Source organism: Arvicola amphibius, chromosome 6 (genome assembly GCF_903992535.2).
Source record: "Arvicola amphibius chromosome 6, mArvAmp1.2, whole genome shotgun sequence".
NCBI classification, from domain to species: domain Eukaryota; kingdom Metazoa; phylum Chordata; class Mammalia; order Rodentia; family Cricetidae; genus Arvicola; species Arvicola amphibius.
In genome coordinates this window covers 57525891-57597979 of record NC_052052.2, presented here as the reverse complement: position 1 = coordinate 57597979, position 72089 = coordinate 57525891, and the positions used below count along the sequence as shown (strand labels likewise).

Below are 72089 nucleotides of genomic sequence, written 5' to 3'. Positions count from 1 at the left end.
GTTCCTCTGTGTTCTGCTTCAATTCCTGCCTCCAGGTTGCTGTCCTGACTTCCCTTCATGAAGGACTTTAAACTGTAAGCTAAGATAAACCCTTTCCTCCCCAGGTTGGTTTTGGTCATGGTTTATCATGGCAGTAGAAAGCAAAGAGGAACAGCTCTTCAAATTGTGACCAGAACGGCCCATCTCCTATGTATTGACCTTTGGGAAATAGTTTTACTGTCTTGTTCTTATGTTGCAAGAACTGTTTTCCTATCTTGCAGCTTTGCCAGTAATGCTTCTGACCTGCCAAGCTGACATTTACTGCTTCTCTCTTGTTCAAGTAGCTTTCCATTCTGCTTGAAATGGAGATGTTTTTCTTCTAAATATATATTAAAAATAAACTATTAATATTCTCAATAGTGAATACTTGTCCTCTAAACATGTATTGATGTGCAATTTTAGTTTACGTTGTGGTAGTGGAGTTGGGTTATTTTTTTTGTTGATACTGTTAATTGCTTTTTTTTTAAGGCAGGGTCTCATATAGCCCAGGCTGGCCTCAAACTCTATGTAGCTAGGGATAACCCTAGACTCTGAATCTTTATCCCACCTCTCAAATACTAGGATTTCAAGCATGTGCCACCAGCTTGGCTCTTTTTGTTTTTAATTACTTTGCTATATATGTTTTTGTCATTGTACTGTAATATAAGTATCTCCATTTTCCTTCTTTCCATACTTTCTTCTCCTATTCTTCCTCCTTTTTTTTCCCTCCTAGACATGGTTTATCTGTGTAACTGCCCTGGCTGTCATAGAACTTAGTTTGACTGGCTTCACACTCACAAAGATCCGCCTTTCTCTGTCTCCTTAGTATTGGGATGAAATGTATTTTGTTACTGATACGACATTCTCCTGCACTTTTGGCATGAAATCTGTGTATGTTTTCAAACTATTATGTATTTGTTCTGTAACTACATGTATAATCTAGAGTTTGTTTAGAAACTTCCCAATTCAATAAACGTCATTTCTTCCTCCCTCCCTTTCCCCTTTTCCCTCTCCCCCCTCTCCCTTCCCCTCCCTCTCCTCCTCCCCTACCTCCCTCTCCGGACTCCAACAGGACCTCACTAAGCAGCTCTGGCTGGCCTGGAATTTGCTAAGTAAACCAGTCTGTCCTTGAACTCACAGAGCTGTCTGCCTCCCCAGTGGAGGATTAATGGTAAATACTATCACGCCTGGCCTAATAAGCACTGCTTTTTAAATACCTCACCTCTGTTTAGTTTTTGGTCTTAGCTTTTTGTTGTACCTCATGGATTTCTTCTAGATGGATTAGTTACCTCCTGTGACACAAGGTATTTTCTAATGGGGTACCACCCTTCTTTCTACATAGTATGCGGAACCTAACTTGAAAGCAGGTTTTGGAGATAAAAAAGGAAAATCTAATTTTACTTGTTCCAGCAGTATGGTGTTTAAAACATTTCTATAGTTCCAATGACCATGTTTGTGGACTGCAACACCTTAATTGCTTACAGAGCCTTTAATAAAATTTCTACTTATCGCTCTAATTTCTGTTCTCTCTCCTCCCATGTCTATATTTTAGCCTTGTCTTTTACTCTGTTCCTGTATGACCCCACAGGACAGTACACTGTCACATCCCTGATGTTCCAGAGTCTTAATGCCAGCTGAACAGTGACTTCTAGAGGCTTCCTCTCACCCACACAATCCCTGCATGATCCACAGTCCTGTTGTTGTTCTTTGACAACAACTGTCCATTTGACAGTTGTTATTGCTGTTGTTATTGTTGAATGTTCACAGTCCACACCCACACAAGACTGGCAGCTCAGAAACCAGAGGTAGACACTCAATAGAGAAGTGAAAAGTGGGTGGGTAGACAGCACATTGGGTGCCTGCTGAAGTTTCAGGGTTAGAGAATTTATATTTTAGTTTCCAATGTATGCAAATGCTAAAGCCAAATCAACAGCCATCAGATATGATTTCTCTTAAAGGGGAGTAGTAATCAGTTTCTTCAACTGATGTTATGGCTTCAGAGCCTTGGAAAGCTTGCTTTCTCATTGCTTTTCCGCTAAAAGTGTTTCTCTTTTTACAAAAGAAAGTAAAGTCTTTGTTAAATATACTACTACATTCACAAGGATTAGTAAATTGCTGGTAGCAAAGATACTTAAAATATATGACTAAATGGGCTTAACATTCCCTCTTGATTTAAGAACAGATTAAAGGTTTAAGGTTTCTCTGAGTATGAGTCGGTGTTTATAAACTTCCCCGATTTACCAAGCAATACAAACTGGAAGCTGACCATATTTATAAAGAATAACTTATGACAACATGACAATTGTTTTAAAAGATAAGCTTGAATTATTACATATAAAATTCAAGTTTTTCCTGCACAGAAGTGCAGTTTCTACTTTTTAAAGTTTCTTTTATAACTGAAGCAGAAAAATGTTCTTGAGTGAATCTTTACAGTCTTGAAGTAATATATTAGTAAATGAGAACCAGCTCATCAAAATGAGGCCTCAAATCTCTCTTCCACCCATGGGGTTTCTGATATCCACAAGCATGACTACGCATTGTGCAGTGGAGACTGGCTCCTGAGCACATCTCTAGTGGCCAGGCTGGCTTCCTCATGTCATTTCCTGTACCAAACAGATTACCAGAAATTCCAGCTACTGATTAGGTCCTAAAACAGTGAAGATCAGAAAGCAGAGGTAGCCTGATCCCTGGGAGTTGTTACTCTTGATTTGTCTTGAGGGAACCTGCAAATGTAATCATGGGATTCAGAGAAGAAGAGAAATGTATGTAATTCTAGGGCAAAGGGGTCTGGGAATTATAAAAGGAACTGAAAATGCAAAACTTGTAACACTGTACAGAGAAGAAATAGCTTTATATTAAAATGTGTATGTGTCTGTGAAAATACTGTTTCTCTAAAATTTATTGGGTCTGTGTCCACTACTCAGTAACTGACTTCAAAGCAAACAATATAAAACAATATCGTGTTATGAAGTCTAGACAGGCAGAAAGCACCATAGCTGAGGAGAGCTCTTCCTTTTAAGGAAGTCTCCTTATGTTTATATGGTGATGGTGACTGGATGGGGAAACATCTGGAAGTAAGTGCATAAGACCTGTGATGTTTAGTTAGCGATTGGGCAGCTGCCACCCTTTGCATCCGGGATTCATTTCCACAGCACCAGGATGTCACTCAGTCTCAGGTGACCTTTGCCATCTCTCTCTTCACCTTTCTGCCTGTTCTATCTGGTTTCAGCTCTGGTTTCCCTAAAGAGCTGTACATCGAAAGCAGCAGTTAAATGTCTGTGTTTTGTCATGTGTCTGCTAGAGCGCCCTCATAACTTCTGCCCCATGTCATCTCATGCCACACTTTCAGTATGCAGGATGTAGTGCTTCCTGTCGGGGACCAACCTTGAAAAAAATAATCTCTTGCCAGGGTAGGAGAATGGGGATCAGAAAAATAAGTAGAGTGCGAAGATACGAGTAAAATAATAAAACAGAAAACAGTCTAGTACTGGGAGGGCCTTCCAGTGAATACTGAAATTGCCGGTGTTTAATTGTCCATACACTTTTATACCCCAATATAAAAGGAAAAAGAAGGCAACAAAAGACTTCTTTAACATGGTACATACAAAGGACAACTTGAACAGTTAATTGCTTTGACACTTTGAGACATCAAGTCATTAGCATTTTATTGTTTAGGCAGTGAAGCCACCCTTGACCATGTATCCTAAAAGCAGCCACTCCCCAGGTAACCTGCAATTAGAAAAGAAGGAGCAAAAGTACACTTGCATATCCTGGCCATCTGTCAGCGGGAAGGGATCTTCCTGTATGAGCCATTTTAATGTCAAAAGAACCAAGTAACCACATCCTGATTCAGGATGTGTAACTCTTGATTACTGCTAGCAAAATTGAGCAACCTCTAACTCTTTGACCTTCAGACAAGATGGGAATAGGCTCACATTTTTGGGCCTCCACAGCTTGAGGGTCAAGGAAAAGTCAAGAAAGAGTTGTACTTGGAGAATAATCGTACTAAGGGCAGCAGCCCAGGCTGGGGAGGAGGGAGTAGATTCTGATCGTGTAGAAATCCCAGCACTGATTGGGGGTTTTCTTCATGATGTAGAGACAAGTTTTTTGGTAATACTAACAGTTGCATATTGTACCTTAAAAAGACTTTTATATAAAAGTATATATCATGATACTGAAATCTTTTACCTATCTTAATAGCAATCTTTAAAATCATTTTTCTAAAATCTAGAAGAACCATCTAGGATGAGTTCCGGAGAAGACTGGAGAGCAGTCACTCCTCACGTGGGAGTAGCTCCAACTCCATGCTCAGCTAGGAAGTGACCGCTGGTGTCCTGGGCAGTGTTCCCTTGCTGATTCAGACACCCAGCACGCTTTCCAGTTCTTAGAACAAAACTTCTCATTGAGAAATCACAGTAAGCATCTTTCTCTCCCTCCAGAAGTGCCCAATTGCTCTGCTCACTCACTCGTTAACTCACACTTCGTCCAGTAGCCGTTTTCCCCCAGCCTTGTGGTATCTGCCCTTAGTTTCCCCCAAAGAGAACAAAGGCACAAATTAAAAGCAAAAGATGAGTGAAAGTTGTGATTTTGTAGAAATTCCTAAAGGAATTACTTTACCTTCAGATGAATAATTTTAAAAAGATTTATTCATATTTTATGCGTATGGATGTTTTGCATGCCTGTCTGTCTGTGCATCCTGTGCACGCAGTGGCTGAGGGTGCCAGAAGAGGGTGACAGGTGGTTGTGAGCCTCCATATAGGTGCCGGAAAAATCAAAGCCTGGTCCTTTGGAGGAGCAGCCAGTGCTCATAACTGCTGAGTCACCTCTCCAGCCCTAATGTAGAATACATTTTAAAATTACTGACTTACCTGTTAAAATGATGGAACTAGCAGCTGGTTGTGGTGCTCGCCTTTAATCCCAGCACTCGGGAGGCAGAGGCAGGTGGATTTTTGTGAGTTTGAGTCCAGCCTGGTCTACAGAGAGTTTCAGGTTAACCGGGGCTGTTAACACAGAGAACACTGTCTCAAAAAAAACAAAAACAAAAAAAACAAAAACAAAAAACAAACAAACAAACAAAAAACCTGTAACTAACTATAGCTGTAGCTAGAAGGAAATCAGAAGCTGGGCCATTTTATTCTTTTGCTGAGAGAGTAATACCAGAGAAGTGCTCCACTACCTGCCAGGAGAGAGGCCAGTCAAGCCTGGAGACCTGTTCATATTTTGTTTCCGTAGAAATCCACTGTCTCAGAGCTAGTAAGAAATCTCTTCCATGCAATGAGTTTATTGCTGCAGCCGAATGGACGCATTTGCTTGGCTTTTGTATCTTGTAGAAACACTCCCTACTCAGTCAAGCATTGTGGGAACAAAACATTCAGAATGTGTCCATTGTTTCTAGTCTGCTCCTCATACAAGGCAGGAGGAAATTTTGACATATTAATTCCTCTGGACTCTGCAGGTCTCATGTGGGGAGGGAGGACCTGCTCATCTGGATGTGACATTGCAAGGGAGGCCTCCTGTTTGCTGTGCATTGCAGGGTACTAAGCAGAGGTTGTTTGCATTTCCTTCTTCTAGAAGCTCTCTTCCCTTGACCTTATAACCCAGGGAGCATCCTACCACTTTGAAGCAATGAGCTTGTTCAGTGCCAATCTCACTGGGTCCTTAGAGAAAACACAGACAAGGGTAAAGCAGCCCTAGAGATGATTAGGATAGCCTGCTGACGTCTGTAGATTGTATAGAGCTCACAGGCACATTGTAACTAAGGAGCTGATGTGACTGCTGAGGAGGACGGGGACTTTCACTTCCCTTGGGACCAGCCTGGTGTCTGCCTGTGGTCAGAGAACAACTGTGGATTGCTCCAGCCCTGCTACTGGATCGGTGCTATGGTTTACACTGGGAAGACTCCTGGCCTTCTCTGCTCTCCTCTGCTTGTAAATGGGCTAGTCGGGGCTCAGAGTGACATAGATGGATGTGTTTTTAACTGAATTTCTTGTTGATGCCTTAAAGGAAGAAACTTGTCCATCTTTATGCAGTACTGTGTGACATTCACACATGTGCGCATGCTGTGAGGTTTATGCAGTACTGTGTGACTCCCCTCAAACACCGTTTTCTGTTTTGCAGAGAAAACATTGCAACCCCTTCTCACAGCTTTAGAATTGGCATGGCCTCATGGCTGTCTCTTTGTAAATAATATGCAGCAGCACACATGGTTCTTTTCTTCCTGACCAATTCTAACTGTCTAGCAGTCTCTTTCTTCTGCATTCCCTTAGCGCTAACCATTTTTCTTTCTGAGGGTTGTTGGTGTAAGCTAGGCTGACTTTGTGATTATGTAACTTCTTTTCCCCTGACCACTTCTATTTTTGTTGTTGCTTATATTATCAACTCAGTTTAAAATATAAATAATCACTCCCCCCGAATAATATTTCCATACTGCTACATTGCCCTGGACTTCTCCGTAGCTATATTTTGTTTCATAATGCAAGACTATTGACTCGTTATACATTCTGAAAATTCTGGAACTGAGAAGTTGGCCTGGACATTGTGTGAATGAGTTGGAAGATCCCCAGCATCCCTCAGTAGAGCCAGACTGTCGGGGTCCAGTGGCAGTCCGGACCCTAAATTATTTCTCTGGACCAGACCCCAACATAAACTATCTCTCTGAACCGGCATGGAGGCACGGGAATAAAGGCACAACTCACATGGCTTTAGTGGGAGGAAGATTCTCCGTGATCCCTCATGAAATCCTGAGTTCACATCCTGAGAAATTCCTCCTGTTTAGTCTCCAAACAGATTATATATCAAAACATAAACAGAGGGGGAAATACATTAGCATTCTGTTTCCTAGGCAACCAGGTGAATGGCTTTTAGTCACGTCCACATCTACCTATGCCTGCTGTCACTTCTTGCTCTGTATGCTAGCTCAGTCATGTAGGCTAAATAAGCACCTCTTTCCAGGCATCCTCCAAATTACAAAGAAAGGAACAAAACAACATCCTGACCTTTTGTTAGGGTAGCGACAGTCTGTCTGGAAGGGTATGTGACCACTTCAAGTGTGACCTATGGCTTGAGAGCCTGGCTGCCATAACATATAGAAATGTGGGCCTACTTTATGGACCAGACTTTACTCCTTTTCCTGTAGCTCTGCTGTGAAGTGTCTAGTCCATACAGGAACAGGCACAGGATGTGGCCTGCAATGACCCGATGAACACTGACAGAGTCCTCGGGGAAAGATAAACATGTAAGGTCAGATAGAGGTCACATCCATTTAGAGCCTCAGGACTAAGACTATGACTGTAGCCATGACTTGAATTTTTCAGTCTCCTGATTCCTGATGCAGTGTTCTAGATGCACTAATGTCCAATAAGATACAGAACACATTTGCATAAAGAACCTGGAACACACAGATTAACCCCCAGTGAAACGGTTGAGGATTCAGTAAGCCATCTTTCCCCTGCTTAGGTGCTTTTGCATCCTTACTCCACCAGAAGGTGGAGAGGGCGCAGGAAATGTATTCGCTCAGAAAACAAATGTGCCCCGCTATAGAATGTGGAATGAAAGCAGAGTAGCTTAAAACGTTTCTAGAACATTCTAAGGGATGGAGCAATATCACTGGCTATGTGGAGTCAACCATTTAAACGTTTTCAGTTTTAAAGAGAGATGACCGAAGTGCTGCTCCAGGGAGCACAGTGCTGCTCCAGGGAGCACAGTGCTGTTCCAGGGAGCACAGTGCTGTTCCAGGGAGCACAGTGCTGCTCCAGGGAGCAGGCACCAACAGCCAGTCTCCCCAGTAGGGGGACTCCGAGCACAGCAGCCTAGGAACTATTTGGTCATTCTGGTGCCCTTCACAAACAGGTTTTCTTCCTAAACCACAACAGGTCATCACAGTAAGAAGAAATTGTACGCGTGGAGCCCAGGCATCCCAGGGGAACTCTTAGCTACTACCCACAATTCAGTTTCTTTAGAATACAAATGCTGTGTATGTCGTGTGTGCACACCTAGGGTCGCAGGAGCCTGTGTGTCCATTTTGGAAGAAAAAGGCCTTTCCCAGCGGAGCAGACATAATGCACAGACTGGAAAATCACAGTTGCTATTAGCAGCCAAGTCTTTCGTGAAGGTCAATTTATGGATTTTACCTAGATAAATCAAGTTGCTAGATTAGGTCCTATCCATTTTTAAAAGTCTGTAAAACTAGGATGACTGCCTATAAAACTGGAGAAACAGTACAGAGACAAAAATGTGGGGGGACATCGATTTTGATGCCCTTTGCAAACAAAGATAAACGCATCCAGCCTTGGCACATGTATGTGGACACACACACATACTCATGAATTAAAGCAAACAGAAAAAGCACTTTGTCTTTTTTCTTACAAACAGAAAGAAAACCCACTTAAGCTGCTGTTATTCCACCCTCCTCCGATTCCTTGCGTGGGTTTCCCTGGGCTCTGAACGCTCATGTGCATCTCGGTCTCCATTTCTCTTGAGGACTGTTGCAGAGGAATCATATCCCAACTCGACCTTAAATCCGTGTTCTTACTTTGAAGATTACTTTTGTCTCCAAACTATTGTATAAATGATGTATCATTTATATAAATGTATTATTCAAACAGTTTTCCAGAGAAGGCCGTGCAGATATTCTGGTTATGGCATCTCCCTGGCTAGGCAAGTGCTATGGGAACACATTCTGCTCCTTCCACTTGGGCGTAGTCTCTTATCCGTAAAAGCAGTGGTAAATGTGCACCCACTCTCTTGCTTCCGGCTCCCGCTTCTGGCTGCTAGACTCTGCTCCTGTTCACAGAGGACTGTTGTCTAGGACAGTGATCTGTACGTTTTCCCCGAAAATAAATACCTTTTATTATTCATAATTCTGACTGGTGTGGGATTGTTTTGTGACTTACGCCATCAGGTAAGTATATGATTAAATATTCTCAAAGACCTACAGCAATGTAAGCTCCATAATTAGCATTTTTTTACATTTTAATGTCACTATAAGTGTTGCCAAAAGTAATGACGAGAATATAAGGATCGCTTGACTCCCTTTCTTTTATCCTCTAGATTTCTGGAAGTAGCATTTCACTGCCTTCACGGACTATCAACATATAATCCTACCGGAGGAGGTTGGTGCTGCAGTGGGAGGGTCTGGTTCCAGGCTTCTGTGCCTTAGCTGGTCTGACTCCTCCTTTCCCTCAAAGCTATTCAAATCCCTACTAAATGAGAGAAAATACAAGTATTTGGTCTTACAAAAGTAAGTCATTTGATTGGCATGGCAGTCACTCTCCTTTTAATCTCTGCCAATGCATCCCCTCACCTGTCCTTGTGGACTTCGGCATCAGCTTTCACCTTGCCTTGTCCCGAGTTGCCCAGCTTTGCTCCACTGAGTTTTCCCTCTTTATGCAGAGGTCACTTCCTTTAGCTTTATGGCTACTGAAGCCTCAACATACTCTTTGAGGCTACAAAACCACTATGGAGCTTAGCTTTTTGGAAAAGGGGAAATAATAAAAGTGAAGGAGAGTCATAGAGGAAAAAATGGTGCTATTCTTTAGTCTTTCTTTTAGTTCCCTGTATTTTTATTACGTCACCATGAAATAGAATATAACTAAGGGATAAGTAAACAAATGCCCTCCATTAACCACCATCACATTTCTGAAAACATTAGAAAAGTTGAGAGCACATAGTTTTCCCAGATGAAGCACAGACAGACTGGCAGGATGTTTAGGCTGCACAGGGATAGAGTAAGAGACAGTGGTGGTGATGGTGGGGCTTTTTGGGGGGAGGGATATGGAGTATGGGTAATACTTCAGACGTTTTGGGGGTATGGAGTATGGGTAATACATCAGACATTGGGGGTATTGAGTATGGATAATACATCAGACATTTTGGGGATATGGATTATGGGCAATTCATCAGACTGCCTACATAGACATGTGTAGGATACTAATTCCTGAATAATCAGCTGCCAGTGAAGGTAACTGTCATCAATCCACCACTGTTAAATATAGTAAGCAGTCAATATTTAAGACGAAGACTGACAATTATAAGAAATATTTGTTTAAAATCGACTTAGGACAAATTGGAATTTTTTTCCGTTTTTTTCCAAAGCAAAATCCACTTTGTTGTTACCTTCTGAGGATTCTTGACTGACACTTTAATCAATACCCAATGGTCCAAGGATGTGGGTTACTACTGAAGACCGAGGCCTTTCACACAGCTGAAACCCTCTATGATTCAGTATACTGGAAACCTAAGTGAACAGTACCTCTAGTGCAAGAGTTTTGAAGCCATAGGACAGTGCTTGTGCTCTCTGGGTGGGAGGTGGGAGGAGGGATGCTGAGGACCTTTGTCACTGTATATCAGAAGGTGGTAGTAGATGACAGACTGTGTGAGCCACATGGCAAGGGGAAGCAGCATCAGTTTAGGATTAGAATCGGCACACTCAGACACAACTAGAAAGAACCACACTCAGGGTGCTTACAGCTGGGAGAACATTAGATCTCAGTACGAAAAACGTAGCCAGTCAGGGCAATGTCTGAATTAATTGTGACCTTGAGAGACCCATGACACATAACTCCACAGCCTGCAAGAATTTTTCCCTGGAGGAGAAAAACTTCAGAGAAGTAATGAGTCACCTTCAAAATAAAACACAGCCCCCCTCTGCTCCTGATGTTAAATGCTTCTTTGCCGTGAACGGTTCAGCAAGTCAATGAATACCTGCAGAAGCCCAGAGAGCTTCTGGGTCATCTCTCTGCATGTAAAGGGAGGATGGAAAGTAGAGGTGCAGACTGTGGCGAAAAGCATGTACCTACACCAGACCAATATTTAAATATACAAAAAGTCCATAGTTGTGGATGTGTGTATAAATACATGAGTACATACATATATGCACTTCTGAATATAGACCAAATTATCACTGGAATGATAATTTCCATTTGGAATGGAATAGCTGGTTTACTGGGAACATTCATCTTCATTGCAAAATGATAATTTTAGGCTTGTGTTCTCAGGTCACACGGAGAACATGCCGGTAGAAATAAGGAAGTAAACTGTAGAGAAATGTTCAGAAGTGAGAATGTGTCTGTTGCATAAATCCATGCATGCACAGGCTATCTTCACAGGAACCAGAGTCCAAGATTCACCCAGACTCAGCCAGGCCAGGAGCCCCCTCATTTCCCCAGAGCCCTCCTGCTCCCCCTCCTGACCTCCCTTGTGATGTGCAGTTATGCCCTGCTCCGTCTGGGCTGTGAGCGGCCTCAGAGCTCTCCCAAGCTCAGCAGGAAGACATCTGTGCTCCTGGGCCAAAAGGGAAGTCTGCTCTTCCTCTTGTAGGAGTGATGGAAGTGACTTCCAGTTCCAGAGGAAGATGGTGGGTGGCATCCAGTTCCAGAGAGTCCAGGCCATGTCTTTCCTCCAACTGAGGCTCCAACTCATTCTCACAGGCAGCTCCTTTGATTCCTGGACTGCAGCCTCCTCCCCTCCACCCCTAAACTCCATGCTGAACTCTTTGGGCAACTGGAGGACCTGCAGTGTGTTTGGTGGAAGTGATGGGAAGGGGAAGGTCTGACCTACAGATGCCCTTGAGGGACATCAGGGGAATCCATCTTTACCTGAAGCAGAAGAAATACAGTTACCATGCCTAGGAGATTAATGGAGTCAAAATCACTCTCCTCCTTCTCTGGAAGAAGAGTGTTGAAAAGACAGACCTGGGGTCCTCTGGCAATCATTCTTCTTGGGTACTCTAACACCTCAAACTTGAACATCTAGCTGGATTATTCCAAGTGACTCCTATTTATACTTTGGTCATATTGGATTTATATGAATTTAGGAAATACTTTAATAACATTAAACATACATATATGAGAAATATATTTATATCCAGGGAGATCAGTCTCATAGAGATGACTGACCTGGTATTTATTCATTTGCCTATCTATTTTTGTTAATTTTCATGTATTTCTAAGACTTACACAATTTCATGTAAAAACAAATTTATGTTCACATTTTATTAAAATCTGTAGTAACTGTCTGGGGAGCACAGTAGAGCTGATCCTGTTGTCAGGGGATGCAGGTGACCCAGCCCTGGAAGCAGAGCTTGAGAGCGACAGAGCTGACCCTGCCTTCCCCCATGTGTCATGTGGTGGCATGGGTAAAGGAGCCATGACTTCCCTCTCCACCCCCTGCTGCCTATGGCAGGTGAGAGAGCTGAGCCTGGGATCACAAGAGTGAGAGAACTAACCCTGCCCTACACCAGCCACAGTACACAGAAAAGCTCCCTGTACCCAGCCTGGGAACACACTAGAGAAAACCCTGTCTAGATTGCTAGTGAGCCAGTCCTGAGGGCAGGAGAGCAGCAGAGCTGGCTGACTCTCCTCCCTGCCCTCACCATACCCTTTACAGCAGTCAGGAGAGAGGGCCCTGTACCGTGCTTGGGCAAAATAGTAGAGCTGACCCTGGCGGATATGAGTTGGGAGTCTGGATCTGGCGGCCCCAAGAGCAGAAGAACTGGCCCCACTCTATGCTGTAGGCTGCATTGGGTGAGCTAGCTGAGGCAGTGCTCATTAGGTAGTGACAAGGGAAGTCAGTGAGCGGACTAATGCAGATGTCACCCAGGCCCAGAGCCAGGGCTGTGTTGGGCTAACCACCCCAACATTTACCAAATCTATGAGCTATTAGAGCAGAGAAAGAGGACAAACCTACAGATCCAAACCAGCAGGATCTCCATGAAACAAGACAACAAGATATCTAAGAGGAGCCCCAGTGAGAGCCCATAATCGGCGGTGTAGCAGAAACCAGAGGCCTCTATCCAGACCATTGACCAGTCAATGAAAGATGAACCGACTAAAGGGTAAACTGTGCATCTCAATGGGCCACGCCACAGCTTCCATGACAAGATTCTTCTTTTTTGTTTTTTGTTTGTTTGGTTTTTGTTTCCTTTTTAATTTGGTTTTGGAGGGAGGTTGCAAGGGCAGAGAATAGATACTAAGGGAAAGGAGGTAAGTGAGATAAGAATGCATGATGGGAAATCCACAAAGAATCAATAAAAGTAAAAGAATAATTTTCATGTTATTTACTAGACATTTTGTTTGATTTAATTCATATAATTAATAACATGGATTATTTGAAATCAAAATCACCCACATTTTATAAACCAAACAAAAAGAAAGAATGGTAATGGTCAGATCTATTGCTGTTGCATGTGCAGGTTAGGAATGTGGCCGTTTCTGACACTTACTTCAAGGATTAGATGTGAGGAAGCAAACAACCCGACATTTAAAGCCATCAGTTACAGGAAGAGGCATTCATCTCATTCAGTTATCTTAATGCTAGAAAGAAAAGTAAAGAAAGCTGATGGTCTCAAAGCAGAGGTCTGGGTATGAATAACGCCTGGAGTAAACTTAAAGATGAAACCAGATTTCCTTTGCAAGCTCCTTGAAGAAAATAAAGTGCACTTCTGAAAATAAAAAAGCACATGTTAAAATTCCTGGAAGACAATTTTAAAGAACTATTCCAAGATGGCACCATGAAATATAGGAGAAAACACAAACATACCTCCAGAATGACATTATGAAACTAATACATAGTTTGAGAGAGTGGGATGGTGAGGAGACAGAGATGAGAAGACAAAACCGGAGTATTGGTGTTAAAGAAATCCGTCTAGACGCACAGCCTAGATAAAACCACAGAGGAAAGGATTTTTGAACTTGAAGACATGTAGGACAGAATGACTGAAGAAAGGTTGAATTGTGTATATTCCAGAAGATGACAAGGGAGGTCAAAAAGGGAATTCAGTGAAATAATAGTTACATTTACCCTCATATTTGAAACAATTTGGACATCCAGGGAAGGCTTCATCAGGGACCAGGTACAACTAATATTTTTGTTTCTGCCATATTCCACACAGACCACAGGCTCTATCTGGGGAGTTTGAATCTGTGCCCCCAAGTTGGAACAGGGAAAGGTCCAGTGAGTCACCTGGTAGAGCATGGTGACTTTACAATACCAAGAGTGCGTAAGGCAGAAATCCCAAACGCACAAAACTGGCCTTGATCTGTTCTTGCACGATCCTGGCACTGCAATGATAGTAAGTAGACCCTCGGAAAAGTTGCCCACAATCGTAAGGGGCTGTTGGAAATACTGTAACAGTCTTCCTTGAACCCCATCTTCTCAAACACAATGGCCAGAGCTTAGTATCTGTTGTCATCACCCATAGTGCTGATTGTGGCCACAATACAGACGAAGTTCCTGCAGGATTAGTTAACAGGCTAGATAGCCAAGGAAACAAATAGGCCCTGGACACAAGGGCTTGTCTCCTCCTCCTCCTCTGTTGTTTGAGACAGGGTTTCTTTCTTGTAGCCCTGGCTGTCCTGGAACTCTCTATTAAACCAAGCAGGCCTCTAATTCACAGAGATCCACCTGCCTCTGCCTTCTGAGTGCTAGGATTAAAGGCTGCGCAGCCACCGCCCAGCAAGGGTTGGTCTTCGTAGACATTCCTTGCGTGTTCCTGATATGGTCTGCAGAAGAAAGAGGTGAGTCCGTCTGTTGTCATCTGAGAGGTAACTGGAAGAAAGGAGATGTCAAGCCTAAAGAGAGTAAGTCTTCCAGGCTTGGTCAAAGAATAAAAATCCACAGATGTTTCCCCCCCTCTGAAGTAACATTCTGATTCATTTCAAATTTTGGGAATCAGATGAAAACAAAAGAAATGCACACAGATACAATAAACATGTGGACTGGTGCTATTTTCCTGTATAGGGTGTGGTGGCATAGCCATTGAATCACAGGAGAGGGCTCCAAGAGTTTTGCAATAATAATCTGCAATGAAATAAAATGAAAGTTCAAATTACCTGATTTTCTTTTCTACTGTTTTTTTCTCTACATTGGTTTATTTTTTTTATATTTAAAAATTTCTATCTCCTCCCCTCTTCCTCCCCCTTCCCTCCACCCATACCCAGCCTCCCTCCCTCTTCAGGCCAAGGAGCCATCGGGGTTCCCTACTCTATGTTAAGACCAAGGTCCTCCCAACTCCCCCCAGGTCCAGGAAGGTGATCAACCAAGCTGAGAAGGCTCCCACAGAGCCTGTCCATGCAGAAGAGTCAAAGCTCAAAGCCTTTGTCATTGGCTTCTCAGTCAGCCTCCACCCGTCAGCCACATTCAGAGAGTCTGGTTTGGTCTCATGTTCCATCAGTCCCAATTCAACTGGAGTTGGTGATCTCCCGTTAGTTCTGTCCCACCGTCTCTATGGGTGAACGCACCCCTCACGGTCCTGACTTTCTTTCTCATATTCTCTCTCCTTCTGCTTCTCATCAGGACCTTGGGAGCTCAGTCCGGTGCTCCAATGTGGGGCTCTGTCATTTTCTTCATCTATCGCCAGGTGGAGGTTCTATGGTGATATGCAAGAAATTCATCAGTATGGCTATAGGAACTGGCCTTTTCAGGCTCCCTCCCCTCAGCTGCCCAAGGAACTAGCTGGGGGCGTCTCCCTGGAAACCTGGGAACCCCTCTAGGGTCAAGTCTCTTGACAACCCTCAGATGGCTCCCTAAATTAAGATATATGCTTCCCTGCTCCCATATCCACCCTTCCTGTATCCCAAGCATCCCATTCCTCCGAGCTCCCCCCATTCTCCCCTTCACGCTTTTCTCTCCCCATCTTCCCTTGGCCCCATCTCGCCCCACCCTCAAGTTCCCAATTTTTGCCTGGTGATCGTGTCTACTTCCAATATCCAGGAGGATTACTGTATTGTTTTTTGGGAGGTTCACCTTCTTATTATCTTCTCAAGGATCCCGAATTATAGGCTCGATGTCCTTTAATTATGGCTAGAAACCGATTATGAGTGAGTACATCCCATGTTAATCTTTTTGGGTCTGGGTTACCTCACTCAGAATAGTGTTTTCTATTTCCATTCATTTGCATGCAAAATTCAAGATGTCATTGTTTTTTACCGCAGAGTAGTATTCTAACATGTATATATTCCACAGTTTTTTCATCCATTCTTCCACTGAAGGGCATCTAGGTTGTTTCCAGGATCTGGCTATTACAAATAATGCTGCTATGAACATAGTTGAGCAAATGCTTTTGTAGTATGATTGGGCATCTCAAAACAACTTTGAGATATCATCTTACACCTGTCAGATTGGCTATAATCCAAAACACCAATAATAACCTTTGCTGGAGAGGTTGTGGGGTAAGGGGTACACTCATCCATTGCTGGTGGGAATGCACTTGTGCAACCACTTTGGAAAGCAGTGTGGTGGTTTCTCAGGAAATTCGGGATCAACCTACCCCAGGACCCAGCAATTCCACTATTGGGAATCTACCCAAGAGATGCCCAATCATACTACAAAAGCATTTGCTCTACTGTTTTTTAAAAGAGCTAGCTATTTGTTTATTTATTTATTTATTTATTTATTTATTGTTTGCTTGTTTGTTTGTTTGTTATGCAGTGTTCTGGCATGTAGGGCACGAAATCTCATTATAGATGGTTGTGAGCCATCATGTGGTTGCTGGGAACTGAACTCTGTACCTCTGGAAAAGCATCTCTTATCCTCTGAGCCATCTCTCCATCCCTCTTTTCTATTCTTTTTATTGTGTGAAAATGCTGTGTCCTTCAAATATATTTCTCCCCAAATCTCTTTTCTTTAAAACTATCTTGATATCATATTTTACTATATAAGGCCCGGTTTCTCAACATAATCAATGTGAACTCCCAGGAGGAAATTTAAATAGGCTATGTCATGTTTCTTGGATTGCTTCAACTTGCCCCTCCCAGTGAACTTCAGCTGCCTGACTTGGGTGTGTTTGGTCATGCCTCTAGCCTGGTCACCATCCACAGTCTTCTGATTGTGGCAAATAGGAACCCAAAGCCTCATGGGTATTTGAATAAAAGGGTAGAGTACATAAGAGCTACAAAGCATCAATTATAAGTTCATAGCTGATGTGAAGAAAGTTTTAGGAACTCACTGGTGCCTGTGGAGGTATATTCTGATGAAAACACTAAGCAATCATCTGTAAGTCAGCTGGGGCCAGTTTTGTGATTGAGTAATGTGTCTAGTGTAGGCAATGAACTTTTAGTGCTTGGGCGGAGAGGGAAGTGAAGAGAGAGTCTCTGGCACTGTGGAGACAGAATACGAGTGGAAACCATTAATCTAGAATCAGCTGTGCATTTTTCAGTCTGAAAGATCCCAGAGAGTAAGGCAAGGACAAGGGCCAAATGTGGGACTTTCTGGGGATCATCCATGACTTTCTAAACCATTTCACTTCCTCCTGTCTCTGGGAACTTAGTGACTGTGAAGGGTTAACTGTTAGAGAATGTATAGCATGCAAGTGCTCACAAGGCAGAGTGAGGACTGTTTCCCAAGAGAACAGAGTCTCCTTGACACTGGGTTTCTTCTAGCAGGGTGCTAGAAGTTCCTTGATACCATTACTTGCTCTATCTCTTGTCACACGGGGCATCCAACAGAGAAATTGCTAAGATCACTCACCCAGTAGAGGAGCACCTGAGAGTGCATGTGCTCTTTATTAGGCACAAGTTCTGTCAAGATGGTTGTTGTTGCCTCTCCCTTGATATCAAGAGCTACTGAATACCAGCCTCAGCATTCCCTCAGGGCTCAGAACAGGACTTCTCCAACAAGCCAAAGCTGGCTTGTGAACGTGATCTGAGGGGTACAACAAACTGACTGATTTAGGCATGTCTCTTCTGCATGTTTCTTTATTCCTTGGGGGAAGAAGAAAGAAGGGATAAGAAGAAGAGGCATAGGGGCATAGTGGCATAAGGTATAAGGGCAAAGCATCAGACTATAAGGGTAAAGGAGAAGCATAAGGCTAAGGGCAAGGGTAAAAAGGGCATAAGGGCATAAAAGGGGTAAAAAGGAGGGATAAGGGTAAGGAGGGGTGATCTCTACAAAGTTTTCAGTCTATATAGGCATACAGACAAGTTAACAATACCATAGCTAATAACAATAGTATCAAGCATGCATTTTCACAGTCTGTGGATCTGGCAAGGAACTGAAAGAAAAAAATCACATGGTGATCTTATTAGATGCTGGAAAAGCCCTTGACAAAATCCAACACACCTTGAAGATAAAAGTCTTGGAGAGATCAGGGATACAAGGGACATACCTAAACATATTTTTTTAAAAAAAAAAAAAAAACATGCAACAAGCTGATTTCCAACATCAAATTAAATGAAGAGAAACTCAAAACAATTTCACTAAAATCAGGAATAAGGGAAGCTGTCTAATCTCTCCATACCTATTCAGCATAGTACTTGAAGTTATAGCTAGAACAATAAGACAACTAAAGGAAATCAAGGGGCTATGAATTGGAAAAGAAGAAGATCAAAGTATTATTTACACATGATATTATAGTATATATATAAGCAACCCCAAAAGCTCTACTAAGGAAGTCCTACAGCTGATAAATATCTTTAGGCAAATGGCTGAATACAAGAAAGTCTCAAAAACAAAAACAAAAAACTCCAGTAGCCCTCCTTTATACAAAAGATAAATGGGATGAGAAAGAAATCAAAGAATCAACACCCTTTACAATAACTTTAAATAATATAAAATATCTTGATGTAACTCTAACCAAGAAAGTGAAAAACCTGTATGACAAGAGCCTTAAGTCTTTGAAGAAAGAAACTGAAAAAGATATCAGAAGATGGAAAGATCTCCCAAGCTCATGGATCAGTAGGATTAACATAGTAAAAATGGCCATCTTACCAAAAGCAATCTACAGGTTCAGTGCAGTCCCCATCAAAATTCCAAAATAATTCTTAAAAGATCTTGGAAGAACAATATTCACCTTCTATGAAAAAGAAAAAAATCTAGGATAACTAAAGTAACACTGTAAAATAAAAGAACTTCTGGAGGTATAACCATTCTGATTTCAAACACTACTACAAAGCTGTGCTAAGAAAAACCATATGACATTAGCATTAAAACAGACAGATGGATCAATAGAATCGAATCACCCAGATAAATCCACATGATATCTGACAAAGAAACCAAAATTATACAATGAGAAAAGGAAAGCATCTTCAACAAATGGTGATGGTATAAGTGGATGTCAACATGTAGAAGAATACAAACTGATCCTTATCACCCTGCACAAAACTCAAGTCCAAATGGATCAAAGAAGAGATATACAGAACTTGATAGAAGAGAAAGTGGGAAATAATCTTGAGCACATTAGCACAAGAGACAACTTCCTGAATAGAATGTCAATAAGCACAGGCACTGAGGTAAAAAATTAGTAAATGGGACCTCATGAAATTGAAGTTTCTGTAAGGCAAAGGACACCATCAATAGGACAAAACGGAAGCCTATAGAATGAGACAAGATCTCCACCAACCCCACATCCTACAGAGGGCTGATTTCTAGAATATATAAAGAACTCAAAAAACTATATATCAACAAACCAGATAACCCACTTAAAAAGTGGGGTACAGCAGGCCAGGTCACTGGGAGAAGTCTCAACAGCATAACAGGTGGGTCAGGCCTCCAGGAAGAGCCTCAGGAGTGTAGCAGGCTGAGGTGATAGAAGTGAACTCCAGAAATTATCTGACCACTGGAGCTTCAGCCTCAGCACCACTTGCACCTGGAGGATTGATCATCTGAGCCTTGGGCCCATAGGCACCTGGAGGAACATCACTGAAGGCTCTTCCCTGCTTATACTGGAAGAAGCATTCAATGGAGCCACAGCTCCCAACTACACCAATTAAAGGAAAAGAGACCTCCCCCCAAATACAGGCTCCATCTGTTCTGATTGGAGGAAGGGATATGTAGACAACAGGGTAGGAATACACTCAGCAACATACAGAGCAACACAGCACCACCAGAAATTAGTGGATCTACAACAGCAAGACCTGAACATCCCAACGCAGATGAAGAACATGACCTTAAGAATAACTTTATGAAGATGATTGAGACATTTAAAGAGGAACTGAAAAATTACATTAAAGAAGTAGAGGAAAAGACAAACAAAAAATTAGAAGAAATCAACAAATCCTTTAAAGAACACCAAGAGAAAGCAATCAAACAGGTTAAAGAAATGGTTCGAGACTAGAAAATTGAAATAGAGGCGATAAAGAAAACACAAACTGAGGGAAATTTTGACATGGAAAATCTAGATAAATAACCAGGAACTACAGAAGTAAGCATAAAAAACAGAATACAAGAGATGGAAGAGAGAATTTTAGGCATTAAGATACTACAGAGGAAATAGATTTATCTGTCAAAAAATGCTAAATCCAACAAATTCTTAACATAAAACATCCAGGAATTCTGAGACAGCATGAAAAGAGCACCTAAGAAAAACAGGAATTGAAGGAGGAGAACTCTAGCTCAAAGGCACAAGAAATACATTCAACAAAAACATTGAAGAAAACTTTCCCAACCTAAAGAAGAACGTGCCTATGAAAATACAAGAAGCTTACATAACACCAAATAGACAGGACCAAAAAAAAAGTCCCCACACCACATAATAATCAAAACACTAAACATGCAGAATAAAGAAAGAATATTAAGAGTTGTAAAAGAAAAAGGCCAAGTAACATATAAAGGCAGACCTATCAGAATTACACCTGACTTCTCAATGGTAACAATGAAAACCAGAAGGTTGTGGCCAAGACACTACAGATGGCCAATCCAGACTACTATATCCAGCAAAGTTTTCAGTAAGCATAGGTGGAGTAAATAAAATATTACACATTAAAAGCAGACTTACAGAATACCTACAAATCCAGCCCTACAGAAAGTACTAGAAGAAAACTCCAACCCAAGGAAGTTAGCTACACCCACAAAAACACAAACAATAGATAATCCCACATCAGCAAATCCCAAAGAAGAGAAATTTACACAATACCACCATCATCATCAACAACAAAAATAACAGGAACTAGCAATCATTGATCATTAATATTTTTTAATATCAATGGACTCAACTCACCTATAAAAAGACACAGGCTAACAGATTGGATACAAAACCTGAATCCATCCTTCTGCTGCATACAAGAAATACACCTCAGATATTCTGCAAATCAGATATTTACATTATGAGTCATACCAGTAGCAAAATTATGGCTTTGAAGTAGCAACGAAACAATTTTGTGTTTTCATATATGAAGGCTGAGAACCACTGGAACAGATGGTTGAAGCCCAGGCCAGATTCTTGGTTGGGACTCCAAAGTTGCCCCAGTTGTTGAGATCAAAACAGTTTTGACTAGAGCTGCAATCAGGAAAGCTTCCTGAGCATCTTCAGCTATGAAACACTGCACTAACTAGCTCAACGTACTGAGGTCCTTGTAAGGGAAGAGCAGCTTGTCATCCTCTATGGGTTCCAGGGTTTCAGCAGTCAATGCTGTTCTGTTCTTCCTGCTAGGCATCCAACAGGCTCAGTAAGGGCAGCTGCCCCCTGTTTGTGCTGCCTCTGGAAAGACATGGATGACCATTTCCAAGTGCTGGGCAACTCTTGATTCAAATCATGGCAGACAGGGAAAGTCAATCCTAGTCTGTCCTCCTCTCGGGCTGCTTGTGTGTGGTGTCTTGCAGACTCATGATGGTGTCCCTGTGTGTGGGTGGATCTCCCTGTTTAAATTCCTAGAAATTCTTTAGATAGTTTCAGGAACTGTTTTTAGAAATTGTTCAATAATATGACTTTAGCCTTTTTTCTGGAATTATCCATTTTTGATAGCTTTTTTAAATGTTATTTTATACCTCATCTCTTTCACATTCCCTGTCTCTCCATTCTAGTTAAATTCTTAATTTTTCCGCAACTAATTTTATTCTTGTAGTCAATTAGCCTATTCACTGAAACCAATGGCTCAATTTTCTCTATCTTCTGCATTTTGACTACTTTTTTTGCCCTTTTCTTTAAGGGCAAAAACTGCTGTTCTTTTCTCTTAAATTCCCTAGAATGGCCCCAGTGCTCAGTGGATAAAGGCACAAAGGTGTTTACTATTAAGCCTGTCACCCTGAGTGTGACCTGATGGAAGGAAAGAACTGATTTTTGCTAGTTGTCCTCTGTCTTCCATGTATGATATGTTACCTGCCACCCTCAACCAGCATAAATAAATGAATTTAGTAAAATCTTTTTTAAAAAGAACAAGAATAGGGCCTGGAGAGCTGACTCAGCAGTTAAGAGCACTGGCTGCTCTTCCAGATGTCTTGAGTTCAATTCCCAACAACCACATGGTGGCTCACAACCATCAATAAGGAGATCTGGTGCCCTCTTCTGGCCTGCAGTCATACACTGTATTCATGAAAATAATAATAAAGAGCAAAGACAAAATTAAAAAAATACACCTCAACTACAAAGATAGTCATTACCTCAGAGTAAAGTGTTAGGAAAAGATTTTTCCAATCTAACAGACCTAAGAAACAAGCTGGAATAGCTCTCCTATTATCTAACAAAATAGACTTCAAACAAAAATTAGTCCAAAGAGATGAAGATTAGTCATATCCATCAGAGAAAAAAATTCACCAAGATGAAGTCTCAATTCTGAACATCTATGTCCCAAATAGAAGGACACCCACATTTGTAGAAGAAACATTACTAAAGTTTTAATCACACATCAAGTTCAACACACTAATTAATAGTCAGAGACTTCAACACTTCACTTTCACCATTGGACAGGTCTGCCAGACAGAAACTTAACAGAGAAATAAAGAAACTAACAGATATTATGACTCAAATGGACTTAACAGACATCTATAGAATATTCTACTCAAACACAAGAGAATATGCCTTCTCAGCACTTCATGGATCCTTCTCTAAAATCAACCTAATACTCAATAGCAAAGCAAATCTCAACAGATGCAAAAATTGGAATAACTTTGTTTGTCTTATCGGATCATCCTGGTTTAAAGTTAGAATTCAATAACAACACTAATTGTAGAATTCCCATAAACTCATGAAAACTGAACAATGTTCAACTGAATCACCACTGGGTGAAGGAAGAAATAAGAAAGAAATTAAAACTTCCTAAAATTCAATGAAATGCATAATATATTATAATATATACCCAAACTTATGGAACACAATGAAAGCAATGCTAAGAGGAAAGTTCCTAGCACGAAATGTCTAAATAAAGAAGCTGGAAAAATCTCACACTACTGAATTAGCAGAATACCTGAAAACTCTAGAACAAAAAGAAACAGACTTATCCAGGAGGACTAGATGACAAGAAATAATTAAATTGAGAGCTGAAATCAACAAAATAGAAACAAGGAAAACAGTACAAAGAATCAATGAAACAAAGAGTTTGTTCTTCAAGAAAATCAACAAAATAAACAAATTTTTATCCAAACTAATCAAAAGGGAAAGAGAGAATATCCAAATTAACAAAATAAGAAATGAAAATGGGACATAACAACAGACATGGTGAAGGAAATCTAGAGTATCATCAGACCATACTTCAAAAACCTGTACTCCGCAAAATTGGAAAACTTAAAAGAAATGGACAATTTTCTGAATAAGTACCACATACCAAAATTAAATAAGGACTAGATAAGCATAGACCCATAACCACTAAAGAAATAAAAACAATCACCAAAGCCTCCAAATTAAAAAAAAAAAGCCAAGGGCTTGATGGTTTCAGCACAGAATTCAACCAGAATTTTGAAGAAGAACTAATACCAATACTCCACAAATGTTCAACACAATAGAAACAGAAGAAACATTGCCAAACTCTTTTGTACAAGGCTACAGTTACCCTGTTGCCAAAACGTAAGAAGGAGAATGACAGACCAATATCTCATGACCATTGATGCAAAAGTACTCAATAAAATACTGCTAAACTGAATTCAAGAACATATCAGAAAATCCACCATGACCAAGTAGGCTTCATCCCAGAGATGCAGGGATAGTTCAACATAGGGAAATCTGTTAATGGAATCCACCATATAAACAAACTGAAAGAAAAAAAACAAACACATGATTATTCATTAGATGCTGAAAAATCTTTCAACAAAATTCAACATCCCCTCATAATAAAGGTCTTAGGAGAGAGCAGGGACACAAAGTGATGTGGGATTCCCCTCTGTATGATGTGAATATGTTTTATTATCATTGGTTAATGAAGAAGTTGCTTTGGCTCGTGGCAAGGCAGAATAGAGCTAGGCAGGGAGAACTAAATTGAATGCTGGCAGAAAGAAGGTAGAGTTCAGAGAGATGCCATGTAGATGCCAAAGAAGACAGATGCCCGGGAACCTTACCAGTAAACTATGAGTCTCATGGTAAAATATAAAATAATATGAATAGGTTAATTTAAGATGTAAGAGTTAGTTAATAAGAAGCCCGAGCTAGTAGGCTGAGCAGTATTTTAATTAATACAGTTTCTGTGTTATTATTTGGGGTCTGGGTGGCTGGGAACGAACGAGCAGTCTTAGTCTACAACAAGGAACATATCTAAACATAATAAAGGCAATATACAACACATCAATAGCCAACATCCATCTAAATGAAGAGAAACTCAAAATGATCTTAATGAAATCAGGAACAAGACAAAGCTGACTACTTTCTCCATATCTACTCAATATAGTACTTGAAGTTCTAGCTATGGCAATATGACAGCAAAAGGAGATCAAAGGGATATAAATTGGTAAAGAAGTTAAACTTTCACTATTTGCTGATCATATGATTGTATACATAAGTGACCTCAAAAATTCTACCAGGAAATTCCTTCAACTGATAAACACCTTCGCTAAAGTAGCAGGATATAAGATTAACTAAAAAAAATCCAGTAACATTCCTATAAACAGATAAACAGGCTGAGAAAAGAATCAGAGAAACATCACCCTTTATAATAGTCACAAATAACATAAAATATCTTGGGGTAACTCTGCCCAAACAAGTGAATGACCTGTATACACGAATTATAAAACTTTGAAGAAAGAAATCCAAGAAGACATCAGAAAATGGAAAAATTTCCCATGCTCTTGGATAGGTAGGATTAACATATTACAAAATGGCAGTCTTATCAAAAGCAATCTACAGATTGAATGCAATACCCATCAAAATTCCAGCAAAACTCTTCACAAACCTTGAAAGAACAATACTTGCCTTCATATGGAAAAACAAAAAAACCTATGATAGCACAAACAGTTCTATACAATAAAGGAACTTCTGGAGGCATTACCATCCCTGACTTTAAACTCTACTATAGAGGTACAGTTATGAAAACAGCTTGGTATTGGCATAAAAGCAGACAGGAGAGTCAATTAAACCAACAGAAGACTCAGTTATCAATCCATACACTTTTGAACACCTGATTTTTTATAATCCACAGTTCCAGAGAAGCTAGGTAACAAGGAAGACAATAAGAGGGATACATGGATCACTCTGGGAAGGGAATTAGATGAAATCTTCTGGGTAAACTAGGAGCAAGGGGGAACAATAAAAGGGTAGGGATAGAAGAGGGGAACATGAGGGAACAGGATGGTTGAGGTGGGATATGGATGAAGTGGGAGAGCAGTGAAAGGGAGAGCTTGATAGAGAGAGCCACTATAGGGTTAGGGAGAAACCTGCTGCTAGAATAATCTCCAAGAATCCAAAAGAATGATCCCAGATAAGACTCCTAGCAACAGTGGAGAGGGAGCCTGAACTAGACTTCTGTAATCATCCAGCAACTGATGGATCCAGATGCAAAGATCCACAACCAAGTCCCAGGCCAAGGTCCAGGAATCCAATCCAAGAGATGGAGGAGGGAATATATGAGCAAAGGAGGTCAAGGTCATGATGGATAAATCTATAGAGACAGTTGAACCAAGCTCATGGAAACTCAGGAAGTCTGAACTGACAGCTGTGGACCATTCATGGGACTGGAATAGGCCCTCCATATGTGGCAGCCAGTGGTGAATCTTGAACCTGGAAGTAAGACAGGATGTATCCTTGGTGAATGAGCTAGCTTATTGGAGCCCATTCCCTATAGTGGGATGCCATGCTCAGCCTTAATTCAGGGGCGAGAGGCTTTGTCCTGCCAGAACTTAATGTCCCAGACTTTGTTGACTTTCCATGGGAGCCCTACATCTGTTATAAGAGGTGGCATTTGGTGACCTATTGGTCAACTGGATGGTTTTCCTGATGTTTGAGCCATGCAGCGTCTGAAGATGAGGTAATATTTTTAAGTTTTTATTTTTGTTTGCATCATGTATATGAATGTCTATCTGCATATGGTAGGCACATGAAAGTTGACCCTTTGACAGGAGGTTAAAGGCAGTTTTGAGCTGACTAATGTGGGTGCTGGGAATTCATCTGCAAGAGCAGTATGTACTCTTAACTACTTAACCATGTCTCTAGACAAAGTCAAATATAGTCTAGGAAGGTTAAAACTCAGTATGAAGTTGAGGGTTTCCCCCAATTCTGATCATCATGCTTTCATCTCCTGAGTGCCGGATGACATGTGTACCTCTATATGCAATATGATGAACTGAAAATAAAATACAGGGCTTCATGTGTGCTAGGGAAGAACTCTATTACCTGAACTGTAATGCACTCCAGCGCTGTCGATGACATTTAAGGAATTAAATTTGGATAATATATAAATCATGATTAAATTCTACTTAAAAATGTTTAAACATTAATATTATGCAACCATAAAGAAGAAAAGTATGCATAATCTTTTATGAATAGCTAGTACCCAGAAAAGACAAACACTATCTATATAGGAATTAATGACTTAAGAAAATGAAAAGTGAATGTGAAGAAAATAAATCATTAACTTATAAAAACATTGAACGAATTGAATTATATCATTGTCAGCATTGTAATTAATTATTTATAAAAATTAATTTATATCAAGAACTACATTATAGTTTATGTAATGTACAGAGGAAATAAAAAATCAGCCAGCAAATTAATGGTGAAGATAAATTCTAGACTATTAAGTACACATTTAATGAAATTTGAAAGAATATTCATTCTTTATATTAGATAAGCAAATTTCATACATTTGATGTATATCCATACCATAAAAGTTAATGAAAATTCACCTAGGAGAGAACTTCTGAAATGGCTTTGTTGAGGGGAGCAGGAAAAGTTGACACAATAATGAAAACCAAAATGGTTGAGGAATGATGCCCACATAGAAGCAGAAAATGAATGAAAGTGAAAAGAGAATTGGGAAGTAAGGGGAGAGCTTCAGAAAATGGAAAGTAGTGTTATTCTCTATTTAAGACACATGCACAAATGATGATCTTCAGAGAACCTAGAAGAGAAGGTTCAAGACCATTCAGCCCTGAGGACCAACAACATCCACAGCATCCACAATGCCTAGGCCCTGTGCTTTCCTGATGGCCCTGGTGCTGATGAGCTACTGGTCAACCTACTCTCTGGGATGTGACCTGCCTCAGACTCATAACCTCAGGAACAAGGGAGCCTTGACACTCCTGGCACAAATGAGGAGACTCTCCCCTCTCTCCTGCCTGAAGGACAGAAAGGACTTTGCATTCCCTCTGGAGAAGGTGGATGCCCAGCAGATCCAGAAGGCTCAAGCCATCCCTGTCCTGCAGGAGCTGACCCAGCAGGTACTGATCCTCTTCAGCTCAAAGGACTCATCTGCTGCTTGGGAGACAACCCTCCTAGACACATTCTGCACTGGCCTCCACCAGCAGCTCAGGGACCTGCAAGCCTGTGTGATGCAGCAGGTGGGGGTGCAGGAACCTCCCCTGAGCCAGGAAGACTCCCTGGTGGCTGTGAGGAAATACTTCCACAGGATCACTGTCTACCTGAGAGAGAAGAAACACAGCCCCTGTGCCTGGGAGGTGGTCAGAGCAGAAGTCTGGAGAGTCCTGTCTTCCTCAGCCAAGTTGCTGGCAAGACTGAGTGAGGACAAGGAGTAAGTCCTGAGGCTAGAGTGGAGGAGAACTTTCCTGGACTAGGACCCTGCACCTCACCTCACCAAATCTGCTGTCTCAATGATATCACTCATTTTCACATCCTTCAAACAATCTTCCAGGATGTTTTATCAGTTATGAGCAAGACTTGTATATTGTAGAGATATTATCTTCTAGATTCACCCAGTTATTTATATTCATGTGTATAAATATTTATTTAACTATGAAATTTAAGTTATAATACCATTTTACATTATATTTGATATAATAAAACATTTCTCTGTATGTAATAAAAGTTTCCTGTGCTTTGTAAATTTGTTTCTTATAGGTCTTATATATCTCCATCCTTTATATATTCTCACTTTTATTTCTTTAAACTAACATTACAATGTAAAAACCACAAACATTTAGAGGGTACAGGTGTAAAATGCATGGTGCTTGGATATAAGCAGACCTGCCCATCATGTAGTAGCATCGTTTCTTTAGCTCTGAAAATCCTAATATCTTATCCTCTAGTACTTTATAATATACAGTACAGCTGTTCTTTTTAGTCATTATGTTGTACAATAGTAAAGGAGAACATATTTTCATATCTAATTGTTATGGCACAATTTTTTAAATTTTGTCTCCCTTTTGGTAATTTTATACATGAATACTATGTATATAGATCATATACACACTCTATTCCCTGCCTGACTCTTCCTAGACCTCCCCTCCACATTCTCGTGCTAACATCATGTCTTGTTTTACTCTGCCTTTCTATCATAGCCCAACTAGTGCTTCGCATGTTTACATAGTACAGGGTGGCATCCACTGGAGAACACGTCGTCTTCTGTACGAAACACCGCTGGAGAAACCTGACTCTCCCTCAGCAGCCATCAGCTGCCTGTGGCTCCTCAGACAGGGATGGGGAATCTCAGCCCCTCCCCTGTCCACGCTGGAGTCTTGACTGCCTTGACCTTGTCTACACTTCTTTTCACACAGTCACAGCCGCTGTGAGCCCATGAGTGCGACAGCCCTGTCGTGTTCAGAAGATGTATTCAGTAATCTTCCCAACCTTTGTCTTTACAATCCCTCTGCCCCTTCTTCTGCAGTGTGCCATGAGTCTAGGTTGGGGAAGGAGGTGTGAAATTAACCTTCCACCTAGGAGCAAGCACTCATAGTTGATTATGCCCTGCCATTTAAGTATAAATTTCCCTGTTAACCACTGTCTCCTGCATAAAGAAGTTTCTTTGATGAGGGTTAAGTATTTCACTAGCATAAGGGTATAAATGTTAAGTCTTTAAAAGGCTCTCTGATACTGTGACCCTTTGGCATAATAATAGTGTTTCTGAGCTCCCTAGCCTTGGGGTTTTGACCAAGAGACAATGATGGGCATGAGTTTCGTCTTTTAGTAGGGCAGAGGTACCATTAGACTGTTGTTGATAATCCACATTCATTCATGCCGCCATTCATTGCACTAATGAGCATAGCTTTCCAGGCTCATTACTATCTTATCTCACTGGGTGAAGAGCTGAATAAAGGTATTTCATGAATTTCTCCCCTTGCAATATGAAAAGCACCTTCCCACTGTGATAGGTAGCCAGCAAAGGGGAAGCTCCAGGGTTAGTATCAGATTGTTTTCTCCATGTCCTGTGATCAAAATGTGTGTGATGCCTTTGCAATAGATGGGTTTAGTGTGACATCTGCATCCATGTGTTGTGATGGACTTTATACACTTATCCTCTGCAACCCTCTCCTCTTCCCCCCAAAACCTTCACCCTGGTCCTCTTTCCAAAAAGAAACCTGCTCTGAATCTATGTCATATAAGAATATTCATTCATATGTATATAAATATTTATACAAATGTATTTTTTATAATCCACATATGATAGAAAACGTATGTTAAATATCTTTTCAAGTTATTCTGTTACAATTATGTCCTTGATGTCTATTCATATCCACATAAATGTTTTATTCTGCTTTACATATTAATCTTCTATAACATGTTACAAGTACATCTTGTATTCTCCCCTTTAGCTAATAGCTGATATAGAAACTGACACTCACATACACAGTGTATATAACTTTTAAATATCCTTTCACCTTTTGATGTACATCTAGACTGATTAAAAATTTTTGTCTATTGTGAATGTTAACGTTATAAACGTTAATATGCAATGGCTCTATTGTAGGTTCACTTTGTTCTTTCTGATACACACACACACACACACACACACACACACACACAGAGGAGTGGTACATCTGGACCATATGGTAGTTCCATTATTAGCTTATGTAAGGAAAATTCATAGTGATACTTAGCACTAATTAACATCTCTACGCCCAAACAAAATACCATATACTCCTGCATTCTAATGACGCCAGTTTTACTGGATGACAACCGTTCTGCTTGGGATGAAGAGAAACATGAATGTACTTTTGAACTGACATTTCCCTGACCGCTAATTATGCTGGACATTTTTCTAATATACATTGGCATTTTGCACTAGCTCTTTAGAGAACTATCTCTTTATTCATTTGCCTATGAATTAAAGGAATTATGTATTGTCTTGGCAATTTCACATCCTTTATCCTTTCTACTATCTGATGCCCGGTCAGATGAATAGTAGAAATCCTTTTCCTTCTTCCCTGTAGGCCATATTTTCAATAAGGCTACTGTTCCTTTACTATGCAGGTTTGAAGTTTTATGCTCAATTTGGTCAATTTCCTATTTTTCATTTCTTATTATTTCCTGGGCTGCTTGAGTCCTTTTTATAAAGCCCTTGCCTATAGCTACAATGAAGAGCTTTCTTGAGTCTGTCTTACCGACTTCAAAGTTTCTGCCCTTACATGTAGGAGGACTTTCATCATTTTGATTTGATTGTGGTACAAGGTGGCAGACAGAGATCTAGTTTCATTATCTCAGGAATGGTTACAGCAACTCCAATGAGTGCTTTTGGTGATTCAGATGGACATAGGTGTGTATTTATTTCTCAGCCAACTATCCCATTGCACTGATCCTCATATCCCCTATTGTAACAGTGTTCTCAGTGTCCTGCTGTTTTGATTGCTGTGACACTGTAGTACATGCAATCAGGAGTTAGAACACCCCCACCACTGCACTGTGTGCTTCCGTGTGTATTTGAAAACAGATGTTTCCGTTTCTGAGTAGAATGTTGTTAAAACTTTTGTTGAAACTTCATTAAATCTTATGTCACTTTTGAACACACAGTCATTTTCAGATTATCAATTCTTATTTCATGACTTTAGGATTCCCCGAGGGCTATATTGACTGTTACTAACGTTACTGGGTTTGTTTCCCCTCTGGGCAGCAGAAGTCACTTCCTCTCTTTTGCTTTCATGACAATTGACATCACATTTTTATTTCCATGCTAAGAACCAAGACTAGGTTTTGATTTCTAGGAAAGTAGAAAAGACCAAAAAGTAAATAAATCAGTAAATAACTAAATAAATAGTTAACTGTCATGAAATTTGGAATGAATGCATCTACTTGTGTCATTTTATCTCTGACATCTTTATGGAGTAAATGTAAACAAAAGACAGAGGGCAGAATCCCTCCAATGAATTAAGATCACCTCAAAAATGCAGTAAAATTAAATGAAAGTTTATATACAGTAGGAGGATATAAAGTTTTTACTCTCTAGAAGAATTATCTTACTGTCTCTACCATGCAGTTTTGAGTTGAATGGAGATGAGGATATGAGTCTTACTATAATCATACTCCATAAACAGCTCTAGGCTTAGTTCCTGCAAAATTGTGATCAAATGCTCCTTCATCAGTACATCTTGTACACCCATCTAATTATTTCAAACAAATATTTGATGATTAAGTATGAATCACAATAAATAGTGTTTGTCAGAACAACTAATACTTATCTACTATAAATGATATTAAGAAAATCTAGAAAATGTTTTAAGTGTAAGATTAAACATTTTTTAATGTTACTGTCTAGAGATTCTTGACACTCTGATCCTGGCAATGTGAGTCAGAAAACAGAAGCCCTTCACTTAAACACACTAGAAATAAGAACAGTAATCCTTTAGGATTTGTGATTCTAAAAACCAAGCAGAAAGCATATCCACTATGAGAGCTGAAGCCAACAGGATGTGGGAATCGGTTATAAGAGGAGGACAGAGGGAAAAAGTTATAGAAATTTCTTTCAGAAAAGAACTTCTAAAATGGCTTTGTTGAAAGAAGGAAGAAGAAGCAATAATGAAACCCAAAATGGTAGAGGGAAAATGCCAACATAGAAGCAGAGAATGAATGAGAAAAAGTGAAAGAAAACTGGAAAGTAAGGGGAGGGCTTCAGAAAATGGAAAGTAGTGTTATTCCCTACTTAAGACACATGCACAAATGATGATCTTCAGAGAACCTAGAAGAGAAGGTTCAAGACCATTCAGCCCTGAGGACCAACAACATCCACAGCATCCACAATGCCTAGGCCCTGTGCTTTCCTGATGGCCCTGGTGCTGATGAGCTACTGGTCAACCTACTCTCTGGGATGTGACCTGCCTCAGACTCATAACCTCAGGAACAAGGGAGCCTTGACACTCCTGGCACAAATGAGGAAACTCTCCCCTCTCTCCTGCCTGAAGGACAGAAAGGACTTTGCATTCCCTCTGGAGAAGATGGATGCCCAGCAGATCCAGAAGACTCAAGCCATCCCTGTCCTGCAGGAGCTGACCCAGCAGGTACTGATCCTCTTCAGCTCAAAGGACTCATCTGCTGCTTGGGAGACAATCCTCCTAGACACATTCTGCACTGGCCTCCACCAGCAGCTCAAGGACCTGCAGGCCTGTGTGATGCAGCAGGTGGGGGTGCAGGAACCTCCCCTGAGCCAGGAAGACTCCCTGGTGGCTGTGAGGAAATACTTCCACAGGATCACTGTCTACCTGAGAGAGAAGAAACACAGCCCCTGTGCCTGGGAGGTGGTCAGAGCAGAAGTCTGGAGAGTCCTGTCTTCCTCAGCCAAGTTGCTGGCAAGATTGAGTGAGGACAAGGAGTAAGTCCTGAGCTGAAGAGGAGAAGGAGAGGACTCTCCTGGACTAGGACCCTGAACCTCACCTCACCAATTCTGCTCTCTCACTTAATTTGACATCTTTCAATCAACCTTCCTGAATGTTACATCAGCTATGAGCAAGACTGTGTATATTGTAAAGACATTAGCTTCTAGATTCATCCAGATTTGTATTTATGTGTATATATATTTGTTTATTTAACTATGAACCTTAAGTTATAATATCATGTGAAATTTTACATATTCCTTAATATAGCAACATTTTCCTTATATGTGATAAAATTATTTTTCTATGTCATTAAATAGTATATTAATTTTCTGCCTGTCCTTTCTTTATGTACCTTCAATATTATAAATTTTATTAATATTGACATATTACAGCATAAAAACTATACCCAATTTGTAGGGTGTGTTGTGTGGTGGTTAGTTTTATGTCCACTAGATACAAGCTAAAACCATCTGAATGTAGGGAATCTCAAAATCAAATACCTCCCTGTGATGGGTCTTCAAGCTAGGCTGAAGAACATTTTTTTTTTTTACTGTAAGTTTACTGTAAGGCATTTTCTTAATTAATACTTGCGAGGGAGTTTCTGGCCCACTGTGAGAGGTGCCCTCCCTGGGGAGTTCCTGACACATTTGAGACATAGCATCCCTGAGCTGGTGATCTTAGCTCCTTGTGAAAGCAGGCTGAGCAATCCATGAAGAGCAAGCCAGTAATCAGCACCCTTCCAAGGCTTTTGCATCAGTCCATGTCCTCAGTTCCTGCCCCATTTGAGGTTTTGTTCTGACCTCCTTTGATGATGAACAGTGAATGTGGAATTGTAAGTCAAAAACACCTTTCCCCATCCAAGTTGCTTTGGTCTTTCTTTCTTTCTTTCTTTCTTTCTTTCTTTCTTTCTTTCTTTCTTTCTTCCTTCATTCCTTCCTTCCTTCCTCTTTCCTTCCTTCCTTTCCTTTTTTAAAGGTGTATTTATTTACTGTGCATACAGTGTTCTGCCTGAAGACGGCATCAGATCTCATTACAGATGGTTGTCAGCTACCACGTGGTTGTTGGGAATTTAACTCAGACCTCTGCAAGAGCAGCCATTGCTTTTAACCTCTGAGTCTTCTCTCTAACCAATGGTGTTTCATCAGAACAATATTAGCCCTAAGACAGACATTTGCACCTGGATTGTGGGGGTATGTCTGTGACAGACTTGATCGTGTTTGGGGAAGGAGAACAATGGTCTATAAAAGCCATTAAGTGTTCATAGCTTGGTCATCTGTTCCATGGGAGCTTGGAAGATCAGAATGTTGATCTAATGTTCACAATAGTAAGCCTAAAATATTTCAGAGACTAGTTTGAGAGTCTGTTAATGACACTATCAGAGTCATTTGCTATTTTCAGTTAAGAATCTGGTTCTTGTAAGCAGGGCCTGAAGAACCAGTTGTGATTAAGAAGGTATCACAACCACTGAAAGGAAATCTCTGTTCACTGGGACATTTGATGTTGTGGAGAAGGAGCTGAGGCATTAGGGGAGATTAAGAAAAGAGCAGTGTCATTGAGTTGGAATCATCCGGAAGAAGTTTCCTCAGAGTTGGGTCATGCAAGTTGTGTGCCTGAGGCTGTCAAGGTTGTACCTCATCCTGGCAGTGGAACTTGTTAGTGTAGGAATCATCCAGGTGGTGCAGGTTCTGAAGGCATGAATGAGTCATGGAGAGCATCTGAGGGTCAGCACTCTGTGGCAGAGTTAGAGTCCTTGAGAAGAGCCCAGAGAGGCTATTGCTGAAAGTACAGCCACATTTCAACAAAACACCTCAGAATTTGGGAGAAGCCAGTCCCTTTGGAAGTCCACAAGGAGAGGAAAGATGTGGACTGGAGCTGACCTGAGTCTAGGGGACAAGTTGTGTGTGCTGCAGAGGGTGGATCTAAAAAAGTGATCTATGTTCTCCTTCTTTCTTGACATAAGTGTTTAATTTATTTTTGATTTTAAGGGAGCCCACAGTTAGGTTTCAAAAGAGAGTTTAAATATTTAAAAAAATTATACCTTCATTAATTTTTATGTTATGAATGCTCTCACCTCATGTATGTCTTTTTGTCACATGTATGCCTGGTCCCATTGGAAGTCAGAAGGAAGCACCAGATCTTATAGATTAGGAGTTATAGGTGGCTGCAGCCATCTTGAGTGCTGTGCATCAAACCCAAGTCCTCTTCAAGAGCAGGCAGTACTCTCAACCAGTGAGACCCTCTCCTATCCCAAAGTTTCAATATGTTAAAGAGACTTTTAAAACTTTTTTAATTGTTGTTATTGAGCTGTGCATTTTTTCTCTGCTCCTTTCCCTTCCTCCCCTCTCCCCTTCTACCTTCTCTCATGAGCCCCATGCTTCTAGTTTACTGGGGAGATTTTTTTCTCTTTCCTATGTATATCCGTGTATGTCTATCTCAGTGTTGTTGGTAGGTTCTCTGGGGTTGCACACTGTAGGCTCTTTGCTTTATGTCTAAAAGCCACTTATGAGTAGGTCTGAGTTGCCTCACTCAATATGTTTTTTCTTCATCCATTTATTTGCCTGAATATTTCAAGATGTCACTATTTTTTCTTCTTTTTCTTCTTATTTTTAACCACTGGGTAGTACTCCATTCTTCAGTTGAGTGGCATCTGTAGATAGAGCAGCGGGGCTGTGTCCCGCCACCCGGCTAGCTTTACACCCGAAATGATTACACGGAAGCTGTATTCTTTGAAACACTGCCTGGCCCATTAGTTTCAGCCTCTTATTGGTTAATTCTCAAATCTTGTTTTAACCCATATTTAGTAATCTGTGTAGCACCACGAGGTGGTCGCTTACCAGGAGAGATCTTAACCTGCGTCTGTCTTGGAGAGGAGAAGCATGGAAACTGACTATGGAGACTGCCCTGAAGTGTCTGCCTGACTGCCTTTTTTCCAGCATTCTGTTCTGTTTACTCCGCCTACCTAATTTTCTGTCCTATTAAAGGGCCAAGGTAGTTTTTTTTATTAACCAATGAAAGTAACACATAGACAGATGACCAACCTCCATCAGGCATCTAGGTTATTTTCTGGTTCTGGCTATGACAAACAATGCTGCTATAAATGTAGTTGGGCGCATTTCCTTGTGTTATAATTGAGCGTCCTTTGGTGATGTTGGAAGGTCTTCTGTTTTGTGTTGATTTCATTGGTTAATAAAGAAACTACCTTGGCCATTTGATAGGCCAGCCCTTAGGTGGGTGGAGTAGACAGAACAGAATGCTGGGAGGAAGAGGGAAGTGAGGCAATCACCATGCCTCTCCTCTCTGGATCAGATGCCATGGAGCCAGCCGCCAGGTCAGCATGCTGAATCTTCCTGGTAAGCCACCACCTCGTGGTGCTACAGACATTAATAGAAATGTGTTAATCAAGATGTGAGAGTTAGCCAGTAAGAGGCTAGAGTTAATGGGCCAAGCAGTGTTTAAATGAATACAATTTGTGTGTTATTATTTCTGGGTATAAACTAGCTAGCCAGGCGACCGGGAGCTGGGCAGCAGGAACACAGCCTGCTGCTCCTCATTACACTTTGGGTATATACCCTAAAGTGGTATTGCTGGGGCTTGAGCTTGATTATCTCGTAATGTTCTAAGAAATCACCATACCGATATCTGTAAAATTTTAAGTGGCATCTTTCTCCTTCAGCAGCTACATGGGATCTCTTTGATTCCACCTATTCTTTCCATACATCTCTGTTAGGATTTTTCACTTGTCTTTACTCTACTAAGCCATTGGAAAAAGCAGCTTCTTTATTTACTAAAAGTAGTAAAACATTCACAGCATACAGAAGGGAATCCTATAACATCTCTACTTTTCTGTCTAAATAACAGGAAGATTTTAACTTTAACATACTACAATTAAATATACAAAACAATTATTAAGCAAGAATTATAGTTGCAATATGTAGTCCATTTACATTTGGCAAATTAAGGAAATTACTCTATCATCTATCCTATCTTTGTGAGACTAAGGTTTTATATCTAATTTATCTTTTTCATAACTAAGAAAAAACTGTAATTGTAACTATCTAGTCTTCAACTACAACAAAGACCCCAGAAGGATATAATATACCTAAGTAAACAGGAAGTTCATTGTAAGCAACTTCCAAAACTCTAGAACTGACAGAGACATCTTGCTACCTGGACAGCCACAAAGTTCTTCTGTAATGTTGGGGCATCCATATTCAGCCTACAGACCCATAATATCTGGCAGACTTTTCCATGACATAGAAAACTCAAAAGATTGTTTCACCTATATTGGCAGTTTGTTAGTCACTTTCTTCTGTGTCCTGCAGAATGTCTGGCAGACTCCTTCAAGAAGCAGGAACTCTGAAGGACTGTGTCACCTCCTTTTCATAAGTTCAGTAGTCATTTTTCTGTGGGTCCTGCATGTCCAGTTCACACAGTATACCACCAAGCAGTCCAGGCAAGAACAGTTTCTTCCCCAAATTGCTAGCCTTGTTAAATTGAAGGCAAATTCCATAACAAGTTTCTTCAATGACCAACAACCTCTCTGAAGTAATTGGTGCTGCCAGAGGCAGACAGGTCTCACTGTTGAGAACAGTCTAAGTTCTTAAAAACATTTTAAATGCCATATTCCGTAGGTCTTTGAAGTGTTAAAGATTATCTAAATGAAATATGTCTGTATATCTAGAAAACCTAACGTAATTAAAAGTTTGATTATTATAGATAGCTGTTTATTAATCTTTATTTCTTAACTACACATTACATTTTTAACAAACACAATGCCTTAATACATATACACAGTGTAACAAAAATGACCTTAAATTTGTATCAGTAGACTAAGATCCATACCGATACAAAGTATTCATCTCTATTCATAGCATACTCCCTTTTATTTTTTAGAAATTGACTTTTATAACCAACTCATTTAAAATGAAAGTAAACATTTACAAGCAATTGTTGTGGGAATTTGGGCATAGTTTTCTTCAAACTGCTTCCTGCTGTTTGTCGGGCAAAGTATTTTCAGGTTTGTAGAGACCTTTCAGGGCATCTTGTTCTAGCAAATCATTAACTTGGAAGGAATACACAGGTTCTCATTATCTGTGGAAACAAAAGCAGGATTTCTTTTCCAAATCAACATATCCTTAAACTACATATATGTATATGTGTATATATATATATGTGTGTGTGTGTGTGTGTGTGTGTGTGTGTGTGTGTGTGTGTTAGTTTAGCTTAGCAGCCCCCAGAATCAAATGTCTCTCTGCAATCAAAAACTTCAAAGGAAACACAATAATATACATAATCCAGACTCTCTGTGTCTTTTAAATCTTTTCTTGGCCCATTATGATCTTTTTATTCTATTTTTCCATTAAGAACCTTTAATAGCCTTAAATTATTTTTTTTGATCTATGACTCTATCTTCTGTTCTCTCTGTCTTAAGCCCATGCACACTTATCAAACATATTGTTGCCCATTTAGAGACTCTTTTCTGTCTGAAGCTCTCTTACATTCTGTCCAGAAGCACTTGTTTAAAATGCTAAGTGGTGTGGCTAGGACTAATTCTGCCTCTTTGCCTTTTTGCTCTGCTTCTTCCAACATGGTGGAGGTCTGTTTATTACCTTTGTGAGCCATGCTGACTGCTCCAGCCCCAGGGACTAAAGAAGATCTATGTCATCATTAAGCAACTAGCAGCATGCTGCTCACATTTAAGTGTTCTGTACATCCCAAAAGAGCTGGAACTGTTTGGGCTGCTAGCACAAATGGAAAAGCTATTTCTTAAAGGAGCTTCACATGTGTTCAACACCAGCAAACAGAGCCTAACTGTGAAAAAAATGCAGCTACCAAGAAGCTGTGCTTGGCTGTCTTTTTGTGGGTCTAGAAGCCCTCTCTCTTTTTTTTTTTTTTTTAAGATTTGCAGGTCTTATTTGAATCCATACCAGGCAGTGAGTGCTATATATAAATGGAGACTCTTCTTTTGTTATGAGACCCAAATAATCATACAAAAGTATACTAATTGAAACACTGTTTGGCCAATGGCTCAGGCATATTCCTAACTAGCTCTTGTATTTTAAATTAACACATTTCTACTAATCTATGTATCCCAACAAGGCTGTGGCTTACTGGTAAGGTTTCAGTGTCTGTCTCCTTCAGCAGCTTCATGGTATCTCTGTGATTCCACCTAATCTCTCTATATACCTCTGCTTGGATTTTCCACCTGGCTTTACTCTGCTAAGCCATTGGCCAAAGCAGATTTTTATTAACAAATGGTGATAAAACATATAGATAGCATACAGAGGGAAATCCCAAATCATCCTCCTTTTTTATCTTCATAATTAATTGATAGTATCCATATATATACTTTCAATTATCCATTCACCTTTTGATATACATTTAGGCTAATTAAATATTCTGTCTGTTGTAAAAGGTACCATAATAAACATAGATGTGCAGAAGTCTCTATGGTCAGTCCCCTCTCTCTTTCTGGTGTATACACAGTTGTGATGCAGCTGGATCATATGGTAGCGCTATTATGAAATATTTTGTGGAATATTCATAATGACTCCCATTGTGACAGCAATAATAACATCCATACCACCAAATATAGAGGCTCCTATTCACCTTTATTCTCACCAGAATTTAATTTATGTTAGCCATCTGGCCATAGGTTAGATGAAATATAAATGTAGATTTTGACTAGAATTTTCCCTCACAGCTAATGATGCTGGACATTTCCTAATACATTCACTAGCACTTGGTATTTGCTATTTTGAGAACTCTCTCTTCATTCAGATGCCTGGAAATTAATGGGATCGTGTAATGTTTGGGCACTTATAAAGATATTTATCCTTTCTAGTATCTAATGCCTGACAAGGTGAATAGTGGGGATGCATTTCCTTCCTCCCTGTGGTCTAGTTATTCAGCTAGGCCACTGTTCCTTTGATATGCAGAGGCTTTGCACAAGTTTTTTGTCAATTTTCCATTTCTTACTTTTTGTTCTTTTGTGGGCTATTGAGTTCTTTTCATAAAACTCTTGCCTATAGATAGAACGAAGTGTTTTTATTTCCCTCACCAACTTTATTGTCTCTGCATCATGTTCAAGTCTTCATCATTTTGATTAGATTGTGTTCAGAGTGGCAGATAAAGACCTGAGTTCACTCTCCTAGACACAGTTACCTCCCTGCATTTTGTGTTATCTATAGTTCAGTGTAGTTCAGGGGGTGTAGCTGTGTGTGTTTATTTCTCTGCCAGCTGTCACACTGCACTGCTCTGCGTGTCTGCTCTGTGGTAGTGTACTGCTGCTCTGATCACTGTCCCTCAGTAATCTATGAAACCGTGCAGTGTTATACCTCTCATGTTCTCATGCTTTTATGTATGTTTAATGGTTTCTGTCTTAGTTTCTGAGTAGGATGTTGCTAGGTTTTTATTGAAACTTCACTAATTTTCAGGTCACTTTTGATATACAGTCATTTACATTTATAAATTCTTTTATTTCATGCTGCTTTAGTGTTATACTGTATGTCACTCACATTCTTGCTAGGGATTCCCATCTGGACAGCAAAAGTCACTTCCTCCCCTGCTTTCATGACAGCTGACGCCACATTTTATCTCCAAACAGAGAACCAAAACTGGGTTTAGCTCTCTAGGAAAGTAGAAGAGACAAAAGAAAATGAGTAAGTAAGTAGGTTGGTAAGTAAATAAATAGCTAATTAAAGTTAAATGTCATAAAATTCGAGAGAACTGATACTGATGTTATACGATTTTGTTGTTTTACTGTCTAACATTATTAGGATATGTAAGGAAAGGCAGGTGAGCAGAATTTTATCGTTAAATGCATACCTCAAAAATACAGAAAAATTAAAAGAACAATTATAAGCAATTTAAGAACAAAGTTTTTACTCTCCAGAGAATAGACTTAATTTCTCTACCATGCAGATTTGAGTTGAGTTGAGATGGGGTGTGAAAACCCTCAATCATTTACTGGATTGAAACTGGATAAACAACATTAGGTTTGTCTCCCACATAACTGTAATCAAATGTTCACCCATCAGTGTGTGTTGTACTTCAATCAGATAATTTAAAGCATTATAAGTATTCAATAATTAAGTATTCATCATAGAAGACTTTTTAACAGCACTTATCTGTTATAAATAAAATTAAGATGATCTAGAACAATTCCTTCTTCAATATAGGCAGCACATATTTTTGTTATTAACATCTAGGAATACTTGACACTCTAATCCTGGAAATATGAGTCATGACTGAAAACAATAACCCTTCACATGAATACACTAAATATAAGAGCAGTAATTCTCAAGGAATTATGATGCTGAAAAACCAAGCAAACCATATCACCTATGACAGCTGAAGTCATCAGCATGGGTTGAGCACACTCTCAGGGACTCGGGGATGAGAGGAGGATGGAAGGTATTGTGTCACTGAGCAGCAGAGAGTGTGGGCAGATTAAAAGGCCGCTGAGTGAGTCACATGGTACTTGAAAATGGCATCACATTGGCATCAAACTCTCCACACAGAGACTAAGAAGGAACCGGTATTCAGTGTAGGGGTCATAGAGGTTGAAGAACACTGTAGACATCAGTTCACAAATGGTGGATAAAAAGACAGATGTCTACACTAACCCTGACTTTGTGGACCAATGAATAGCAACCCCATAGCCTTCAGAATTCAGGAACTGGGTCCTTAGAGGGAGAGAAATATCAGTGAAACTCTGTCAGCTGTAATGAGTCACCCTTGAGAATAAACAGAATAATGTCTTCTTCTTTATCCTGAAGAGCCTCTATCCAGTCTCTACACAGTTAAAGAAGCCCATAGAGCTGAGAGAGCACCATTTCCCATGTAAAGGAAGCAAAGGAAATTGTGGGGTAAAGACTAATGCTAAAATTCAGTGACTTGGTGTATATTTCCATAATTGTATGCACTTTGGCATTCTGCCACAGGTCTTTCTTCATGGAACAACATTCTCTACTTATATTTAGTATTCCTGAGCTTGACTAGGGAAACAAACATTGAATTTCAAACTTTGTATCTTTCTTGTGTTTTCAGGCCACAGGGAAAACACACAAATGACGCATAAGAAAGAAAAAAAACTATGGAGAAAAGTTGAGAAAATGAAAATATTTGCAATAGTCTTTCTGACTGCTCTGTCATCTCAAATATTCCCATGAATCTTTGGTCTCTTTGAAAAGACTCTGACTCCCACTTTAGACACAGTTTTTTAGGGATAGAGAGCATGTCATTTAACCACATGATGCTCGTGAATGTCAAAAGTGTTCATCTACAGAATTCGACAACAGTCTTCAGAGAGGACAGGCCTTATACTTCACTTATTGGTTTATGTATTTCCATTACTTTAAATGTACAATATCTAGAAGATTTTTTTTTTTGGTTTTTCGAGACAGGGTTTCTCTGTGGCTTTGGAGCCTGTCCTGGAACTAGCTCTTGTAGACCAGGCTGGTCTCGAACTCACAGAGATCCACCTGCCTCTGCCTCCCGAGTGCTGGGATTAAAGGCATGCGCCACCACCGCCCGGCTATCTAGAAGATTTGTATATTTAGAAAAATGTATCTATCTTTACATTTCAATAAATGCATAAAATTTATCTCTCTTAAGTTATTTGAGCATCATTTTGTTTCCTTTTTACTTTTATTTTTAAAAAGTTTCTCTCCTGTGTGTCTTGCTGTCCTGAAACAAAATCTGTAGCCACGCTGACTTTCAACTAAGAAATCAGTATTGCTCTGCCTCCCAAATGTTAAGAAAAAAATATGAGTAATTACACCTAGCTCAAATTGTATTTTCTTTTTGTTAGTATGTATTTGGTGTAGGATGCACATGTTTGTGCATTTGCATGTCCATGTTCATGAATGTTAGAACCAAATATCAATGCCCATTGGCTACCTCATTCACTACCTCCTTGGTTTCTGTGTGAGGTTCTCTCCCTTGAGGTAGGGATCCCCATTGCAGATCAGATGACCTAGGGTCTCAAGTGACCTGTCTGTGTCACCTCCTAATTTTCAGGATTTCAGGTATGTGCCACGCCGTCTGAATTTACATGGGTGCTGTGAAACCAATCAGGCACTCTCATGTGTGATATAAGACTGTTGATGACTGAGCCATACAGCACTTTTTAAGGACTTGTATTGGGTGAAATTCTTTTTATTCTTTACATTAGATGAGTAGTGGGTAGCTCCCTACTCTGATCTTCAGGCAAGCTTTATTTGTTAAAGCATAAACACATGGCTTCTATTGCTGTGAAGAGACATCATGACCACAGAGATTCTTATAAAGAAAAATTTTAATTGGGATTGGCTTACAGTTTCAGCAGTATAGTCCGTTATCATCATGGTGGGAAACATGGCAGCAGCATTCAGGCAGACATGTTACTGGAGAAAGAGCTGAGGATACCACACCTTGACCCACAGGCAGCAGAAGACTGCCACACTAGGTAACTGAGTTTTATTATGGGGCTAAGCCTGTTAAATCTCTCAGAGTCCAGAAAGATTTGCAGGGGGAAACTGTCTAATTGGATCTGAGGATAAATGCAATAAGTCAACTCATGTATGTTACTGTTTCATGTTCTTTATTCCTTTGCACAGAGAAGCAGCAAGGATGAGGAGGAGCATAAGGGGTGATCTTCACAAGGTTTCTAGTTTTACAGACACAGTTGAAAAATTCCATAGGCAAAGACAATGATAATGTGCTGTCTCACTTGGATGATTCGCCAGCTCCTTTCTTCAGCTTTCATTTCCAATGACATAATATTTTTTGGTTCATTGCCACAATCCAACATCAGGGTTTTCTTTCTAATAGAGTAGAAAAGAGAAAGAAAGCAGATTTGGGGACTTCTACCATCAAACCAACACCTCAAGAAAAGATAGAAAGAGATAATGGAAAAGTATAGACAGCTGAAGCACTGAAAGTCTTTACTATCTGCCACAACAGCCTGTGTTATGATTCAGCCACAGCATGGCTGACACTTTCGGGTACTAGAGACATGCATGCGAGGACAAGCCCTCAGGCAGAGGTGCCTAATGGCTCTGGAGAGCTTAAAGGGCCCCATGTGACCCATGTGAGGCATAATTGCATCACCTACATATGAGCCCTTGCATGCATGTGTGAGCTCCATCATCTGTGTATGACATAACCATGCCATCCTCCTGTGCACATGTGCTAGGCAACCTTTAAAAGCTGGACATGCCATCTTCAGCCCTCTATCTCACTCTCTCTCTCTCTCTCTCTCTCTCTCTCTCTCTCTCTCTCTCTCTCTCTCTCCCTCTCTCTCTCTCTCCTGCACACACACCTCAATAAACTCCTAAGTGGGTTCCTTGTGTGTTCCATATTTCCTTCTCACTCGCGCCAGGCAATTACAGCCTGAACATCTTTACAATGAGACACATTGGAACTGAAGATTAATCGCTAAAATCAATACTCAATAAGGAATTGATGTCTTATAATTACTTCATATAGAGATCATTGACCTAGACCAAAATTGAAAGTGGAAGTGTATATAAGCATTATGTATTATAAACAATGCACTGCTTAATAGCAGCACATGCTATATAAAATATTGTACATGCGTGTGCACACAGCTTTCTCTCTGATACACTCCCAGTACCTCCTTGCTCTCCCAAACCCCATTATTCAGCCTCATAGCCCTGGTTTCCTCCTCCCTGATGTGGAAAGCCCCAGTGTGTGTTCCTCATTCTCTCCTCATTAACCAGCTCTGCTCCCTGCACAACTGCTCTCTATTACATCTGGATTTCTGGCGGTTAATTTGTCCTGAAAAGACATAACCACAAATGAAACCAAAAACAAAGCAACTCAAGGATTTGAGAAGCTCTCATGTGAAAGAATTTGGAACTGAGAAAATGGTCTTCTAATGACATAATGCCTATGAAGAGGGGAGGGAGGAAGGGAATCAGAAAAGAAACAATCTGCAAAGCTGACAAATATTTAGAGAGGAAGAGCATGTTCTCTTCCTCTGGCGTGTTCGCTGAAGAAATGTTTCCTAGAGGATTTTTCTTCACAGTCAAAACGGGATTTGCCAAAAGAACTGACTTCAGTTTGGAAGTCTCAATTTCCTTCACTTCTTACCCGAGGGGAGGGAGGGAGCATCCTCCCAGGTTCACACAGGTCATGTCTTCTGGACAATAGACAGCTCAATGTGCCCAAGATGGTTACTAAGAGTTGTTTATCCCTCTAACCTTCTGTAGAGGAAGTTCTCTGGAGAAGGAGGGGTGTCTGCGTGTAGTCCCCTTAGTGGCTGTTTACATCCCAGCTCTGTGTGTGACATCACATCCTTTAGAGCAGTGGGAAAAACATTTGGGATGCATCATGAAACTGAGCACACCGTGCCCTGGCTAGGGATGCCGGAACACAGTGTCTGAGCCTCAGAAGAACTGCCCTGCTCTCCCCCTGCTGCTCTGCCTACTGAGACCGGCAACAATGGGCTTGGTAAATGCTCTGATTTATGGCTATCTTGAAGCGTGACTTCAAAGGTTCAAGTGACTTCTACAATAGACCATACCACATGGGAAAAACCTGAATCTGTGTTACATAGACCATGTATAGTCACACGTAATTGGTACAGAATAAACTAGTTCTCATTCCTACTGGAGCAAGATCTGTGTTTAGAAGGGGTACATATCAACAGCCCAGGGCATCTTCACCCATGAGCCCCTCTGAGTTTTGTAGGACATGTTTAGGGAGGAAGACAACACCCATCTGTAGGTACAGATGCCAGGGAAACCCTTGAGTTTCATCAAATCATTATATATATATATATATATATTATATGATAAATCATTATATATATAATATATAATAAATCATTATATATATATTAATGCTTTGGGAATTTTTACATCATGAACCCCAGTCACACACATCTCCCAGCATCCCCATGTCTTCCACACAACGCTTCAGCCTCTCCCTCAATGAAACCCCCCAGAAAAATTTAATTAAAAACAAAATGAAACAAACCACCTTCATCTACCATCTTTCCCACCATTCTAACACCTCTTCATTTGACCTAATGTCACTGGGAGATTCAGTGTGTCACACAGTATACATTTTTGTACAATCAGCCCCCCCCCCCCCAATGTCTATTGCAAGGAGTCAATGGTCTGGTTCAAAGTCTCTGGCCTCAGGCACACCATCATAACTAGACCATGTGATATCCCTCGGATATCCTGCTGTTGCCCCAACTCAGTCATGGAGACCCTGTGGCTATTGTTCTGCAAGACCAGCCCTCTCACATGCTCCAGCAGGTTATAAGTGGGATAGATGTTAGGATGGACCAACCCAAGGGCCAGGATGTGGGTCTAGGTGTTAGCTAAGCCCCTAAGTTTGCACTGCTGGAAATGCCTCTCCCAGGTGAGGGGCAGATTTAGTTCCCCTCCACCAATGCAATTGGGGATAGCTCTCCCATGCCCATGGTAAGGGATGGAGCCATCTCTCCCAAGTGTGGGACTAGTTCTCTCATGAGGGCTTGTCCCAACTCTCCTGCTGCGGTGTCCAGTGAGGAGTAGGGTAAGCTATTGCAAGGCCATGAAGGGCAGGGTGGGGCTCAGCATGGCCCTTAGATTTCAACACACGTGGTTCCTATGGACCTCTGTGGTAATGGAGCTATAGACATCAACACAGACCCCAGCTGCAAAAGGACCATAGACCCAGATATGGCCCTTAGCAGCAGCTCAGGTGCAGATGTCTGATCAACTCAAACTTAAGAGTAATGTGTAGCCAGTATTTATTGCTAGTGAGTGACGTGGCTTTTGGAGCCCATTGCCTATGGTGGGATACCTTGCTCAGCCTAGATCCAGGAGAGGAGGCTTAGCCCTGCCTCACATGATGTGGCACTTTGTTGACTCCCCATGATGGACCTCACTATCTCTGAGGAGTGGATGGGGGATTGTGGGGGAAGGTGGTAGGAGAGGGAGGAGAGGAGGGAAAAGGAACTGAGATTGGTATGTAAAATAAGGGTTTATTTTTTATTTTTTTTTATTTTTCCATTCAAAAATTTCCACTTCATTCCCTCCTCCCATTCCCCTCCTGCTCTCCCACTCACCCTCCTCCCTCCCCTTCCAGCAAGAGCAGGATACCCTGCCCTGTGGGAAGTCCAAGGCCCTCCCCCCATCCAGGCCTAGGAAGGTGTGCATCCAAATAGACTAGGGTCCCAAAAAGCCAGTACATGCAATAGAAACAAGTCCCAGTGCCATTATCAATGGCTTCTTGGTCAACCCCTCTTGTCAGCCACATTCAGAGAGTTCGGTATGATCATATGCTCATTCAGTTCCAGTCCAGCTGGATTTGGTGAGCTCCCATTAGATCAGTCCCACAGTCTCAGTGGGTGGACCAACCCCTCATGGTCCTGACTTCCTTGCTCATCTTCTCCCTCCTTCTACTCTTCAACTGGACCTTGGGAGCTCAGTCCAGTGCTCTTATGTGGGTCTCTGTCTCTATCTCCATCCATCACCAGATGAAGGTTCTATGGTGATATTCGAGATATTCATCAGTGTGACTATGGGACAAGGCCACTTCAGGCACCCTCTCCTCTGCTGTCCAAGAACCTAGCAGGGGACATCCCTGTGGACACCTGGGATCCCCTCTAGAGCCAAGTCTCTTGTGCAAACAGTTTGGAAATCAGTGTGGCAGTTTCTCAGGAAACTGGGAGTTAATCTACCTCAGGATCCAGCAATACCACTCTTGCAAGTATACCCAAAGATGCCCAATCATACTACAAAAGCATTTGTTCAACTATATTCATAGCAGCATTATTTGTAATATACAGAACCTGGAAACAACCTAGATGCCCCTCAATGGAAAAATGGATAAAGAAAGTGTGGCACATCTACACATTAGAGTACTACTCAGCGGTAAAAAACTATGACATCTTGAATTTTGTATGCAAATGGATGGAAATAGAAAACACTATCCTGAGTGAGATAACACATACCTGTGTGATTGCATAACATCTTTCCAGTACGACTCTCCACATTCTAACCTTGGTTTTATTTTTAAGGTAATTTTCATCATATTTATGTATATGTAACAGAATAAAGTTCTATGGAGCAGTTCTATACTATCAACTTGCCCAGAAAATATGTATAGCCATATTGTTTTCTACATGTTATATGCAATAATCTGCTTTTGTCCAACAGAATTGGAGAACCAGAGAGAGGACTAGAAGGACTAAGACAGGATGTGAGGAGAGCATCTGACTTAGACTTTCTATTGCTATGAGGAGACTCCATGACCACGCAACTCTTAAAAAGGAAAACATTTAATTAGGGCTGGCTTACAGTTCAGAGGTTTAGTCCATTATCATCACGCACGCAGACATGGTGCTGGAGAAGGAGCTGAGAATTTTATATCTTGGTCCACAGGCAGAAGAAGCAATTCTGTGTCACACTGAGTGTAGCTTGAGCAATGGAGACTTCAAAGCACACCCCACAGTTACACACTTAATCCAGCAATGCCACAACTACTCAAGCAAAGTCAAACACAATAGTGCCGCTTCCTGCAGGGGCCACTTCTTTTAAACTACCACATCCACTCCCTGGGCCCCACAGGCTTGTAGCCATATCAAAATGCAAAAATGAATTCAGCCTGACTTCAAAAGTCCCCTTCCCGTAGTATGTAACTGTTTCACACTTATTTAAAAGTCTCAAATTTGAAGTCTCTTCTGAGATTGATGCAATCTCTTAACTGTCATCCCCTGTAATGTCAAAATTGAAAAGAAGATAGCATACTTCCATCATAAAATGGCACAGTAAATACATTACTGTTCCAAAATGGAGAAAAGGGAGAAAAACAAGAAAATACTGGACAAAAGCAAGAAGGAAAACCAGCTGGGCAAGCTTCAAACTCTGACTCTCCATGTCTGATGTCAAAATGCTCTTCAGATCTCCAATTCCTGTCATCTTTGCTGACCTCAACACACTTCTGTCTCTTAAGCTGGTTCCACACCCTGATAGCAACTTTCCTTGATGGGTGTCCCATGACTCTGGCATCTTCAACATCTTGGGGTCTCCAAGGCAATGCAGGCTTCACCATCATGGCTTCTAACAATGGCCTCCCTAGGCCTTAATTCAGAGACACCCCTGACACTTTCCTAGCCTCACAGGCTTTCATTATTTGAGTAGAAATATTCCATAACTACTTTCTTCACTCTAAAGCCAGAACCATGTGGCCAAAGCTACAGAGTTCTGCTACTTACTGGGGCTGAAACTTGGGCCACCTCATCAATTACATCTTCACCAGCTTTCTGTTTTCTGTTATTTCCTTTAGCTCCTAGGCTTGGTTGTCTTGAAACTGGATCTGTAGACCTAGCTGGCCTCAAACTCAGAGATCCTTCTGCACCTGCCTCTGGAGTGCCGGGACTAAAGGTGTGCCCCACCACTCCCAGATCTAAGATTTTCTTGAATTCCTTTTCACAAGTTAGAATCTTAGCTGGATGGGATCTTGTCTTGAGATCATCACTCCCCCCCCCCCTTTTTTAATCTCTTAATATATTTATCTTCTTGAATATAGACTTGGGCCCCATCCACTTCTTGGTGCTCCTTTTCTCCTCAAATTGTACATTTTTTCCTTGTTCAGCTTGCTCTTTTTTCTTTATTGAGATTTCTTCTGACAACAGAATTAATCCAAAACTCTTTGCTTTAGCCCCAGACAGACACTTAGGACAGGGCAAAAAGCAGCAAGTTCTACCAGGAGGATCACATTCACAAAGCTGTGTTCTGGTAATGGAGGAGAAATGGGCTTTCAGACAGAGACACAAATTAATGGACTCTGCTGTCACTAGAGCAGCCCTGTGACACATGCTTAACAAAGTCGTAGAATTCTTGCACCTTCCTAATATTCAAACTCAAATATCGGCCAGGAAACCTACATGGATATAAGGAATGACAGAAATATAGATTTCCTGGATAAAGATATCAAGACAGAGGCATCAGAAGGCCATGGAGACTGAGGGGATTAAATGGCACTAAGAAGTGTCTGCACAGCCAAGAAACTATCACCAGGGTCAATAGACAGGAGATGAGGGGACATGTTTCCAAAGTGTCTGACAACAGAGCAAACTCCAAAAGTAAAAGAAACTGAAATTATTGAACAAAATTTTCCAGTTAGATACAGTTTACAGGTAAGGGTAATAATTCCAATGTTCTCCTATACAGAATGGCTTTGTAAATAATATCAAACAATATAACATTTATTTGTTGCTATTATTTAAATAAAATTTATGATTTACAAAATGAGAACAAAGACTTTAAGGTTATTAAGCACACAGAAATAACCATGCAGATCCCTAGCTGTCTTAGGAGATGTTGAGAAGCTAGAACTACTTCTATTATGATTGATACAAATATTGTTTACAGGGCCTGAACCATACTGCGGTGTCCTGTGCATGAGGATAAACATCACATGCTGATTTTTATGATCATAAAAACTTGGTATGATTTTAATAGTACTCATGGTAAAGCACTTGAGATCCCAAGACTCTAAAATACAAAGTTCAGACACTTTACCTGTATGTTGTAGTTTGGACATTAAATGTGTCTCAAGGTTTCCTATGTTGAAGGTTGGGAGCAGTGTTCACAGGGAACATGAGCCTTTATCACTTCCTCAAGGAACAAACTGAATGAAATTCCATGGATTGTTTCAGGCGAGTGAACTGTTATGTAGTGAGGCTTTGCTGGAGGAAGGTTAGAGAAATCCATCCCAAGGACACACTTCGTCCCTGTCTGATTCTTGGCCACCATGAAGGGAATAACATTATGCAATGGATCCAGAAGTTCATGGAGTTAATTATCTGAAGTTGTGAGACCAATAGAGTGCAAGTTTATCTTTAAGATTTTTAATTTCTTATTATTGTTGTGTGTATATGAATGTGTGTCAATATATATCTTTATGTCTGTGTGTATGTGATGTGTATATGTATTTAAGTTTGTAAGTGCATTGTGTGTGTGATAGAATTCCTGTATTTCTGTGTGTGTGCAAGGACCTGCATATGTATGTGTCTGTATGTGTAGTGTGTGTTTGTCTATATGTGAATATTTGTTTGTGAGCTTGTGTGTATGTGTGAAATGTGAGTATATGTATACATATAGGTATGTGTGTTAGTCAGAATGTGTACATATGTGTGGAAGTTTGTTCATGTGTGTATATGGGTATTGTGTAATGAGTGACTGTGTGTGCATTCATGTGTGAATTTGTGTGTGTGTATACTTGCGTGTATTATGGGAATGCATATATTTATGTGCACTTGTGTCTTAGTACATATGCTGTGTTAACATCAAAATGTCAAAATGTCTTTTCTGTGAATGTGTGTGTGTATTTGGAAGTGTGTGTAGGTTTTCATGTTTCTTGGAGAGCATGTGAGTAGGAGTGTGTTTTTAATATGTGTGTATTATGTGAGTGTGCATATGTATGTGTCCATCTGTGTGTCTGTGACCGTGTGTTTGGATATGTGCGTGTTTATATTTGTTTGTGTCTGTACACTTGTACATGAGAGTGTATATCTTTTTGCATCTCTGTGTTTCTGTTGGTATATTTTTGTGTATGTATGTGAGTAAGTGTGTGACTATGTGAATGAGTTTGTTTGTATATATGTGTGCATGTGTATGTGAGGCTGTGTGTCTGTGTCTCTATGTATTCGGGTGTTAATGTGCAGGCATGAATGAGAAAGCGTGTATAAGTATATGAGTGTGTGTGTGTGTGTGTGTGAGTGTGTGTGTGTGTGAATATGTGTCTGAGGCTGTCTTGTGTGTGTAAAAGATGGTCTCTTTGTGTATGTATGGTCTTAGTGCAACTTACAAGAATAGAATCAGAATTAATTCATCAAGCTTGAATAGCAAGTCTTTTTACAAAGTCATTGGTTAAATCAAAAATTAATTGTAATGTTTAAATTAACCTTTATATAAATTTATATTACAAATAATGCAAGCAATTTGAAGAATTTAATTTTAACTGTTTAAGTATTGAGAAACTTTAAAATATATATACCTCTACTTCAATATTTGTTAGGTTAGAAATTTTTGGATCATACTTTACACTATGATTTAAAATTTTAAGTAAATTATATAAATAAAACAAAATAATTAATTATAAAATTAAATTCAATACTCTGAGAAATTTTTAAGAGGAATTTTTGTCTTCACAAAAGATATGTCAATTTCAACAGATAATGTGTATCCCTGATATAACAGTTAATGACAATTTAACCTAGAAAAGCAGAACCAATAAAACAGATTTCTGAAGAAAGAAATGAAAGGGGAAGCAAGAAGAAAATCAGCATGGTTTAGAAAAAATTCCCAGACACAAAAAGAAAATGACTTAAGCATGCAAAAAAATAATTGGAAAGAGAGGGGTGGGCATTTAGAAAATGGTACTAGTGTTTTCCCTTATTTAAGACACATCCACACAATATGATCTTCAGAGAACCTAGAGGGGAAGGTTCAGGACCAACAGCCCAGAGGACCAATAACATCCACAACATCCACAATGGCCAGACCCTGTGCTTTCCTGATGACCATGGTGCTGATGAGCTACTGGTCAACCTGCTCTCTGGGATGTGAGCTGCCTCAGACTAATAACCTCAGGAACAAGGGAGCCTTGACACTCCTGGCACAAATGAGGAAACTCTCCCCTCTCTCCTGCCTCAAGGACAGAAAGGACTTTGCTTTCCCTCTGGAGAAGGTGGATGCCCAGCAGATCCAGAAGACTCAAGCCATCCTGGTCCTGCAGGAGCTGACCCAGCAGGTCCTGGTCCTCTTCAGCTCAAAGGACTCATCTGCTGCTTGGGAGACAACCCTCCTAGACACATTCTGCACTGGCCTCCACCAGCAGCTTAGGGACCTGCAGGCCTGTGTGATGCAGCAGGTGGGGGTGCAGGAACCTCCCCTGAGCCAGGAAGACTCCCTGGTAGCTGTGAGGAAATACTTCCACAGGATCACTGCCTACCTGAGAGAGAAGAAACACAGCCCCTGTGCCTGGGAGGTGGTGAGAGCAGAAGTCTGGAGAGCCCTGTGTTCCTCAGCCAAGTTGCTTGCAAGATTGAGTGAGGAGAAGGAGTAAGTCCTGAACCCAGTTGGAGAGGACTCACCTGGACTAGGACTTTGCGTCTCATTCTCAGATTTTGCCACCTCAAAAATCTTAGTCATTTTGGCAGGAACTCAACCTGCTTAGATGCTTCAGCATGAATGAGCAATGCTATGTCTATCTGTAAAGACATTTGTTGTCCATATTTTAAGATTTATTTATTTATTTATTTATTTATTTATTAGTTGGTTGATTCATTGAAGTATAATATGATTTAACTTATTTTCCATTATAAGTTGATCAAGTTATATAATTGTTTTAAGGTAGCAAATACATCTGTAACCAATTTATTTTCTATGTTCAATAAATTTTACTAAAAGAATCTGCTTTTTCTTTTTATTCTTTATATCATTTAAAACATTTTTAATGTTCTAAACTGACACTCTGCAGTATAAAAACTACACACATAACCAGGGTGCAAACCATTATTGATGTGTGACATTGCCTATTGTTTAGATGAGTAGATGTGCACACTTCACACTTCTCATTCACTGACAGTAAAAATTAAATCTTTACATTTCTCCAGGATAGAGTATTTTTCTGTGAATTTAACCAGTATGCTGTGTAGCCGTGATCCAGAATGTAGTGATATGTACAGTAAAGCCTTTATGGCTGGCTTTAAGTGAAACATAAAGTCTTTTTGTCTGACTTGGAGTGAATTATTTCAGCAAGCCATTGCTATGTTTGTGTTGATCAGTGGAGGCTGAGAAATTGTTTTGACACTGTTTAAGACTTGAAATGTTGTCTCTCGGGAGAACCTGCACTTGGTGCTACGTGAGAGCTTGCAGCGGCACCGACCTTGGTTCTAAGACACTCCTGGCAGGCCTGGAGTTCCTAATTTTAATAATGGCTAGCCATAGTCAAAAGGGACAGAGACTTTTGTGGGTTGTCTGCTCTCACCGGCAACAAGAGCACATTAACTTTCTCGGCTGCTGTATATGTTTGAATAAAGTAACTAGAGTGAGCTAGCTGGATGTCAGTCTTTTCCAAGAAGGTTGAACCCCACTGCTCCTTCAGAAAATGAAGCCTTAGCATCTTGGTGAGCTTCCCTCTACTGAGGCACCTATGACCCCACATCAAACAATCCCAGAATCTTGATCCTGATAAATTGTGGCTTGGTGCTCTTTCACTAACTTCCAGACTTCCATGCCTCTGACTTCTCTGACCTGTTGGTTTGCTCTCAAGTTCTGTGCACTTAAATGAAGACAAACGGCCTTCACATAAACAACCAGAGACAAAATCAGTAACTTTCTAGGATTTATGAAACTTCACCCAGAGTTTAAACATGACCTCCAGTACGAGTTCTGAGTCATCATTGCAAGCCCTCTCTCATGGAGTAAGATACAAGAGGGAGGGCTGAGGATGTGGTGTCACTGTGCAGCAGAGAGCGCTAATGAATCTGAGAGCTGCTGAGTCAGTCCCATGGTACTGGAGAAGTCACATCATCCTGGGATCAGACTCTGCACACACATGCACACCAAGGAGGAACCAGCACTGAGGGTCTGGGTGATTGTTACTGGTGAGGAACACTGTCATCCTCACTACAAAAGGGTGCGCACTGTTCCTGACTTTGAGGGACAAAGGAAGCACAGCCATGTGAGCTTGCAGGAATTGTTCCCGAGAGGGAGAAATGTCAGAGAACCCCTTTGTCTGCATGAGTCACCTATGGGAATAAAGAGGAAAAGCACCACGTGGTTCTCCATTCTCTGCCCAATCCCTGCCCAGTTATGGAAGCCAAGGGACCTGGAGCATCACTTTCCACTAAAGTAAGCAAGAAAACTGAGGACAAACTGTTGTCCCTCCAAGGGAAATAAACACGTATTAAATTAATTTAAAAATTCTGTGCGTATATTGTGTGTGTGTATGGGGATGTACATTTTTTTTTTTTGCTATATTCTGGCAACTGAGGAGTACTGGGTTTTCAGACAGATCTCAAGCTAAAGGACTCTGCAAGCAGTAGAGCAGCACTATGAATATGCTTAATGGCCTTCCTAAACATATGAAATTTACAAAGTAGTTGTGTCACCCATGTGCATCCACGGGAACGACAGGAAGACGGACTTCCAGGATAAGGATTCCAAGACAGAGGTATCAGAAGGCCACGGAGACTGAAGGGGTGAAAGGGTACTAAGAAGGGTCGGAAAAGCCAGGAAAACCATCACAGGGTCACTAGATAAGAGATGAAGGGACATGTTTTCAAAGTTCATACCCCGAAAGTAGAAGAAACTGAAATTATCAAAACCAGAAAAGCAAATATTCCATATTAGATATTCCAAATATTAGATACAGTTTGGAGGCAAGGATAATAGGGCCTCCAATGTTCTCCTACACAGAAGGTCTTTTTATGTAATCTAAAACAATATAACAATTATTTGTTGCCATTATTTAAATTAATTAATCTATTATTTACAGAATGAGGACAAAGACTTTAAATTTGCAAGCATGCAGAAATGACCACGTATCCCTAAATGCTGTAGGAGATGAGTAGCTAGAACTGCTTCTAACATGATTCGATACAGACTTTGTTTATTGGGATAAACCATACTACAGTGTCCTATGCATGATGATAAACATCCCAGGCTAATTCAAGTGATTATAAGATTGATATGATTTTAGTAGTACTTATGGCATAGCATTTGAGATCCTAAGCCTTTGAAATGCAAAGTTCAGACACTTTACCTGTATGTTGTGGTTTGAACATAAAATGTCCAGGTTTCCTGTGTTGGAGATTGGTACTCACGGGAGCAGTGTTCACAGGGAACATGAGCCTTCATCACTTCCTCAAGGAACAAACTGAATGAAATTCCATGGATTGTTTCAGATGAGTGAACTGTTAGGAAGTGAGGCTTTGCTGGAGGAAGGTTAGAGAAATCCATCCTAAGGACACACTTCGTCCCTGTCTGCTCTTTCGTCACCATTAAGTAAGTAACTTTGCAAATCTCACGGTCTTCAGACTATGCAATGGAACCGGAAGTCCCTGGAGTTAACTCTCAAAGTTGTGAGGGAAAATAGGCGAAAATTGATCTTTGAAATTTTCATAGTTTATTGCTCTTGTGCATGTGAGCGTGTGTCTATGCATGTGTTTTTGTGTGTGTTACCACACATGTGTATCTGATTGTGTGTGCAAGTGTACCTGTGTGTAAATATGTGTTTGTGTATATGTGAGAAAGCATGTGTGTGAATGTATGTATACGAATATGCATGAATGTTTCTGCGTGTTAGTTTGTGTGTGTCATGTGTATATGTGGAATGTGAGTGTGACTGCGAATGTGTGTGTTTCTGCACATGGGTAGGCATGTGTGGAAATTTCTGCATGAGTGTGAGTGTCTGTGTGAGTATGTGATGAGTGTTTAAGTTTGAATGATGACGTGTGTATGTATTTGTATAAATGGGACTGTGTATATTGGTATGTGCCTGTGTGCTTGGGTGTGTGTTTCTGTGCGTATATGTATATGTTGAAAATCTGTTTTAAGTGTGAGAGTGTATGTATGTGTGTATCCGTGTGCATGTGTGGGAGAGTGTGTTTATGTGTGTGTATATTACAGAAATATGTATATATATGTATGTATGTGTTTGTCTGTCTGTGAGTGTGTATGTGTGTGGGTATTTGTGCGCATATATGAATATATATGTATATAATTGTGTGAGAGGGTGTATTTATGCTTCTCTTCTGTCCATGTATGTGTGTGTGTATGTGTGTGTATATATATGTATATATATATACATATATATATACACATTTCTGTGTCAGTGTATATCTGTGTGTGTGCATGTGCATGTGAGTAGATGTGATGTATGTTTATGTGTGAGTGTGTTTGTATATTTGTGTGCATGTGTATGTGAGAGTGTGTGTCTATGTGTTTATATATGTTCATCAATGAGTGTGATTACTTTGTGTGAATATGCATTATGTGATGGTGTGTGTGTGCTATATGCAAACATGCACTGAGTCAGTGTGTGTGTGTGTGTGTGTGTGTGTGTGTGTGTGTGTGTGTAGATACAAGTTCACCAAGTGTGAAAGTGGTATGAAGAGACCACCTTATAGAAGTTGGTGTCTCTATTTCAACCATGGGTTCCAGGAATCAAACTCAGTTCATCAAGTTTGAAAGCAAGCCTTTATACATTGTGACCACATGATGACATGACAATTACTATTGGATGGATAACTAAGCTATATGGATGATTTAATTAATATTTTATATAAATTGTTATTAGAGTTAATGAAGACAACTTAAAGGAAATAACTTGATTTTTTTAGTCCTTAAACATTGGAAAAATTTAATGTCTAAAGTTGCATCAATACTATATAATGTAATATAATTATTACATTCATTTAGGACAATTTACATCATACCTTAAATTATGATTTGAATATTTATGTTACTAATATAAATGAGACCAGAATTATGGTAAAATGAATTTCACTATTGTATATATAAATACAATTTTAGAGAAAATTTTGTCATTACAAAAAAGGTCTAAGTTTCAAACAAGGAATGATGGTCTCTGGAGTGATAGTTACTGACAATGCCATTAAGAAAGAGAAAAGTTGTAAAACAACAGCTTTCTGAGGGCAGCAGTGAAAGAGGAAGCAAAGATGAAAACCAAATGGTTTAGAAAAAAATTCCCAGAAAGAAGAAGAGAATGAGTTAAACAAATTGAAAAGAGAATTGGAAAGTAAGAGTAGGCCTTCTGAAAATGGAAAGTAGTGTTTTCCCTATTTAAGACAGATGCACACACCATGGTCTTCAGAGACCCTCAAGGGGAAGGTTCAGGCTCCCACAGTCCAAAGGACCAGCAGCATCTGCAACATCCACAATGACCAGACCCTGTGCTATCCTGATGGCCCTGGTGCTGATGAGCTACTGGTCAACCTGCTCTCTGGGATGTGACCTGCCTCAGACTCATAACCTCAGGAACAAGGGAGCCTTGACACTCCTGGCACAAATGAGGAAACTCTCCCCTCTCTCCTGCCTGAAGGATAGAAAGGACTTTGCATTCCCTCTGGAGAAGGTGGATGCCCAGCAGATCCAGAAGACTCAAGCCATCCTGGTCCTGCAGGAGCTGACCCAGCAGGTCCTGATCCTCTTCAGCTCAAAGGACTCATCTGCTGCTTGGGAGACAACCCTCCTAGACACATTCTGTAATGACCTCTATCAGCAACTCAATGACCTGCAGGCCTGTGTGATGCAGCAGGTGGGGGTGCAGGAACATCCCCTGAGCCAGAAAGACTCCCTGGTGGCTGTGAGGAAATACTTCCACAGGATCACTGTCTACCTGAGAGAGAAGAAACACAGCCCCTGTGCCTGGGAGGTGGTGAGAGCAGAAGTCTGGAGAGCCCTGTGTTCCTCAGCCAAGTTGCTGGCAAGACTGAGTGAGGAAGAGTGAGCCAAGTTGAAGAGGAGTCTCCTGGGCTAGGACACTATATCTCACTGCGCCGTAAATTATTCTATAAAAACTTTCATTTATTCTGGCATGAATTCTATCAACCTGCCTAGCTATTTCAGCAAAACTGAGCAAATTTTGTCTATATGGAAAGGAATTTATTCCTGTATCCATAAAGGCATATGTGTGTATGTATGTATGTACGTATGTATGTATGCATGGGCTTCACTATTTATATAATTTAAATTATTTAAGTTAAGTCTTGTAGTTTTCTCTTTTCTTTAGTACTGTAAAACATCATTTGTAAATCAATTATTTTGTATTCTATTAAATTTTACTGAATATAATACTTTTGATTTGTTAATTCTATATTTTCAATTTTTCAAGTCTTTTTAAGATGATACTCTATGCCATAATAATTACACAAATGGACCCAGCTGAAAAATTTCACTGGATCCATGTGTGCCCTGCATAGTGTTTAGACAAACCCTACATCTGTTCCTATAATTCTCTCCAGTGTATAGTATTCTCTGGATGTATAAGCAGCATGCTGTCCAGTAGACAGTCAGAGAATCTTGCCCTGTCTAATTGTGGCTTAGTCACCTTTGTCATAATAATCCTCCCTATGACCTCCCTGACCTCTGGTACCTTTCATTTACTCTCAACTTCTATGAATTTGACAAGTTTCTGATTGTAAATATGAGTGAGATCATGTACAATGATAAAAATAATCAACCTACTTGAGTATGACAGGAAACATACCAGTAAGGAAACAGGAGATCAACCCTATTCATAATGATCTCAAGAAACATCCCTTGGAATAAATCCCACCAGGGAAGTGAAATGCCCCTAAAATTAATCCTTCCAATCACCACTGTTCCCTCTCAATTTCTCAGGTTTTTCCCCTTCTCCAACTCTTCCTCTTCCTTTTCTTCTTTCTTCTCTTGGAGCTTCTAGTTGAGCATGGATACATAGCAAACTCCTGGAGCCTAGGTAGCCTCTCTTAGGGACCCCAACCCTGAGGACAAATGATTCTCTCTCTCAGCAGCCACCAGTTGCCATAGTTCCTCAACTAGAAGTGGAATTTCCTGTGTTTTCCAAGCTGGGATGTTGTCTGGCTTGGTCTTGTTCATTCAGTCACAGCCACTGTCAGTTCATTTGTGCAGCTACCATGCTGGTCCAAGAACACTGCTTTGCTGTGGTCATGCACGGCCTCTGGATCTTGCAATTCTTCTGCTTCCTCTTCTGCAATGGTCCTTGGGGCTAAAAGTCAGCCCTTTATTTTCTGCTCTGTGACCAGTTGTGGGTCCCTGTGTTGCTATCTGCTGTAGGAGGCTCCAGTGGTGGGGTAGTAATCCCGCAGTAACAGTCTCTTAGACATGTAGCTGTAATTAGAAATCAGGTATGGTGACACTACCAATACAGCACTGCTTTATTCTTTGGTATCGTCATGGTTCCATGTGCTTCAAAAGTGATATTCTGGGAGAAACATAATTTAAATTTTGATTCAGATTGTGTGGTGGTTTGAATAGGAATGGCCCCCACAGACTCAAGTGTTTGAATGCTTGACCTATAGGGAGTGGCACTATAATGAGGTATGGCTTTGTTGGAGTACGTGTGACCTTGTTGTAGGAAGTGTGTCACTGTAAATATTGGCTTTGAGGTATTATACACTAGTGTTGCAGTCTCCTTCTGCTGCCTATGGATCAAGGTGTAGAATTCTCAGCTTTTTTTCCAGTATCATGTCTGTCTGCATGCTGTCTGATTTTCCACTATGATGATAGTGGACTACACCTCTTGAGAGTGTAAATCAGTCCTATTGAGAGGTTTCCCTTATTAAGAATTGATGTGTTCATGGTCTCTATTTACAGCAATACAAACCCTAAGACAGAGACCATGCTCCTTCAAACCACCATAAATCACATCATCTAGGTAAAGTGAGCATTAAAGTAGCAGAATACATAATTGTCAAGAAGTATAAATTGATAAGGCTAACATAATTCATGTTATATTATATTGTCCAGGTTATTATTTTTATTGTATTTCTACAACAATGCTACACGAATAATGTATGTTCACTCACAGAAAATGATAGGGGCTCTTCCTGGGGGGTATGATACATGTGATGTTGTGCTGTGCACCTCCCAAGGTGTGTGTGTGCCTGGCCAGAGAAGCCCAGGCTGCACAACCTTGTCTGGAGCTGCCCAAACGCAGGCACTGCTTGATGGAGGCAGCCTGATCTCCACAGGGTTCCCTCCCCTACCCTCTGATCCCCAGAACCCAAGCTCTGGAGTCAGAGAGAGGGAACAGCAGGATGTGGTGTGTGGCCTGGCAGCTGGCACCAAGACCTGGTGCAGGAAAGCCTCATGCTCTTCTCGTTCTACATGGTCCTGGTTATGATGCTCAACCTACTTCAGATCCTGCAGAATGTCATACTCTTCCCCAACAGGGTGATTGCCAACATCTCCTCTGCCTGGCTGATGTTCCCGTGTTGTGGCATGGCAGCCACTGATGTCAGCCTTCTGTACCCCTGTAGCGACAGTCACCTGGGAGAACCACCTAAGAGGGAGTGAGCCAGCATCATGCTCTCAGCTGTGGTGTTCCTTGGCGTCGATCTCTCCGGTGCCAAATTGGATTTTGCCAATAATATGCAGCTGTTCTTGACTTTAATAGCCCCGTCTTTGGGCCTGTGTGGATGGTTGATTGCTCCCAAAGTGGCCTTGGATTTGGAATCACAATCACCTTCCTAGCTACACTGATCACTCAGCTTCTTGTGTATAATGGTGTCTACAAGTACACATCCCCAGATTTCCTCTATATTTGTTCTTGACTCCCGTGTATGTTTCTTTTTCCTCAGGAGGCATCACAGTGGGGAACATAGGATGACAGTTAGCTATGGGTGTTCCCGAAAACGTCTCACAGTGACTGCGCTTCAGAGCACGGTTCAGAGCAGAAGCAGGGTGCAGAGACACTGGTCCTGGGTGTGATGAAGATGATCTTTTTCCTCATTTAGACTGGGCTGACGATGATAAATGACTCCTGAAGAAGTGTTCTCTTGGTCTCGACTAGCAGAAGGAGCCGAGGACCACTTACACACACATTCTACCTTGCTCACCCACCCTCACACCTGTCTGCACTGGAACATTCCATCCCAGGGTTTATGTGAGAGTTGAGTGGGCAGGGGCAGTTTCCCAAGTGTTATATTTCATTCATCAATCAAAGCAAGTCGCCATCTTTCAAAGCTTTGAATCAAAGTGGACTACCAACCTGCAGCTTTGTGTCAGTGCCCAAAGGAGAAAGTAGTAAGAATCAAAGGACAGGGTTGTGTAAAGGGGAGGGGGCAGCAGTGAGTTGAAGGAAGGTCGTGTTTCCCATAGATCCTAGGGCAGCCACAACTCCAGTTCACTCTCAGGCAGGTGCTCACATGTGCGTTTCACCAGTGTGGGAACTACGCTTTCCATGGCCAGGGATGTTGTAACGGGAGGAGCTGCGGGCTGCTTGTTGTCCTGGCCCCCCAGCTAGCTTATGCCCGGAATAATTACATGGAAAATATATTCAATTAATCACTGTCTGACCCATTATCTCCAGTCCCTTATTGGCTAACTCTCACATATTGATCTAACCCATTTCTAATAATCTATATTGCCACTTGACTGTGGCTTACCGGCATGCGTCTAACCAGCATCCGTCTCGGAGAGGAGAGCCATGACTTCTGCCACATTGCCTTCTTCCCAGCATTCTCTTCTGTCTACTCCACCCACCTAATTCTCTGCCCTATTAAAAGGCCAAGGCAGTCTCTTTATTTAACCAATAAAAGTAACACATAGACAGAAGACCCTCCTACACCACAGGGGTTTGTAGACAATCTTACTGAGAATCAAGGGCAGTGCAATGTCACAGCTCTGCACTGTGGTGCTGGACTTTTCTCCTCAATTTGAATGAAGTTTTGTCTATGATCAGGACCATCTATGAGTGAGTAGCTGTCTGAGCTGTTTCAGTTGTAAAAAGCCCAAATTGTTTCGGTCACGCCAGAGTGGAAGAGGACTTTGGATCAGGCAATCTGTGATCGGCTTGTAAAAGTTGAGTGTGCACGTCACTGCATTGAATACTCAGTGTCCTGTATGTACTGAATGGTGTAAAACACGTGTGACCTAATTTCCAAGTATTGGGGTCTTCAACTACAAGTGCAATTTGTATGAAAACCAATCTGAGCCTTCTATTCTCTTAAATATTATTTGTTTGCTTGTTTGTTTTACTTCATGAGCTGTTCCAGAGAAGGGTTCTTGGGTCATTCCAGAACCATTTACAGCAAGCGTGACGGTACTTGTACCAGCTGTGCCCTCTCTTGGTCACACCCTCCAATGCACTCTAGTCCTCTGACACACTTCGTTTCTGTGGGTTTACATTTGTGCTTACAATTTTACCTTTTTGTATTCTGCAGTGTAAGTGCTTTTGGTTTGTTTAAAATTCTGTGGAACTGACTTGATGAAGCACAAGCTGGTTCCCAGCAAGACAGAAGCTTGGTGCCTGTGTACATTTGGGCTTGGGTTCGCTCATGTGGTGAGGCTCATTGGGGTTTTGCTTATTTTGTTTTGAGGAAAATGTCTGGAATAAACTGGTTTTCTAAAACTACTTTGGTGAAGAGAAGATGGGTTGTTCTGGACTTTGGAACAGTCCTTGAAATTTCCTGAAAATGAAAGCAAATGGCTGGTCCTTCGAATGCGCTCTTCTGCCAAGACATCAGTGTCTCAGGAGAACAGCAGGAGACTGGAAGAAGAGCGAGGGACTTGGTGATGGACTTGACCATATGCAGAGAGCTATTTTTCCTCTAAAACTGCAAATTAGTCTATTAGAAAGAGTGTGGACAAAAAGTGTGATGCCAAAAATGTGTATGCCATAAGTTTATTGTAGGGACACTGAACCAAAGTGATTGAATTTGTGAAAATGGTAACTAGTAGCAAGCACATTCGCTGTCCCAGATGGGAACACCCAGTGAGATTCACGTCCATGCTAAGTGTGCAACACTGTGCTCTTTTGCTTTTTTTAAATTTTTATTAAGGACTCAAAACCCCCAAAATGTTAGTCATAAAAGATACAGAAGAAGAAAAATTACTAAATATCATAAGGTGCCTATTGAATCATGAAATCACAGAAGTATGTTTGGCAATAGGGCATATAGTTCTATAATTAAGGACATGGGTAGAGATAAAAATTCACACATGGCAATGAGAACAGGAAGTAGTGAATTGTGTTTGCGCTATCACATGTAGACTGACAATCCACTTTATGCCCGAGTAGAGAGGAAGCAAGTTCAAGTCTCCCTGCTTTATAAGCAACACTCACACAGAACAATTTTGGAAAGTGTTCAGGCAATAGAGACAAGGATCGAAGATAATTTGGGGAATCCTTGCAGCCCTTCAATGAGGATAACTCTTTAAGAGAAAAGCAACACGCACCCTGGCTTATAGAGAGAGACAAAGTGGGATGGACTGGTGGCTGTGTGTGGATCGCCTAAGTCAGCACATGTGACCTCAGAACACACCATGAGCGGTAGTGTGAGCAGAAACCTTGCACTGAGATGGAGAGACTGAAGACAAATTTAGGAGTAGAAATGGCAATGTGGATGGCGCTCCTAAAAACTCAGAGATTCTACTACCTAAGGCAATAAGGAGCAAACTCATTCATGGAAACCACTAAGAAAATAGCACAAGAGAAGGAAAACACAGCAAGAATCTTGAAGATTCATCCAAAGAGCAAGGCTTTCAACAGAGACAATTAGACATTCCTGCAGGAAAAACAAGAGAGCCAATAGGTAGAGAACTTGAGATGAAGCAATAAGGCATTTCAAATTCTATGTAGATTAAGAAAACAGTAGGCACAGATAACTCATGTGGAAAATGTAGATCCAACCTTTTACTAGAAAAAAATAGGACGGAAAAAAAACTTTCCAAAATAGATATAACCATGAAGGAATTAATATGACAAGGATGAAAATAAAAAGGGAAACCAAAATAAGTAAAGGACAAGAAATGAGCATTTCTGGACATCTAGAAAGCAAACTTCCATCAGAGACAGCAGGTGCCACCAACTTGAACAGTTGAGAAATAACTAGAACTTAACAAAACTATGAGGAACCCAACACTAAATTTCTGAGCCGTTGCTACTAAAGACATTAGAGATCAGACTAAAGGTTTAAAAATATAATGACAGTACAAACACATACAGCTAAAGAAGAAACAAAAAAACCGAACAACCATAGATACCAGTGCCTGCAGAGAGAACCTCCAGGAAGAGAAGAAGCTCCATGCAGGAATCCGCGCTCAGGTGACAGCATGCTCAGGGCCTCAGGTCAGAGCACACACACACACACACACACACACACACAGAGAGAGAGAGAGAGAGAGAGAGAGAGAGAGAGAGAGAGAGAGAGAGAGAGAGAGAGAGAGAGAGTCTAAATGCAACACGTGATGAAAGATGTCTGAATAGAAGGAGAGTGCACCATCATCCACCTTTTGAAAGGGTATATCATATATCACGCTCTAAGACTGGGAGAATGGAAGGGTGTGTTGGCCATATCCTATCTGATTACTAATAAATTGATGATTCCAAACTGTCTCTTTGGCTTTCCATTCCTGGGGGGAGTTAGGCAAGTACCATGAGTTTTTTAAGATGGACACTTGTACGTGAAATATTTTCCCACATGGCAGGAATTGAAGCCATTACATGGCAGATCAGCAAGTTCTCGCTTCCTTCTGTTAACTAAGAACTCAAGACAGTCATCCTTGTTCATTAAAAGGGCCCTAGTAATGGATGGCCAAGGCTTTGGATCGATGATATCAGAACAGTAGAAGTATGTGTAGAATAGGAAGAAAACAGACAAACAAAGCAAATGGTGATGAGCATAGATTCCCGGTGAAAGAAATAGTCAGTGGAAGCCTAACAATCCAGGGAGTGGGAGAACCTTGCCTTCAGTTCCAGAGGCTCAGAGGATCTATCAAGTCTTAGAGCAGTGGGCACTCTGAAGCACTCTGAAGCAGAGCAAGAGGATTTTCGACAGGAAATGCCATTGCCATGAGTGTGGGGATGAAGCAAAGAAAGACAGGATCGCCATCCTCCTGGTGAAAGTCACATTTGGTGCCCTTCAACACAGTTCCCACGCATAGGAGTCGAACCTCGACATGTGTCCTCTCTGGGCCCCTCTTTCTCTCTGGGGACAACAGTTCTGGTCTTTCCAGCTTCTACTTCCCTTTTCCCGTTCCCGCCTGCCCAAGGGGAGCTAGAAGGCTCCTGCGCACCACACACACCATGTGAGAGTCAAACCAGAGGAATGCATACCAAATATGGCTCTCTGGCATTTGGAGTGCACACATCCTCCCTGCCATGGGTCTTCTGTTCAATCAAGTCTGTGTAGACCTAGGTTCCAGGCAGTGGTTGTCGAATGGGCAGAGCGCAGGAAGAACCAGGTCGGCAATTTGGCTCTTTCCTGGATGGGGCAAGCTCTTCTTCAAATGACTCAGTCAGAGTGAGACCTGGCCCCAGTGCAGTCAACCAACAACCTGAGCTATCTGAGAAGTGCACTATTAAAGTGGCAAAATCATCTGTCTCAAGAGGTCTGAAACCTTGCTTCACGTGAACGCCCTCTGCCGGCCAGATCCGAAATAGTTACATTTCAGCATGGTGCCTGTGCTTCTGCTCTTGATGGGGGTGATGCTGGGCTGCAGCACAACTTGCTCACTTGACTGGGGTGCATCTTGGAGAATGGATTCACAGAGCGCTAACAGTCTACAGTAGCTATGAGAGATGAAAATCATGCCGTTTCTCTCGTGCCTGCAAGACAGAACCAGAGCAAGAGGATTTCCGACAGGAAATGCCATTGCCATGAGTCTGGGGTTTAAGTAAAGAAAGACAGGATTGCCATCCTCCTGGTTGAAGTACCACTTAAGGCGGTTGGTTGAGCACAGCCACCGCGCATTGGGGTCAAGCCTCTACACATGTCCTCTCTGGGCTCCTCTTCCTCTCTGTGGCCAGCAGCTCTAGTCTTTCCAGCTTCTACTTCCCCATTTTCCATTCCAGCCTGCCCAAGGCAAGCTATAGAAGGCTACCTCGACTCACACACTCCATCAGAATCAGATAGAGGAAACCATACCAAAGTCTGGCTCTCTGGATGTCGATTCCCACATTCTCTCTGCCATGAGTCCTCTGTCAATCAAGTCTGTCTAGACCTAGGTTCCAGGCGGCTGCTGGCCGAATAGGCAGAGCACAGGCAGAACCAGGCCAGCAATCTAGCTCCTTCCTGGGTGGAGTGTGCTCTCAGCAAAAGGACTCAGAGTCAGCCCAGACCCGAGCATAGCCAACCAGCTCCCTGAGCCTGTTGAGAAGAGCACTACTTTTTATTTATTTTTATTGCTTTATAAATACGACCATTTCAAATTTTCACCTGCTTTCCTCCTCTTAATTCCCTCCTGATGACTCACTTACCCTCCTCTCTCCCCCTTCAGTCCTAAGGGAGCTGTCTGGAAATTGTCCACTGCATTATGACTTGCATATTTGGCAATTACTAGGTTTTGGGGGGACTTTCTAACTAACATGTTTGGAACTTGCTCTCTTTTGGAGGTATTATTACTAGTTTATACTTGGGAATTTCAAGCATTTTTAAAACTCACTAGATTTTTGTTGAAGTTCACTCACTATTAAAGCAGCAGCAAATCTCCTTGCTCAATGAGTATGAAGCTTTCCTTTAAGCGCGTGCCCTCTTTGGCCATCTCCCGAATCCTTACATTTCAGCATGGTGCCTGTGCTTCTCCTCTTGATGAACATAAAGCTGGGCTGCAGCACAGCTTGTACACTTGACTGGAGTGCATCTTGGAGAATCGATTCCCAGCGCACGGACACTCTACAGTTATTAAAAGAGATGAAAATCGTGCCGGTCCTCTCGTGCCTGCGAGACAGAACCGATTTCAGATATCCCTGGAAGAAAGGCCATATCACCCAAAGAAAGCAGAGAGAAGAAGCCACCTGCTGTTACTCTGAGGTGCTCAGGCAGGTTCTCTAACTCTTCAGGCCACAGGCCCCAAGAGATGCCTGGCCAGAGAGGACAATTGGGCGCCTTCTCACTAGTCTGTTGAGTGGCCTGGAGGCTCTGGTAGGGACAGGGGAGCAAACACCTCCCTGTCTGCCTACTTTGGCCATGGCCATCTGCACCTACTTCTTACGAATCTCCCGCTATCTGGAGGGAAAGGGATATAGCCCTTGCTCCTGGGAAATTGTCAGAGCAGAAATGCAAGTGGCCCTTTCCATATTCCCGGTGCCTGCAGAGAGAACCTCCAGGAAGAGAAGAAGCTCCATGCAGGAATCCACGCTCATGTGACAGCATGCTCAGGGCCTCAGGTCAGAGCACACGCACACACACACACACACACACACAGACACACACAGAGAGAGAGAGAGAGAGAGAGAGAGAGAGAGAGAGAGAGAGAGAGAGAGAGAGAGAGAGAGAGAGAGTCCAAATGCAACACGAGATGAAATATGTCTGAATCGAAATAGTGTGCACCATCATTTGTAGCGGGCATGGTCGGCCGGCAATGGGTAATAACCAAACTAGCCTTATATGAAATACTCAGCTTTAATAAAAGGAGAAAATGGGAGAAAATTACAGAGCCAGTGTTCCAGCGAAGAGCAGGGAACCAAGAGAGGAAACCACCAAAACAGAGATCTTTTAAGGCATTTTGTGCCTTTGAGAGGTCACGCTCCTCAGACAAGGGATTGGTCAGCTACCCCATCATCTCCCTCTTTTGTCTAAATAAGACAGATTCAAAACCAAATACAACTATATACAATGGGAACAGATAATATAAAATTACAAACAGCAAACTATATTAAGCTTGGAACATATAACACAAGTTACTAAACATTCTACTTCAAGGAGTCTAAATAATATAGAAGGTGGCTACAATTATCTAATCTTCAACCCCATCAAAGACCTGAGAAGGGAAGTAGTATTACTTAAGCAACTAGGAAGTACAAACAAGAAACTTCCAAAATGTGCAACAGATGACAGAGACAACTGACTACCTGGGCAACCACAAGAAATCTTATTAGCAATGTTGAGGCAACCAACTTTGGCTAAGGCATAACACAACCGACATACCATTTTTTCAAAGGCAAGGAACCTTTAGTAGAACTATCCTACCCTCTCTTGGCATGATAAGACAATCCTGTTTTATCCACTTATAGATATTTTGTATCTTTGTCAGTAGTCAAGGTATGGGCTTTTCTTTGCCCAAAGGCCAGCTCTGCCAAGAAAAAGACAAACTCCCAGTGGAGTGTCTTTGGTGCTCAACATTCTCTCGAGAGTAGAGCAGTGTTGCCAGGAGTGATTGTGTCTCATAAGTACAAAACTCTAGGTTAGATTAAAGGCCGTTTTCTACAGCTCTTCGAAGAGGTCTAAGATTATATATAATCTTATATATACTTGTCTATACTAAATATAGTCTCTATGTATCTAAAAAACCTGATTATCCTAAATATAAATCTGACAAACATATAATTCTCAATACCTATCTAACTTGAAGACTAAGAGAATAAACAACTGTGTAATAAATGAAGACAATGATTTCCAAATGTAAACAATGTCATTACATAAATAATATCAGAGGTAGAAATGTACATTGCAATATGGTAAATATCTCAATATAACAATTGTTTTAAACAGAGGTAGAAGCATACTCTCATACAATGTTCAATATATCAATTTACAAGAATCAGCCCCAATACAGTTTTCTAAAAACAATAACTCACAAATATCAATCATCCCATCAAACCAGTTAATAGCTCCTTTTTTTCAATATATACACCCCTGAGTCCATATAATACCTCCCCCATCCCCTTGACCCTATACCAACCACCAATTATTGTCCCTAAACCTGAGGGCAAACTCTGTTGGGAGAGGGGGAGTCGTCCTCTAAGATTGCTTCCAGCTGACATGGGGGTGACGTTCTTTTCAGGGGGTCCTGTGAAAGCAAATGATGGTAAAATACCCAGGTTAACATTTGATCTAAGAAAATTGTATCTAGCCTCTGAATGTTTTGAGGAGATCCAGCCAGGATGTTGTCAAAAATGTGCACAATTCAAAAGTGGCCTGTGCAGTTGGTACCAAGAAACAGATCTAATTTTAGCACTATTAAAAACATGACATCAAAATAACCAGTTGGAGTTGATGTTGTGGGGCCCCATCTTCATCCTAGAAACTTCAAAGATTACTGAAGGAAAATTTGTTGTTTGTTACAGAAAAGGTAAACATTATCTACAAAGACATATACAGACATGTGTGTATATATATATATTTTTTTTCAATGAAAGGTATATTAAAGACAGACACAGATATGAGGGAAGGCAAAGAAAGTTTATCAAATTTATTATTATTATTATTATTATTATTATTATTATTCTGTCCCATAACATGACTCTTGACTTGAGATAGAAACTCTGAGATATCTCTTATCAACAGGCTTGGAATTGAAGAGAGACTGGGCCAGAGTCCAACTACAAAAACCAGCTCTAAATATTTATAAAGAAATGTACATTGAGACACATTTAAAAAATTGTTTTTCATACTCACAGAGCTTATTTAGTGTTATTGCTGATCCTTAGTGGGTCGTAACTGTTTTCCATTCATCAGTATTTAAATATTCAGGGTCCCTTAAATTCTTTGAAGATGAGTGTTTTCCTGTGGAGATAAGAAAAGAACCCTGCCCCCAACCTATGTTTCTCTTACCATCAGTATGATCATCATCCTTGTGTATGAATTGTTATTTTTCTTTTCCAAGGGGCTTCTCCTCTTCAAACCGAACCTTTATTAATTTTGACCGTATCCACAACTTTTCCTTTCCTGTGGAGACAAGAGCAAAACCCCTTCCCAAACACAGCACATCTCCTGGCTTCCATTGAGAGGTCAGCACATCCTTGAAATAAACTGGTTGATTTAATTCAACAGACTTTTCCATTATCCAATGTCTTTCTGTAGCCATTGTCCCCTTCTCATTAGCATTGAGAAAATTCAAGGTTAATAAAGTATTATTTAATCTATTTCTGGTGGTATTTTCTACCCCTTTCTGTTTGTTTAACATATCCTTTATAGTTGTATTTGATCTTTCTATGACCACTTGACCCATAGGATTGTATGGTATACCTGTAACATGCTTAATATTGTAATAAGCAAAAAAACCATTTCATTTTCCTAGAGACATAAGCTGGACCATTATCCGTCTTTATTTATGCAGGTATACCCATGATGGCCATAACTTCTAATAAATGAGTGATTACCGAATCAGCTTTTTCTGAACTTAAAGCAGTTGCCCATTGGAAACCTGAATAAGTGTCAATGGTATGGTGTACATATTTTAATTTGCCAAATTCTGCAAAGTGGAACACATCCATCTGCCAGATTTCATTCCTTTTAGTACCCTTTTGATTAGCCCCTGCAGGCAGTGGTGTTTGGTTATAGAAAGAGAAAATAGGGCATTTCTTTACAATTTCCTTAGCTTGTTGCCAAGTAATAGAAAACGCTTTCTTCAAGCCTTTGCTATTGACATGATGTTTTTCATGAAATTCAGAAGCCTGCAGCACACTACCAATCAATAATTGATCAATATCTGCATTACCTTTTGCTAGAGGACCTGGCAGACCCGTATGGGATCAGATGTGTGTTATATACATAGGACAAAGCCTGTTCCTGATCATGTCTTGTACCTGGATAAACAATGAGGTTAGTTCAATATCATCAGGTATAAATTCAGCAGTTTCAATATGTAAGATAACTCTTTCTGCATATTATGAGTCAGTAACTATATTAAGAGGTTCTTTAAAATCCCTTAGCACCATAAGAATGGCATATAATTCTTCCTTTTGGACAGAATCATAAGGACTTTATTCCACCTTACTCAAGTCTTCTGATTTGTAACCTGCCTTCCCTGATTTATTATCATCAGTATAAAATGTATGGGCTCCATTTATTGGAGCATCACGGATGATTCAAGGAAGAATCCAAGAAGTTCTCTTTATAAAGTTAAGCCTCTTGGTTTTTGGATAGTTGTTATTAATTTCTCCCAAAAAGTTAGCACAAGCTCTTTGCCATGGTTCATTGTCTTCCCATAATTTTTTTTTTATCTCATCAGCAGTGAAAGGCACTATAATTTCTGCTGGGCCCATGCCTGCTAGTTGATGAAGTCTCAATTTGGCTTTTATAATTAATTCAGAAACTTTTTCCACATAAGTTTTTATTTTCATACTTCGTTTATGTGGTAGAAAGATCCATTCTAAGGTAATATAATCTCTTTGCATTAAAATTCCTGTAGGAGAAATTTTTGAAGGCAATAAGACGAGAATACAACTGAGTTCTGGATTCACCCTATCCACATGCGCCTCCTGTAATTTTTCTTCAACCACTGTCAGTTCTTTTTCTGCTTCAGCTGTTAATTCTCTGGGACTATTTAAGTCTTTTTCACCATCTAAGGTTTTATTTAAATGAATTGTCATATCAGGTGTTATCCCAACAGTTGGTCGAAGGCTGGAAATGTCTCCCAACAACCTTTGCAAGTCATTAATAGTCCATAGCCAAACTCTCCTAATTTGTGCCTTTTCTGTCTTAATTTTTTGCAAACCTATTTTATAACCTAGATAAACAACAGAATCTCCTCTCTGAATTTTTTTCAGGAGCAATCTGCAATCCCCATTTAGGTAAAACTATTTTTACTTCTTCAAAC

The 72089-nt window shown here is 40.8% G+C and overlaps 4 protein-coding genes and 2 pseudogenes across 4 annotated transcripts; all 6 read left to right on the top strand.

Annotated features, from left to right (window-relative positions):
- The first annotated feature begins 27264 nt into the window (after window positions 1-27264).
- Window positions 27265-27837, top strand: LOC119817059 (interferon alpha-12-like). The gene has a single exon (XM_038334236.1). The coding sequence runs from the start codon at window positions 27265-27267 to the stop codon at window positions 27835-27837; it is 573 nt and encodes a 190-aa protein (XP_038190164.1).
- A 4431-nt stretch (window positions 27838-32268) lies between these two features.
- On the top strand, window positions 32269-32841 carry LOC119817056 (interferon alpha-12-like). Its single transcript, XM_038334234.1, has one exon. The coding sequence runs from the start codon at window positions 32269-32271 to the stop codon at window positions 32839-32841; it is 573 nt and encodes a 190-aa protein (XP_038190162.1).
- A 19506-nt stretch (window positions 32842-52347) lies between these two features.
- Window positions 52348-52920, top strand: LOC119817054 (interferon alpha-12-like). Its single transcript, XM_038334232.1, has one exon. It carries the CDS (start codon window positions 52348-52350, stop codon window positions 52918-52920), a length of 573 nt encoding a protein of 190 aa, XP_038190160.1.
- A 4842-nt stretch (window positions 52921-57762) lies between these two features.
- Window positions 57763-58332, top strand: LOC119817051 (interferon alpha-12-like). Its single transcript, XM_038334227.1, has one exon. The coding sequence runs from the start codon at window positions 57763-57765 to the stop codon at window positions 58330-58332; it is 570 nt and encodes a 189-aa protein (XP_038190155.1).
- Window positions 58333-60396: 2064 nt separating this feature from the next.
- LOC119817274 lies at window positions 60397-61254 on the top strand (annotated as a pseudogene).
- A 5860-nt stretch (window positions 61255-67114) lies between these two features.
- Window positions 67115-67696, top strand: LOC119817273 (annotated as a pseudogene).
- The last annotated feature ends 4393 nt before the right edge of the window (window positions 67697-72089 follow it).

Coding starts and splice junctions, on each gene's coding strand:
- LOC119817054 (XM_038334232.1), top strand. CDS start 52,348: ATGGCCAGACCCTGTGCTTTCCTGATGACCATGGTGCTGATGAGCTAC.
- LOC119817056 (XM_038334234.1), top strand. CDS start 32,269: ATGCCTAGGCCCTGTGCTTTCCTGATGGCCCTGGTGCTGATGAGCTAC.
- LOC119817059 (XM_038334236.1), top strand. CDS start 27,265: ATGCCTAGGCCCTGTGCTTTCCTGATGGCCCTGGTGCTGATGAGCTAC.
- LOC119817051 (XM_038334227.1), top strand. CDS start 57,763: ATGACCAGACCCTGTGCTATCCTGATGGCCCTGGTGCTGATGAGCTAC.